Consider the following 72,089-nt stretch of genomic DNA (forward strand, 5'->3'; position numbering starts at 1 on the left):
CAAGATTCTGGAGAGGATTATCGTTCGAGACTGGGGGGAAAAACTTTTCATCTGATGTCTGACAGGCAGTATGGATTCTGCACTGGCTGGTCCACCGATGACGCCTTAATGTGTTTGAGAAACTTTCTTGTTCGTTGTTATAGCAAGTATGGCCCGGAATGGGGGGGGGGGGGGAATTTCCATCTGGTGGCTGACAGCCAGTATGGGTTCTGCACCGATGACGCCTTAATGTATTTGAGAAACTTTGTTATCCGTTGTCATATGTTCTTGGGATTGTGGATTCCAAAGATGCATTTGATTACCTAAGTTGGTCGCCCGTGTTGCTGAAACTTCGTGAGGGTGGCTGCCTGCAATTAACTCCGTGAAGTAGCTACTACTATGGTAGGAAACCATTCGTCCAAGGTGACAACGATCACGTGTGGGTGAACCTGGAACCTGGCTGCCTGAGAGTATTTATCACAGGCTCATTTACATGTGACCTGATGATGGATGAACCGTTGGGTGAGTTTACTTTTGTGGTTGAATTGGCTGCATATGTGAATGATCTCCTCTTTCTTGTTGAAGGGAACAGCCGACTTAGGCTCTAGCAGCGGAGAACTGAGTGAACGCCCATTGTAAATATGTAGTCTCTTAACGTTCGCGCTGCGGTCTCAACGAAGGAAACCGACGTGATTTTGTCGAAAGGCAACCTACGTCGTTCACCGGTGGTTATATCAAAAGGAGTAAATTTGAAATACTGGCAGAAAGTGACATATCTGGGGGTCTCAATCGCGGAACACATGCGTTTGCGCCTGTACCTGATGGAGCTCGGGGCACATTTAACCTAATTATTGTACAGTTTTTGTTTTTTGGGGCATGGTAGGTGAATGCATTTATTCACGCAGTGTTGGAGTCCTGGGTCGGTACGTCGACGGGCTACCAACTAAAGACCTCCCCATCGTCAGAGTGCTAGCCTGGAACCGTTTGTCACATTACTTCGGACGTGTATATTAAGGCGTAGGATGAGGTGCAACTGTATGTGAAACTTTTCCTTCCATGTTCTAGGTAAGTGTCCCTTCTGTGGTATGAGTTTGGATAACGGCGCAGGAAACTGTTCCACGCTTGTCAGCGAGTGGCATTATCATCGTGTCTTTCTGTGTGTCGCACGTTACGACCGGCACCACGTAGGTCTTTTTGTGTATTGCTCCTTTTGATCAAGAAGTAGTCCGGCGTGCCACGGCCTACAGGAGGAAAAGCGTACCTTTACTGCGTAATGGTTTGTTTAGGCTAGATTAGAGAGATCAAGACCGTTTGCGGGCGCAAGGCTCATAGGTGAGGGTATAACGTCTAAGTTGCAACTTAGATGAGATGATAATGGGGAAAGTCGGGTCACATATCAATACGTGAAATTTGTGCCAGAGGGAGCTTCATAGTAAGCTCTGGATTTGAAATGGACTTGCTCCTGACGGGGCATAGTAAACTGATTGAGTTTACTTTCTCGCGGAGCCTTGTCTTCAGTAAGGGTTGTGTTCTGTGAGAAACAGACTCAGAGGGCTGGTTTTGTGTTGTCTAGTGTACAGTGATATTCGTAAACTAAAGGACATAGACGTTTACGTAGTGAACGGTAGCCTTGATTTAAGCCGCTGTGTTTATGTTGTATTGTGGTGCCATATGTCTTGTGTTGTACGCAGAGCGGTAGTTGGATGGTGAGAAGGTTTAGTTGCGGTTCTCCACACCGGAATGGTTCCAGTCAACCCGCTGGGGAATACCGTCCCCACGAACTCGAGGAAAACGAACAGACCCGAGCCTGCAAGTGACTCATCTTTGCCATAAAGCCTCACCGTAGGTTATCTGGTACTATGGGAAGCGGGACGACTTCGGGATGTTCCTAGAGAATTTTGCATGGTTGTTGTGGCATAGCTCCCTGTGGGCTCAAGTGTAGAGTTGTATTTTACAACTCGGAAACCGTACCCTTTAGCTGCGACTTGGTATGAGATAGGCCTCGCATCCACTGGTGTGAATGCTGAGCTTGCATTCAGTATAAATTCTCTAATTTCAGCATTTTCTAATTTCAGCTCTTTATTATGTATCATCCTAATAACCCTTCAATGCAACATAATCTTCATTTTAGTCAACGTATCACGTCACATTTTGATTGAGTTCGATGCTAACATTACCAGCAAATTGAAGCGTTTTCACCTTACAAATGGCCCCAAGTAAGACCAGCATTTGAGTGAGGCGAACATTGGTATTATGATTGCCAATATCATATTGCAGCATACCCAACAAATTCAGGAGCCCCCTGGGAAAATTCGATCATTAGGCAACTTGCAATATCCTGAATTCGGGTTTCATTATCTATAGAAAATCGAGAGAATTTACAACATCAAGAACGAGCCGGAAGATACCAGAATATGGTAAATGGCAAGACAACTACTGGAAAGGCAATGTGCATACCAAGCCCCTACGGATTATAATAGAACAATATGTATTCATAGAATCTATTCTTGGATATTATTAGTTCACAAAGGACTTGCCGGTAATTACTTACAGGTGGCTACACTGCTATTTCAATGTACTATATGTATCTGATTTAGAGGAAGGAATCTTGGATTTGATAGTAGTCTAGTTCTGGATGTATTGGCAAAGCAATATTAGTCTGAAATCCTCTGGGGACAAGGATCTGGAGAATTTTTACAGAAACGGACAAGAGAGATATTTGACTGCATTTTCTATTGACTGAAGTATTTTCCCTTTTCCTTAAACTAGGTGCTCCACTTTACGGAAACTCAGCTGTGCACCTGTTACAAATGCGTTCTTCATTTAGTTGCGCCCTCCCCCTTTTCAACCACCAAACTTATCCTCATTAAACTTTAATGAAGTACCAACTAATAAAACTTCTTAAATTGGCTAGAAATGGCGCAACCAATCCCGAAGTTCTGTCTATTTACAGACCGCAGCGTTACTTCGTCTTCAGCAAGGACTCACAAAAAAGGATAAAGTCTTCAAAAGTAGTGGTTTCAGGCAAAGCTCCTTCAAGTTTCGTCCTTATCTAGTATCCGCAGAGCACCGGACGGATTGACTAAAAATGACAATGTATTATGCAATTTATAATTGGACGAGTTGCCCGCCTAGCCCCAGATAACTACATTAAATCATTTCCACAAATCAAACTATTTATTGAAATTTCGAAAAGCCACTCATTAGTGATGTCAGGATAATCGTTGCGTGCTTTGGGTTTCGAATCATTGGAAGCCGCACGTAATTTCCATGCCCAACTATTGTGGTCGAAGGCCAAACAATTGGCCGTAGCGTATCCTGCCGCCTCGATTTATCCCATGGAAAACTGAATATGTACATGGGGGATGCTCACCGTGATCAAATCATAGCTTTTTCCATCTATTTGCATATTGGAGGTGCCGAAATAGTTTAATTATTAATTATCTAAACGTTGGCATACACGAGCTATGTGAATTGAGTGGTTTTATTAGTCAAGCGAAATGGATTGAATGAAAGCAGCTTTGAGGGTGATGTATACGTATAATGGTTACAGGGTAATGAAGCATGAAAATCATTTAGATGAATGGATGACCTCGTTGCAGTTTTGATCATATTATAATCCCCAGAAAAATGAATGCTGATATTGAAACTGGGGCCAATTCAAAAAATATTAATGAGGGTGGCAATATATTGTGAGTGTTCGACGCTTGCCCTAATATGGATATTCGAGGGCCATGATGAGTTTCGTTTTTAGTATGCTTTCCTAATTGAAGAAAACGGACAATCCCAGGATGCGCGAATAACCCTCATATATCATCATCATATATCATATATCATATATCATGGTGTATTCATCAAGCCATATAAGCGTCCCAATTCGCGGGTAAATTTCAGGGCAATCCGCCTGCCTCGCCGAGCGATATAACTGGATCCATGTTCACTGTCCGTCTGTTTTATCAGAACGTCAGGGGCTTAAGAACCAAGCTGGGGGCCTTCAATTTATCTGCGCTGGCTCAGCAACACCATGCCATCTGTATCTCCGAAACCTGGCTAGAAGATGCCATATTATACTCCGAGCTCCCCGAAGGGTACTCCACTTTTCACTGTGACAGGACCGGGATGCTTCTCGTAAGTCCACTGGCGGTGGAGTCGTAATTGCTATAAAAGATTCACTCCCCGCTGAACTCGTCTTCTCCTCCTCTGGCTTTCCTTTTGATTGTGTTGCTCTTCGTGTCTCCTCGCCCAACTTCCTCCCGTTCATTGTTTTTTGTGTATATGTACCCTGTGCTAGCCCTTCTCACCTGTATGAAGAATTGTTTGACAGTTTGTCTGAACTCCTTACCGTCAGATTCCCTTCCCTCCCTTTCTTCCTTTGTGGAGATTTCAACCTCCCCATGCTCAACTGGCCTAATCATCCTAGCCTCCCAATTCCTTCCAATAACCTCTCCCATTCTTCCCTCCCACTTTCTTCCTTTATGTGTACTTGCTGTGCCCTGAATTTCAATACCACTAAAAACTCCTTGGGGCGCACTCTCGATCTCTTCCTTTCCAACCTCCCCGAGCGCCACCTCTCTTTATTCCTTGACACATCCCCGTATGTAAAAACTGACGCTCACCATCCCGCGGTTGAATTTGAAGCGGAGCTCCCTCGTTCAAAACCCAAAACCAAGCGTAAACCCACTAAGTTCAACTTCCCCAAAGCCAATTTTGACGGTCTGAACTTAGCTTTAGCGTCTTTCAACTGGGTACATATATTAAGTAATTCATCGTGTGGTCAAGCTCTCACCTTCTACAATATCCTCTCTGATCTCCTCTCCTGTTATGTCCCTTCTTCCCCTCCTTGCCTACGTTCGTACCCAACTTGGTTCACAACGGAACTTCATATTAACATTCGCTTGAAACATACACTGCGGAAGCAGTTTCGGGCTTCTAAAAACGACGCCGACCTTGCTCACTTTAAGGCTATACGATCTACTGTGAAGTCAATGGTGAGAAAAGCGCGTAGAAGGTACCTATTGAGCGTCGAAGCCGCCCTTGCCCGCGGTAACTTAAAACCCTTTTCCCTTCTCCCATTTCTCTTCTCTCCTCTTGCTCCAAAATCCTAGAAAGATACGTCAACGATTGGTTAACCGCGCACTTCGGTCACCTCATTGTCAAAGAGCAGCATGGTTTCGTGAAACATAGATCAACGGCTTCAAATCTTCTGGTCTTTACCAACTTTGTTGCTGAGCGCTTGAATTCACGACAGGAGGTTCATGCTGTTTATACTGATTTCTCCAAAGCCTTTGACACCGTTGACCATAACATTCTCCTCTCTAAACTTTCTTCGCTAGACTTCCCTCCCTCAGTCATCTCCTGGCTTTCCTCCTATCTCTCATACCGTTCCTGCAAAGTTTCTTTTCATGGTCTCTCATCTGGTTCCTTCTCTTCTTCCTCTGGTGTTCCCCAAGGCTCTACACTTGGGCCCCTACTCTTCCTGTTTTTTATCAATGACCTCGCCTCCATCCTCACCTGTCCGTATTTGCTTTACGCAGGCGACCTTAAATTGTTTGCCTTCGTTTCGTCTCCATTAGACTGTGCTCTCTTACAATCCAACCTTGATAATTTAGCCCGTTAGTGTTCGGTCAACAAGCTAACACTGAATGTCAACAAATGCCACTGGATGCGCTATTCCCTTAAACCCTCCCCATTATCCTTTTCCTATTCTCTCAGTGGTCAACCCCTTTCACTACTGACCTCCTTCAAAGACCTGGGTGTAATATTCGACGATAAACTTCGTTTCAATTCCCACTTCGTTGACATCATCAATAGAGCTTCCAAAATGTCTGGTTTTATCCTACGTCCCTCGTCCGACTTTACCTCTATCCAGCCCTCCATAACACTCTTCAATTCCCTTGTCAAAAACATCCTTGAATATTGCTGTGTAGTCTTGTCCCTCTACCGCATCCGCGACGGCCGCTCCCTTGAAGCTGTACGACGCAAATTCACCCGGTCCCTCTTTTATAAAAAGAACCTTCCACATAATATGTAATAAGAAATTTGCTTTCTGTGTATTGTCCTCATTGAATAAATAAATAAATAAATAAATCATCAACGGCGCAAAAACCGGTATCCGGTCTAGGCCTGCCTTAATAAGGATCTCCAGGCATCCCGATTTTGAGCAGAGGTCCACCAATTCGATATCTCTAAAAGCTGTCTCACGTCCTGTCCTACGCCATCGCTCCATCTTAGGCAGGGTCTGCCTCGTCTTCTTTTTCTACCATAGATATTGCCCTTATAGACTTTCCGGGTGGGATCATCCTCATTCATACGGATTAAGTGACCCGCCCACCGTAACCTATTGAGCCGGATTTTATCCACAACCGGACGGTCATGGTATCGCTCATAGATTTCGTCATTGTGTACGCTACGGAATCGTCCATCTTCATGTAGGGGTCCAAAAATTCTTCGGAGGATTCTTCTCTCGAACGCGGCCAAGAGTTCGCAATTTTTCTTGCTAAGAACCCAAGTCTCCGATGAATACATGAGGACTGGCAAGATCGTAGTCTTGTACAGTAAGAGCTTTGACCCTATGGTGAGACGTTTCGAGCGGAACAGTCTTTGTAAGCAGAAATAGGCTCCGTTGGCTAACAACATCATCGTAGCTGTTATCGGTTGTGATTTTCGACCCTAGATAGGAGAAATTGTCAACGGTCTCAAAGTTGTATTCTCCTATCCTTATTCTTCCTGTTTGACCAGTGCGGTACCTCTTGCATTTACCTCATTATCGCGGATCACTTTCCTCAGGGCCAGGTTAAAAAGGATGAATGATAGGGCATCCCCCTCTCGTAGACCGTTTTTGACGTCGTATGGTCTTGAGAGTGATCCTGCTGCTTTTATCTGGCCTCGCACATTGGCCAGGGTCAGCCTAGTCAGTCTTATTAATTTTGTCGAGATGCCCATATTTCAACAGTTTTTCCATCGCTTGCCGCAGAGAGAAAATCTGATCTGTGGCTGATTTGCCTGAAGTGAAGCCTCTTTGGTATGGGCCAATGATATTCTGGGCGTATGGGGCTATCCGGACTAGCAAGATAGCGGAGAATATCTTATAGATGGTTTTCAGCAACGTGATACCCCTATAATTGCTGCACTGTGTGATATCTCCCTTTTTATGTATTATATAAGACAGATAATGCCTCGTTGCCAATCGTCAGGCATTGATTCGCTGTCCCATACCTTGAGCACAAGTTGATGAACCACTTGGTGTAACTGGTCGACTCCATATTTAAGCAATTCGGCTGTAATTCCATCGGCTCCTGGCGACTTATAATTTTTTAGCCGATGAATTGCACGGACTGTTTCTCCCAAACTTGGTGGTGGCAGTATTTGTCCGTCGTCTTCAGTTGGCGGGATCTCCAACTCGCCGATGTTCTGGTTGTTCAGTAGCTCATGAAAGTATTCAACCCATCGCTCTAATATGCCCATTCTGTTGGAAATCAGATTTGCCTCTTTGTCCCGGCAGGATGAGCATCGAGGTGTATAAGGCTCCATCCTGCTGACTTGTTGGTAAAACTTCCGCCTGATGCGGTTGAACCTTCATTCAACCTTTCACTAAATTCAAAACGGAAACCCGCTCAATCCTCTAACTGTGCGTTCTTCTTTCCTTTCTTACAGACAGAGAAAGTGTCGACACCCTCGCCTTTAATCCGCGTAACTATCTGCATACAGATGAGGTGAGGCAAGTTGCAGCTCCAACGGTTTACGCCTACGATGAGAACTGTTCCCTCCTTACCATGCCCTCAGGGGTTGTCAGTGATCTTTTGCGGGTCGCTTACGATACGGGGAGCGAGTCCCCGAGGTGTCCGAATAGGTAGTTCAGACCCCCTACCTTGCAGTATACCTGCGCTCGGAGAAGTAGCCTTGAGAAAGCCTCTCGGTGAAGAGGAAACTTCCCAGTACACGTCGGGACCCACTGGGAATCTCCGGAACCATCGACAACTCATTACAACGTCAATGGGGTGATGTGAGCCTAGCTATGTCAAACTGGTAGCTGTGGCGTGTATCAAGAAGCAACCACTTCAGGACCTGGCAGAGTAGAGTACATTGAACCGGTGTTAGTAGACCGCGTTGCTCGAGCGAGCGCTGATCCTTTCATGAGTTTCAGTTCAGCTGAGCGTAAGTCAGGCCTCAGGAAACTAGGACAGGGGCTTTGTTAACGAGAGTACACCTGTTTCTGACTATTGCGGTCAGCTCCATGCGCACGATGCGCTGCTGAAATTCCTATGAAGATTAAACATGATAAAACAAACGAAAATCGATGAAGTACAAGGGATGGTGAAGGGTATTTGGGCGCAGTACAAAAATGCATCGCTTATCCTAGTGACTATCGAAAGAAGCAGCGAAGGCTGAAATACCCAATGTGACACCGGGACGCTCAAATAAAGAAGAAGCCTTGCAAAGTGACGCGAATCCTCAAAGTACGTGGACAGCAATTTTAGTACCCTGTAGTGTCTCTGTTTCAGAAAAAATCCCAGTCAGGATTGCTAGTCCTGAGTAGGTAGAGTCAGACACGAATCGAATGGAAGTGCAGTCGACCATCCTAGCTAGAGCCGAAAAGGGCAGTGATGAAGCATATGCGGTCATCAATGTTCCTCCAGAAGACCGTCCGCAGAGGCGTCAAAAACGGGCTGATGGAACTGGAGGAACCATTAAACCCCATCTCCTTCTACAGGCGAATGCGGTGAGCAGGGAAAACGCGCGTTAAAAATAAAAAGCCGCACTTATTGCTGAGAATGCTGCAAGTGCCGCAAAGATCGAAAATGCAATCAATACGTGTTCGTGGTGTTTCTGGAAAAAATTGTAAGGAATTAAAACTCAACACCCTCTCCTTCGCTAGTAGTGATATACACCCAGCACGGAAGGAGGGAACCGAGAAAAAGCAAAAAGAGGAAGACGTTCCTGAAGAAGAATTTACCTAAATAGTTCGCAGGGCCCAAAAAAAGAAGGCAAAGAAGGATAAAAGGAAGCAACACACTATGCCGCTAGAGATTCGTTGCAAAGACAAGGAGGCTACAAACCAAAAGCCAATTACAAAAAAGACGAGGAAAGGAGAAAGGCTTGATCGTCGCCTCTGCTCATTAAACCGACGGAGGGCAAGACATTTGAGGAAGTTCGCAGTGAAATCCGTCACAGGATGAAACCCGAGGACAATGGAGCAGAAGGCACCTGGGAAACGAAGGATCGCGGAACCATCGTCAAACTCGGCCCGAAGCCGACTACATTCTACGAAGCGGTCAGGGAATTGCTGGGATAGAAAGCTTTTATTTCTAGTCTAGAGTGTTTCCTAGGAATCTGAGATCTTGACTGCTTATAGAAAAGTTCGAAGTGGAGAGGATCATAAAGCGTGAATGTCCAGAGGTAACCAATGCTCGGCGAGGTAGCACTTCTGTGAATGCTCGGGGCTAAAAACTAGCTATGGTAGAAGCTAAGGAAATCAGGGAACAATATGGGAGGAAGCTCCTCAAGTGCAGGAGAATTAAAATTGGATGGGTAGTAAGTAGTGTACGAATGCGGAGAATCCCCACCAAATGCTATCGGTGTCTGGACTATGGACACATGTCAGCAACTTGCAAGAGATTGGATAGAACGACAACATGTCGCCGATGCGGTCAGGTTGGTCGCAAATCGAAGACCTGCGATGAAGGCAAAAATTGCGTTCTCTGTAAGAATCGTGGCGTGTCTGGCAAACGCGTTGCACACAGCACGACTTCGAAGCGGTATCTAATCATTAGCGCAGAACTAGAAAGGGCTAGGGTACGACCAGCATGAACCGCATCCCACAAATTAACATACACTGAAGTGGAACCACTCACCAGTGGCTAGCGCAGTTCGCTGCGAACGCCAAGGCTGATCTAGTGCTAATCAGCGAGCAATACCGGAACAGGAACCCGACTTCATAGCAACTCCACTTATCGGGTACCGCTGCCATCTGGGTTTAGAACGGCTTCGGATTTCGTGTTTTTGCCCAAGGCCGAGGGAATGAATTTGTCTGGATTCGGTGTATAGGGAGAACGTTTTTTAGCATTTATCTGACGCCGAATGAGAAGGTGCCGAACTTTTGGCGACGGCTTGATGCTCTGGAGGACGCCGTTTCGGGGATGGAGGGGCGAATCTTGGTTGGCGGTGACTTTAATGCTGGGTCCCTTGAATTGAGCGTGCCTCAGCCGGACTCTTGATAGAAAAGGATCCTATAAATGACGGCAAGAAGTGGGCTCGTGGTTTTCAACGCCAGATCCACGCCGGCGCGCAGGCTGAAATGGAAGCATCCCCACCATAACTTTTACGTCGGAATCTCTGGTATCATCGGTGGACGGGTGGCGAGTCTTAGAAGGCTTCTCGGCAAGTGACCACCGGTACATTGCGTTCAAAGTAGTTCACGCAATTTGCCGGAGTGTCACCAACCCGGTGCGCTCTCTACGTGTAGAATGTCGCAAGGCTGAACATTGGGAAATTCTTCGAAGCTCTTGGAACAGGCAGAGTTGCGGTGGAGAGCGCCTCGAGTGGTAGTATCGTTGTAGCTGACCCTGTCGTAAATTCAGTGGTGAACCTGATAATGACAGCATGTTAGGCTTCCATTCTCCGGAGGGGCCCCAGCCGTGACAAACCTTCTATATACTGTTGAACGGCAAAAAGTACCGACCTACGCAAGGAGTGTCATAAGCTCCGCCGTATGTCACCACGTTAACACGCACCGAAGGAGCCATGCGCCATAAAGGAAAACTACAGGTCAGCAAGAAAGAGACTCGGCAGTGCAATCAATAAAAGGAAAGCCCGCTGCAGGCAGAATCTAGTTAACGAGGTAAATGAGAACCCGTGGGACTTGATTATAAACTTGTCAGCCGGAAAATCGGCATTGTGCGGGAACCCTGCATATTAAGTATCGACCAGATGGACCGCATTGTACATTATTCCTCTGGTATCCCGTATGAGTTTATGTCAGCAGCGCAGAAACCGTCGAGGATTGCCCCTTTTCGCAATAAGAGAGCTCGAAGAAGCAATTCTCGCCATGAAAAATAAAAAGCCGCCATGTCCTGATGGTATCCCGCCGGAAGTTTACCCACTGGTGTTCCGTCAACGGCTAGACCTACAGCTCGGGGCGTTCAACACTTGCCTGAAAGAGAGCATTTTTCCTTGTCACTGGAAGGTGGCGAGATTCATGCTAATCAGCGAAGGAAAAGGAAACCCTGAGCTTGCGTCTGCATAGTGTATGCTGGACACGGCCGGGAACGTGGAGGAGCTCCAAAGTGGACTCGATGAAGCGATTTATTATGGGATTTACCCTCAAGCCAGTTGGGATCGGGAGTAGGGGGATCCATGGTGGATGCTGTTATGGAGGTCGTTGACGTCGTTCATCGAGCCGTTAAACGGCTCATTACATGTGCCGAACTATGTATTTCTTGCGGATATTGAGGGATTATTTGAGAGAGCGCCCTGCTTTATGAGACGCATGAGTGCAAGTCGAGGATGGACATCACGTCGAGAGTAGAACAGGAATCAATCCTATGGTCGTACCTATGGAAACTCACTAGGATAGTCTGCTAAGAATCACGCCTGGTTGATTATGCAGACGAGGTTGTGGAACTTGTCATTGGACGCACTGTTGTACAGACGCAAAGCAGATTTGGCATATTGATGCAACTGGTATGTGGATGAATGAAAGCTCGTGGTTTCAACCTATGGCAGAAAAAAAAGGAAGTAGTCACCTTCACCGACCCCGCGTCCCATAATAACCGACGAGTTCACTAGGGAATCAAAACCAAACGTCAAATACCTTGGTTTAACGCTTGACTTGACGATCAGCCTCTTCGAGGAAATCAAAGCAGCATCGGACAGGGCTACAGCTGGAGTCTCGACCTTTAGTCGGCTAATAACGAATGTTAGGGTCTCTATATCTACCACGAGACGTCTTCCTATCAGAGCAGTGCAATCGGTTCTGCTCTATGGAGTGGTACAATGAGCCAAGAGGCTAATGAACTGCAATCGGAATTTAGATCTGTGGCGGAACCGAACGCATGGTGAAGTACTAACTAACTAGTACTAACTTTTAAGGGAGCATGGAGGTTTTCGTTCTCACGATCTCCTGATTGTGTGCCCCAAAATGTTGTGGAATGAAGATTGAACTCGACCGGTGGAGACACTGGATTGCTCCCTGAATTTAATGCCCCATAAACCAGGAGAGTGGGAGGGCTAGCCCGAAGTAATGTGTCGAGCGGTTCCCGGCTTTTTCTGCGCGTACCGTTGCGGGAGTTCAACACTCTGTGCGTAAACGTATTTATGTATCCCACTCCCAAAACAAAACACAAAATACAAAATACAGATACACACTTCGGAAATTTGAGTTGGCTAATGGACCTAGTCATTCAGTTAAAGACGTAGTTTTTATTCTTAAGGCTGACATTCACCTCGGCATTAACCAGAAGACCGCCTCTTAGGCCCGAGAACACCTTTCGATTTGGTATGAAAACGGGCTAGTTCAGTTCGGTTCGGAAATTATCCCTTAATTCGAAGAAGTGTCCTCTCTCTAAACAACCAAGATATACCTATTCCCACTGTGAATGAAGCCACTTTTCAAGTGGTGAGAATGAACTTTCGCCTCTACCACATATCCCATATTTCGAAGTCAGTGAACCGTGACAACTGTGGCTGCAAATCCCTACATCCCCTCCTTAAATGCAGGGCTCCAACACTCCGGAAAATTGAGTTTCACAGACCTGCTCTCACTTTTGACTTCATCTGTCTCGGGTCCGATAATTTCCCGTCCAAAATGGAGAGGCTTCACTTTAGAGAACGCAAGAAAATCTAAATACGTTTCGAACGAAATCATATAGGATACCTTTTAAACTCCCTGACATCGACGCTGTCCTCGACCGTCATGCCATTAATATCCTAACCAAATGCCGATTACTGCTTCTATAACTATTCCCGTCATTCTCGTAGTGAGGAGTGACGTGAAAGTTGACTAATGATTTAAAATTACACCGAGGTATCTGATATATGGTTTGGGCTCAACCATATGATGCTTCACCCGGAACCTAAAGCTTCTTACTTAAAATTACTAACTGGTACAGCCTCGGCCTTGTGTTCCTCCAACTTTACTTTCTGCGGTGTCATCCATTTCGGGATTAGCTTGATCGACGAGTATATGCTCACTCAACATTCTTGAAATATTTGTCTAATGGAATAATTTTGATGGCATTGGTATATCCAATTAGTGTAGCTTATCGCATAGCATCCCTAGTGCCGATCCTTGAGGTACACCATTGGTTAGCAAATATTCAACCAAGGCTACATCGGTACCACCTCAAATTGCTTCCTCTGACAGACTAACTTCCACCTTGGTGGAATCCGCTGTTGATCGAACAGTGCGAAAGCCGTATTGTTGTTTTAATATGCCGCCTACTTGCTCCCAAGTGGGAACTGGCTGTTACAAAAAATGTGCTCCAGCAGTTTTTTTATATTCAGCAGTAAACCGAGGTCGCAGTTTCTGGGGCTTCTGCCATGCTAGGTATTTCGTTCATACTAGGTATGTTGGTGGTTCTTAACTTTGTGACGGCAAGTGTCGAAATACCCTCCAATCTTAGCATTGTGGTCGTATGGGAAAACAATTTGTCACTGCCTCCATCCGCTTCTTCAGTCGTTGTCCCGTTTAACGGAAGTTGGCTGGTTCTAATCGATTGTACCTTTTTGCTGTGCCACAGAAACGATCTGTATTAAGTGGAGAGGTGATGGCCAGACCAATTATAGGCAATGAGTTCTCCACAGCGCAAGTACAAACAATTTTGTTCAAGCTTGGGAATATCATGCTTTATATTATTGTCTACTACTGGTGCTCTGAGACGGGGCGGCAACCCTGTCGGCTGAACCAAAACCAAGTGGCCGAGGAGAACCTCCACGTAGTGGTACCGGAAGACGCTACTCACTTTGGTTTGCCGGCCGTGATGCAGTAGGCGAATGCTTCAAAGGCCTCATTAGGGCGATCAGACCCGAGTCTGCACGGGGACTCATCTGAAGTGGCTTCGGTCACGAAACCTTACCAGGGGTATACTGGTACCATGGGAACCGAGGTAGCCCCTGGACTCTTATACTTCAGGAGAATTCCTGTCGTATCTGAGTACAGCTCGGTTGGTTGCGGTTGGCCCCCTAGTGGGAATTTCATGGGGGCTGTGTTGTGCTCGAGCAAGAAGAGACCTTCGGGCCTCGACGTGGTGTTGTGCATCAACATGGGTGCCGTACTTCATAGATCGGTAGGGATTTAGGTAATTCTTGCATCCACCAGTATGAATGCTAAGCCATGCACTTGGTGTAGACTGGTATCGTTGCGCTTGTCTCAGCGGGGCTCTGATTGTGGTCACAAAATCAATCCGTGTCTGAAAAGGACCGTAGGATTAAGTCTCCGCGACAGGTACCTACGTAAAACACCGAGGACTTAACTGTCTATACTACTGCACTCTAGGACAAACTTAAGGGGAGTTTCTAGTCAATTTCCCCAAAAACATAGCAGAATACTGTTATTAACCTAATTTGAATAGATATCGATATGGAGAGTATTTTGGGGCTTGGATACCATATAGAGGCAACTTCTTGATTTTCTTTTTAAATGGTTCGGTTAGGCAGTTTCTAAGAATGGGTTCGTTGAAAAAATCATCAATTTCAACTTTTCGCACTCCCCACTTTTCCCACAGTTGTTAAAATTAAGACCGGTCACGGAAAGTGCTAATGGGATCATACCATTTGATACCCAACATGGTGACAGACAGACAGGGGTTACTGGGCGGTAGTCTAGAGTCTTGTGGAACACCAGAGAAAAGAAAGAAGGAACGGGATGAGTAACTAACTCAATAGGGACGGTTTGATAGGTAGCAGGAAAGCAATGCGATGGTTGAGGAGGAAATGTAGAGAGGTCATCAGACCACTGCTTTCCACTCATAAGTATATACATTTTCTATTGCTTGACTTGCAAGTACGAACAATGCTCATAGTTACAAGTCATCCTATACAATCCTGGAATTACGTTTCCAAACCAAAGCAAGCCAAAGTAACAGGGACACACTCAACAGTCTCTAAGGCCGTATGTTCTTGGAAGAACACTACAAGGTATCGAATGATACCGTAGAGTATAACCCATTTTCGTGATATCATACTGGAATGGACATTACAAAACATTATTTATGACTTGGTGATGGGATTATGTTTTGTTATAGGTGATCTTGTCATGTTTGGTGGTATTTGGATTGCGTTCGGTGATTATAATGTGATATTACACTTTAAAGTGATATCACTTCTCTGATATATCGCTTAAAGCTCTATGCAGATGCGTCCCACACAAAACTAAATAAAATTGGTAGGCTGGTATGGCATTCCAAGATGCCCGGAAAAAGCTTTTCCTACAATTAATTTTTTCCTGTCGCATTTTATTACCTTTACTCTTACTTTTAAACGAGAGTTGAAGTTTCAAGTGCAGTATCAACTTACATCCTTTCTCCGAAAACATTCTACTCTCTTCCAAGGTTTAGCTTAAATTTTTGTGTATTTAGCAATTGACGAGCGTAATATTGCAGGAAAGAAAGTTTACACGGAGTGGTAAGAGTACTGAGATCAGTCTAATCAGCAAAACCCCAAAGTTAATTAGCGTCTTCCAGTATTCATTTTTCCGTCCTTGCCTTACGGCAAATAATATTCATAACAATGGCAGGGATTGGAACTTTTAATCAAACAGCAAAACAGCATCTTCTGAATATCCTTAATGGAATTGAACTCATTTGCGCTTCTTGGGGGCAAAGCAAATCTTAATAAAAAATTAATTTTCAATCAAGCGAATTGAGTTCGACCATATCATGAATTCTGCAAATACCACGAAGAGGCTACATAATATGCGACTCCTACGCTTTAAAAAGTGAGGATTATTACGCCGGACAATGTTTTTGGAAGGAAACCAAACACTCTAAATTGCAAATTTACACGTGCTCACATCCATGTTAATATACATATTTGTGAAGGATAACTCGTGGGAGTTGTTTTCAATTTTCGTACTACGCGGACAGAAGAAATCTGATAGCAATCGCCGAAATTATGTTTGTGCGGGCATCGTGGGCGAATTTCTGTTCGTCTGTTTCGTCTGAAGACATAAATAATGGTTGTTAAAAAGCTGAAGGCAGAGTATGGCTATTTCAACCATTGTGAGGCATACAGCGGTATGGCTTTGCTGAAGGCATGATATCCACTTCAAAGCACAACTTGCAATGAAGCTATTGTGTTTCTTCATGCATGACCTATCTACTGCCATTTTTATATTCTCTTTATTCGTCGTTCGTACCTCATCCACACTTTGACGTATTAATTTAAAATTTCATTGCAAGAATTCAGTTCGCTTATGCATCACAACCAAAAGCTATTGAAGTCTGCGGCGTCTAAGTGACAGTGAATGTTACTTTCCTTTTTCTTTAGCTACTTCTAAGATGTTGCCAATATTTAGATACCTCCTACATTTCCAAACTGTAAGCAAAGTAGTACCACCTAATTAACATGCAACATGTATGTCAGCATAAGTGACCAAGCTGTTGGGCTGTTGGGATAAAAAGCAAATAAAAAAATTTAGAATTGGATACCAGCCAGTTTGCCCATTTCGAAATGTTCCCAATGGCCAACCCTCCTAATTCTTGTATGAAATTTCCAAGATTTCATTCCTACAGATCTAAAGATACAACAGAAGTTGCATTAACTAGTTCGTTGGTGATCATCCATTCCTGACAAAATTTTATTTCAGGATACATTTCCTATTTACATATTTCGGTCATCATCATCAACGGTGCAAGAACCTAGGCCTGACTTAATAAGGAAGTCCAGACATTTTAGTTTTGCGCGTAGGTCCACCAATTCAATGTTCCTAACAACTGTCTGGCTTCCTGGCCTACGCCATCATTCCATCTGTCATCGATATTGCCCTTATAGACTTTCCAAACTGGATCATTCTCACCCATTATTATTATTATTCTGTTAAGGGAAAGTCGCACCGCGTCCCTGAAGAACTATTGTGCCCCTTTTACTGGTTATAATGTACCTATTGATCATAGTATCTCAAGCAGGCCTGTAACCGTTAGGAACTTTAGTATGTTCCCCACTTCCAGAAGTTTCAGCTTTGCATCTGGTATTAAGTGTTCTCCCAGATGTCTCGACCTACTTTGCACAAGTGCCGGACACTGTTCTAGGATGTGCATAGAGGTTCCGTCCTCCTCCTCACAAAACCTGCAGGCAGTGTCCGTAGATATCCCTAGCTTCCCTAGGTAATAGTTCAGCCGACAATGATCAGTGAAAATTCCCACTATGATTCGGAGGTTCTTTTTGGTGAGGTTTAAGCAATCCTTTGTACGCATGGGTTCGTATCCCCCAATAAGCACTCTGGACTGCTCCATCCCTGGTAGGTCCGCCCAATATAGTTCCCTCAACCGTTTCTCTTCGTTTCTTAGATTCATAGCCATGAAACCGTTTCCGATTCCACAGAAGGGTTCTGGCCCGTGTAAAGGCATCCCTGCTCCCTTCTTGGCTAGTTCATCCGCTGCCTCTTTGCCTTCCAACCCAGCATGGCCTGGAACCCAAAGTATCCAGACCTTGTTGGACGAGCCGAGTGAATTCAGTCTCTCAAGGCATTCCCATACCAGTTTAGAGTTCACCTGGTTGGACCTAAGTGCCTTGATTGCTGCTTGGCTTTCGGTGAGAATAGCTATGTTCTTAAAGGAGGCACATTTGTTTATAGCGTAAATTTCCGCCTGCAATATACTAGTGTACCTGCCCACTGACTCAAAGTACATTTTCCTTGGACTAATGACAACGGCACCCGCTCCCTCTGCTGTAAGTGATCCGTCAGTGTACCAAGTAATCAGTTGCTGGTTTAAGCCGTATGTCGCATCCACGCTCTCCCAGTTTGCCTTGTTACTCCAACATGTGTCAAACTTCTTATCGAAGTGAAACCTCGTTGTCATGTTGTCCCTCGGTATCAGTAATTCGGGATACCGCCTAGAAAGGATATCAATCTTCCTTCGATTTAGGCAGCTCCCCGCCTCACTCATACTACCGGCCAACCTGAATATTGATCTCCTTGCCTGCATCTGTATGTGCAGATGGGGAGGGGTTAATTCCAGAAGGACCTCCAGGGATGCCGTTGGGCATGTCCTCATTGCCCACTGATACACACGCAAGCCAGCCTTTGGAGCTTATGTAATTCCCTGGTTTGTGTGCTGAGTTGTGTTCTTTCTGCCCAGATTACCGCTCCATAGGTAATCATTGGCCTTACTATTGCAGTATACATCCAAAGGAGTATCTTCGGGCTGCAACCCCATTTTTTTCCTGCTATGGATCTGCAAGTCATCAGAGCCCTCGTGGCTTTCCGACGAGTGTTTCCGACATGAGTCTTCCAGAGTAATTTTTGGTCTAGCGTGATTCCCAAATATTTGACCTCTGTTTTTCGTTTCACCTCCATATCATGTAATGTTGTGGCTCTCAGGTGATCCAGCTTACGCCTCCTAGTGAATGGTACTATGGTGGTTTTGGCTGGGTTGATCCGCAGTCCCACCTTCCTGCACCAGGCACTACTAACCCTTAATCCAGTTTGGATTCTACCACATAGGGTATCTTCATATTTGCCCCTACAGACTAAAACAATGTCGCCCGCGTAGCCCTGGACTTGTATTCCAGTATTAGTTAAAACGTCCAGGAGTTCATCCACTACCATACTCTACATCAGCGGCGATAGTACTCCAACCTGTGGACAGCCTTGAGTGGTGTTCATGATAATAGAATTTGTACCTGTTTGCACCTCCATTTGTCTGCTTTCTAACATTTTGCCCATCCAGGGTGCCAGGGTGTTTCCCACTCCTTTGCGGCTCAGGGCATCCTGTATCTCTGTGTGCGATGTGTTGTCGAATGCTCCTTCGATATCCAAAAACATGCACAGTACAATTTCTTTTTCTATGGCGTCCCGTGGTACCTCTGTCAGCTGATACAGAGCAATTTCAGTTGACCGTCCTGCTCGGTAAGCGTGTTGACAGTTATGTAGGAGATTACGCTTTAGAACGTTAGTTCTATTATCGTTGTCTATGACCGTCTCCACCGTTTTGAGTACGAGCGATGTTAGGCAGATTGGTCTGAAAGATTTAGGGTGAAAAGGATCCTTTTTACCCGCTTTCGGAATAAAGACCACTTTTGCCCGTCTTCACGTATGTATGTATGTAACCCAGTGCTATGCTCCCCCTTACCACCCTCAGAAGAGACTCTAAGATAATTCCTAGGCCTCTCTGGATAAGTGCTGGGAAAATGCCGCCTACTCTGAGAGATTTAATTGGTTTAAAAGTTCCCACTGCCCATCTTAGCCTAGCTTCTGAGCATACCTCTTTTGCTACTTACCAGCTCTCTTTCCTTCCCCTTTTATTCGTTGTTGGGGTGTCAGGCAGATTGTTGTCGCCTGCCGCCGAGGGGTAGGACCCCGGGAAATGAGTTTTGAGAAGCAGGTGTACCCTGTCCTCCTCATTCTCGATGAATGTCCCATCTTCCTTTTTCAAGCAGACAGAGGATATTCCCCCGTCTTTGGCTACAGCCTTGTACAGCCTGGTTGCTTCTGTGATCTGTTCAATCCCTTCACAGAATTCCCTAAAGCTGTTGCGTTTCGCTTCCCTGATCGCGTTGCTATACGCAGTCAGTGCATTTTTATACCTCGGCCAGTCCCCGGTTTGTTTTGCCCGGTTAAAGAGTTTTCGTACCTCTGTTCTCATTCTGGCTAGGTTCTTGTTCCACCATGGTACATCCCTTGATGACTTGGCTGTCTTGGCCGGACAGCTGGCCTCATATGCGTTCTCACCCATACGGATTAAATGACCCACTCACCGGAACGTCCTGAGCTGGATTTTGTCCACAACCAGATGGTCATGGTATTGATTTCGTTCTTATATAGGCTAGGGATGCTTTGATGATCAGCCGTTTGTCAATATGCGGAAGAACTATACTTTACACAATCCAGTTACCAACTTTGTGGGTGCTTTTTTTCCTCTTATGTCATTCTTCATCCCGGATGGTCGGCCTACAGCATAGCAGATTCAAACCGGTCGATCCTCTGCCTCAATTTTAACGAAATCGATTTACCTGCACTGATTCAAGTCATATTCTAAAAGTAACCAAATTCCATCTTCTTTATAGTCAATGATTCTTTATTTGTAATCTTGAGAAGGAAGCAAGTGGCTGTCGAAATACGTATACGATTATATGCAAATAAAATCATTCTGCTCTCGAGTTGGATGCTCAGATATCCCGAATCCACTCTCCTGTTGCGCGCAAGCCTACCAAGTTCAACTTTCGTAAGACGAACTTCGAAGGTCTGAAATCAGCCATGGCGGCAATCAATTGGGTTCCCCTCCTCTCTCCATTAACGTGTGACCCAGCTCTCAAACATTTCTATACCATTTTATCTGATCTGCTTCCCTGTTACATCTCCCCTCCTCTTCTAACGGCTTACGCTCTTACCCTGAGTGGTTCCCCACTGAACTCCACAAAAACTTCGTCAAAAATACACTGCCCGAAAGAAGTTCCCGTCCTCTAGAACCTATGCCAACTTAGGTTTTTTTTCAAAAAACTCTGCGTTCCTCGGTCGAATCCGGTCCGTAAATCCAGAAACGAATAACGAAACCTTAACCCTTTCTGGTCCCACATTCGCAACTCCCGCTATCCTACCCAGCTATCCACTTCGTCCAATAAATTCTCTGGCCCCTCAACTAACTCCCCCGAACTATCTTGTCATTTACTCTGTCGCTGCTTTTCCTCAACATATGTTCCCCCTCCTTCCTCCATTCGGCTCTCATCATCCCCATTTACAAAAGTGGCGATCGTACGCTTGCCGAGAATTACTGTCCCATTTCCCTCCTCTCCTCCTGTTTCAAAATTTTGGATCTAGTAACAAGCCTCGGAAAAATGCTAGGTAGTCTACCTCAGTCGACGCGACAGGACGGGCTCCGATCCTGCCGAGAAACGGGCCGGGGTTCTTGACGCATGGACGGCGTCAGAATGTAAGTTAGTCCGAGCACAACAAATACGTATCTACTCGCTAAATATTGGCAACTTAACTGGAAAGACCGAGGCACTCCCAAAAGCCCTTCGGAAAAGGCGCATTAATATCTGCGCCCTGCAACCAACCTGATGGTATCTGGTATCAAAAGCTGTGACTTAGAAAGCGACGACTTATGAATACATGGTTCATCAAACGATTGCCTCATCTTTGTATATTTTATAGTGGGAACAGTATATCGACTATATTCTCATAAGGCACCGACATTTTACCACTGTCACTGGTTGTAAAGCGTTCTCTATAAGACCACCTCAACGCATTAAGCGATTTCGGGAGAAAAAAGAAGAAATGATCTCACTTACGCGATTACCAACCATTACGAATGTGAAAGAATCCTAGAATGAAATGAAAGACACTATCCACAAAGCGGCCTCTGCAACGCTCGAGGTTACTAAGCCGGGGAAGTGGTACATCATCGAGATACTTGCCTTTGAAATGACGATGTTGAAATGAAGATCCGTGAAATGAAACGCCTCTGCCACAAATTTCTCGAAGATAAAACACCAGCCAATTGGCAAATTTATAAGAATGCCAACCGGGAAGCAAAGAAAGAAGTCGCTGTTACCCGAGCGAAGCATTACAAAAATCTTTACGATAAACTGGACACTCGGGATGGCGAGACAGATCTGTATCGACTTGCCAAACGCCGGATGGCTCAAGTGGTTAGAGCACAAGGCTGTCGTAGATCGCAGTTCAAATCTCACTGATGGCAGTGGGATTTGTATCTTTTTTTGACGTCGGATACCAGTCGACTCAGTTGTGTCAAATCATGGTAATAATTCCGGGCGAACCCAATGCTGACCACATCACCTCCGACAGTCTATTGTAATGTACCGTAACGGTCTTGAATGAAGTGCTCTAACACACTTCAAGGCCCTGATCCAATATAGATTGTTGCGTCAACGATTGTTATTATTATTAAACGCCGAAACAAACGCACACGGGATATCGAACACTTCTGTTGCGTTAATGACAAGAACGGTACTTTGCTTACCAGACGTCGAGCCACAACGGATAGATGGCGAGAATACTTCGAGCAGATTTCAACTTAAGAATTTGCTCAGCCTCCACTTCTACAATCATTGTCCACATTTGGAGCACTTCCACCTGTCAGCGCAACTGGTGCTCAGAGGAGGCGGCGAGGAAGATGGGGCGGCAACCCTAACGGCCAAACCAAAATCAAGTGGCCGAGGTGAACCTCCATAGTGGTGGCACCGGGAGACGCTGTAATCACTTTGGTTTACCGGCCGTGATTCAGTAGGCGAATGCTCCAAAGGCCTAATCAGGGCGATCAGACTCGAGTCTGCACGGGGACTCATCTGAAGTGGCAAATTGGTCACGAAACCTTACCAGGGGTATACTGGTACCATGGGAGCCGGGAAAGCCCCTGGACTCACATACTTCGGGTGAATTCGAGTTGTATGTGAGGACAGCTCGGTTATTTGCGGTTGGCCCCCCTAGTGGGAGTTTCATGGGGGTTGTGGTTATGCTCAAGCGAGAAGAGACCTTCGGGCCTCGACGTGGTGTTGTGTATCAACACGGGTGCCGTACTCCATAGTTCGGTAGAGATTTAGGTAACTCTTGCATCCACCAGTATGAATGCTAAGCCATGCATTTGGTATAGACTGGTACCGTTGTTGCTTGTCTGAGCGGGGCTCTGATTGTGGTCACAAAATCAATCCATGTTTTAAGAGGACCGTAGGATTAAGTCTCACGACAGGTGCCTACGTAAAACACCATGGGCTTCACTGTTAGCGCAACTCAGAGGTGGCGATGAGGAAGACAGGGCGGCAACCCTGTCTGCCAAACCAAAATCAAGCGAATGCTCCACAGGCCTAATCAGAGCGATCAGACCCGAGTCTGCACGGGGACTCATCTGAAGTGGCAAATTGGTCACGAAACCTTACCAGGAGTATACTGGTAACATGGGAACCGGGATAGCTCTTGGACTCTCATACTTCGGGTGAACTCCCGTTACATGTGAGTACAGCTCGGTTATTTGCGGTTGGCCCCCTAGTGGGAGTTTCATGGGGGTTCTTGGTTATGCTGTAGCGAGATGAGACCTCCGGGCCTCGACGTGGTGTTGCGTTTCAACACGGGTGCCGTACTCCATAGTTCGGTGGAGATTTAGGTAATTCTTGCATCCACCAGTATGAATGCTAAGTCATGCACTTGGTATAGACTGGTACCGTTGTTGCTAGTCTCAGCGGGGCTCTGATTGTGGTCACAAAATCAATCCGTGTCTGAAGAGGACCGTAGGATTAAGTCTCCACGCCATGTAGCTACGTTAAACACCATGAGCTTAACTGTCAGCGCAACTGAAGTCGAAGAGGCAATAACAATAATAAATCAGGGAAAGCCACAGGACTTGACGACATCGCATCTGAGCTCCGAAAAGCGAAGACTTAGGACCCAACACTGTGGCACAGTGAATTCTTTAATTGGGTTATTCAGGAAGGAAGAACACCATCTGACTGGCAAAAAAGTACCACAGTTCTAATATGGAAAAGAAAGGTAGTCCAGCAGAATGTTCAAATTACCGTCCGATCCGATTACTTTCCCATATCAAATCGAGAAATCGTTGAAATAACCGTGAATCAAGCCGTGATTGTCAAAAACTGTGGAACTACTAACGCAATATATGCTGCGCGGTTACTCATGGAGAAACACCGTGAGAAGCATCGACCTCTTTACATTGCATTTTTGCATCTAGAAAAAGTGTTCGACCGTGTGCCATACGAACTCATCTGGTATGCTTTACGGCAACACTTAGTGCCAGAAGAACTCGTGCGCTGGGTTCAATTGCTCTACCACGATCCGAAAAGTCAAGTTCAAAGTAAAGTGAGTGTATCAAAACCGCTTCGTGTGTCTGTTGGTGTTCGTCAAGGAAGCGCCCTCTCACCACTCCTCTTTGTTCTTGTTTTGGACACCGTCACACGAGACATCCAACGTCCAGCACCCTCTACACTGCTATATGCAGATGATGTTTCCCTAGCATCTAGCAAAAATGATCTCGAGCAACTTGTCCAAAAATGGAATGATCGCCTCATGCAACACGGTCCCAGGTTGAATCTAAACAAAACTGAATTTTGGACGGCAGATCCCCATGAAACAGAGAACTGCGTTATGAAATTGCTTCACGCATTAACGCAACCTAGATGAAGTGGCGTTCCACAGTTGGTGTTCTTTGTAATCGACGTATCAACGAACGTCTCAAATCTAAAATTTACCGCAATGTCGTCCGTCGCTCTCTATGGTTTTGAGTGTTGGCCGACTATAAAAGGCAATGGACGGCATCTTGCGGTAATGTTATGTTGAACTAATGGCGTGACACGTTTTGATCACATCCGAAATGAGGATATCCGTGATCGTTATGGTATTGCACCGATCATGGAAAAATTGTGTCTTCGATGGTATGGTCACGTAATTCGTGCTAACGAGAAGTCACTTGCCAAGATTGGTCTGAACATCGAAGTCGATGGTAAATGACCAAAAGGCAAGCAGAAAAAACGGTGGCTCGATACGCTGGATGGGGATTTAAAGCCCTCGAGATTGCATCCAGATCAGCCATTTGATAGAGCCAAATGGCGAAACCGATCACGATGAGCCAATCCCGCTTGTAAACGGAACAATGACTGGAGAAAAAGAAGAAAAATCCAGTTACCAACTTCGCGAAGTTTTTTTTTTCAGGTTATGTGGTCTGTAGACGCCAGAGTGTGAAATTTTTACTCGCTAAAACTACCCCCTACCCTTGGCCTGCCCCGTGGAACCACCACAAGGGATAACATTGCAGGGCGGTATCAATGCTTCACCTAAAGTTTCCTCTAGGTTTCACCTTCCGTCCCTGACTCTCGGACAGTGGAAGAATATGTGCTCTGGGTCATCGGGGACTCCCTTCCTGTTTGAACAATCGGGTGAATTGTCCAATTTGAACCTGTAGAAGTACTGACGATATCCCCCATGCTCCGTCAGAAGCCGGGTGAGTTTTCTCCCCAGCACTCCTTGATGGTAGGGATCAGCCTGTGTGTCCACCGGTCGATTCCCGAGTGGTCCCAACAAATCGCTCCTTTTCGGCGTACTTCGTCCGTAACACAGGAGAGACTAACTGGCCACCACACAATATTTGCTGGTACAATAAACAATGGTTCCGTAAATTGCATTGCTTAGCCAGTAATCATTTTGATGCCACCAATGGTTGATCTGGCTTTACGGAATCCACACTGCTGATCTGAAGGTAGTATAATTCCTTACCGCGGTACAGTCCTTACAGGTAGGAGGACTTTTCTCTTAAGCTGCTCGAACTGTTCGGTATCGTAACCGGATGGATTTTTGTCGTCATACAAGCAGCTATTTGAGCCGAAGAGTGTGGGTCGCAGAAGTCCGCTGCCACTTTGGTTTGCCCTTAGCCGCAGATGCCCCGGATGATCCTTTCCTCTTCAATATTGGCAAACTTGGAAGTTGTGTTTTCCTCGGAAGCGGTTTGCCCCGAGGCTTTTTACTGTCCAAAGACAGATGCTTGCCGGTAGGCAAGACTTTGCACTGAGTGGGTGCCGTCCGGGATTAGGAGTGCTGACAGAACGGGACTGCTTCGGCTTGTCTGTTAATGACTGAGTTACAGTTGGGTTGGTTCCCATTGAAATAAGTGATGAATCCAAGACTAGACCGTTCACGGCCACATTTAACCCCTGTGACTATTCAGCCCTCGGCACGGTAGTCACACCCTGACTTGGAGTTTTGATTATTGCTTAGCTTCAGGTGTCACCTCTGGTTTCCCGGAGAATTTGCGTTACTGAGCATGCATTATAATCTCGGTAGAGATCTTTTCCTTCCGGATGTTTCCTTTTTCAGAATTTCCTTTACGATTAACATTTTGTGCATCTTGTGATTTTAATTTGATTTTAAACATGAAGACACTCTTCATTTGTATTAGCCATATTTTCTCGGAAACCCTGCTTCAGTTGATTTGAAAACAGTTGACTAAAAAACTTCTCCCTATTCCATTGATAGTAGAATAGTAGAATACGCCTGAAGCGAAATCATCATATCCACTTGGCTCGCTACCCACCAGTAAATTCCGGTCTAGTGCATCAAAGGACATCAAAGGAATAAAAGTCGTTACAAGTTTATTTATAATTTCGCTTTTCACAATCAACAGCTGGTTGTGTTTACTTAAAGAGCCTTATTTACTTCTACGTATCTAAATTAGTTTTTGATGGAAGTCCCTCGGGAGAAAATTAATGAACTGAGAAAAAGGAGGACAAGCAGTACATAAAGCTGAAATAAACTGGGACAGGCGACGACAATGGGGGTTGAAATATATACATAAGAAGAGGGGACTTAGTAACCTACTTATTCATAAGTTAAATAAGTACATCCTGTACAGAGAGTCGATGACATCTGCCTATTTCCTCCATTATGATATAGACATATAGTCGTAGTGCGTCAATGGATAATACCATTTGGCGAAAGTCCAAGCTCCTAGGTGAAACTGCAAAGAAATATTATCTTCGCTGTCTAGATATTTGAGGAAAGACGTCATTACCCAACATCTTTTTGTGCTCCAGCCAAGGAACCATGAACTGACTACCCATGAGAATGGGGGTCGGCGGCCCATCGAATTCCACTTTCACCTTCAAACTTTTCTTGGATTTTACTTCGAGGCCGCACCTGACATGTTTGTCCAAGTGTCTCATTTATTTACCCACTCCCTTATGACAACTGCAGGCATTTGTTTGAGCCGAGGTTCGAATACAACAAGTAATTATTTATCAGTTTTCCCCTATCCATTTTCCTTTTCGGAAAAGTTAGTGGTCTTCCAGCATTAATTTCTTATTAAATAGGTAAAATTTAGATCAAGGACTCTCTGCAAATTCTATAGAATCAATCACCAAAAAACAAAAGCACCAATTTCCTTTTTCAACTGCATCTTTAACCTTAATTTCAAGCTTGGTAAAAACTACCAGACTTTAAGTCCTCCGAAGAAAAATCAATGGAAACTTTAATCCAATTTTTGCACACACCAATGGCCACCTGGCATTTGATTTTGGATTGACTTATATTGATCGGGACGGAAGTCTTTCAGTGATTTATTGTGTCAGGAATTGGAGTACCTTCTTAGGTTAAATTCCATGAAATGGTAGAAATCAAAGAAATGGGCAAATGGGTGAAGAGAACCGCAAAATGGCCAGAGTAACGGAAGGAAATACTGTGTCAATTTTGCCGGTAAAGCAATGGAAGGGGTATATTTATTGGCGAAACACTTTACTTCCTTAGCGTTCCTTCCAATAGAATAGATTAAAAGCTAATTAACAGCTTCCTAGTTTGTGGAAGTTTGGAGAGTTATTTCCCCCAATTAATTGAGAGATATTTCGTTCTTCTAATTTACAATTTATTCACTACTTCATTGAGAATGTATCACCGCTTTTTACTTATTATTATTCCAAGAAACGTCGTTGAAAAACATTAAATGAATAAGATTTAAATTAAGGTACTCTTTAAAAATGTACCGCTCAGATCAGCGGACGAGACTAGAGAGTCGTGGACAAATGTCATCCTTGACATTTATCACCTCAGTCTCTTGCCAGGCTATCAGCTGTTTTCACGGCCATTGAATGCTCTGCGGCAGAGGCGAATTCACAATGGCGCTCAGGTTCGCACCTCCAATGTCCCGTCACAAAAGCTTCAAAATATTTACGTTTCCTTTTTAACTGAGTGGGATAACCGGCAGATGAATTTAAGCTAGATTTTTCACTTTGTAAGGTCTGGAGTGAAGTGTGAAACAAAACTTTACTTAAACTCGGTTTACTGTCTGTCTGCCCGTCCATCTGGCTTTTTTTTTTTGAATAGTTGGAAGTCTTCAGAAGACACTGGCCTAAGTATGCCAGTGTGTGAGATTTTTATGCATTAAAACCAGCCTCGGTTCTTCCCCTGCTAGTGAAGCCAACACAAACTGTACAATATGGAGCGGAATTAGCTTATTCTAGCTTACTCTTCTTTCTTCTATTCGCGTTGTCCGTAGCGGCGTTTTTCTTGTCTACTCTGCTTTCTGCAATCCAGATCTGATCATGGGGTTAATTACATTCCAATCCTCCTCACATGGATTAAGTGCATCAGATTTTCTAGTGCCAACAACTTCCTTAAAGTTTGTTCTAGTTCCTCCATTCTTCAACGACTCTTGGACAATGCGTACTTCGGGTCCTCGGGGACAAGCTCGTAGTTTGGAAAATAGGGTGAGATGTCCAGTATAAACCTATACAGAAACTAGGGAATCTATGCCCCTGAGAAACTGGGTAAGATTAGAATCTCTATCCACTCGTTGATGGCAAGGACAAACCCATGTGTTCATTGACCCTTCTTTGAGCGTTGCCGATACTCTTTCCATCTATTTACAGATCCTTCCTTTTCGACGTCTGTGATGAAAGTGAGATTGACTTCACGTTGCACATGCTCAATCGGAAATCTGGAACTGAAGGCAGAGTACACCCTTCGGGCTATCATTCGTTAGACTGCACTCAGTTTACTTACGTTAAATGAAACTTGCAATTCTTTTCTCCAAATGAGGGCCGCATAAGGCAAGATCGAGTTTACCAACGTAGCTATAAGCAACCTAGAAGTATACCGTGTTCGGTATAACCCTTGCCGGAGCCGTATTTACAGAGAATACTTTGTCGCAAATATATTGCACGAGTTTCTTATAACTGAGCTTCACGTCTATGATGACTCCCAAGTATTTGATGGCCAAGTTGGAATTGGTGAATTTTCCCAGCGCTTGGCAATGAGAAAATGAGAAATGCTTCAGTGTTTCCTCCCCAAGCATCAGCCCGGAACTCACTAATCTACCTTTAACAGTACTGACTGATGTGCGTGATTATAACTTAGCATCTTTGAGATGCTTGGCAACTACAACCAGCGCTAGATCTTCAGCGCAACGCACCCTCGCCGTTTCCACCATGAACGGAAAATTAAGTACATCGTTGAAAATGATGTTCCGTAGCAGTGGGTCAAGCACGGAACCCTGCGGGACACCCACGAAAACAACGTACTCCACGGGTCTGTCATTAGTGTCATTCTAGATCTTCCTTTCTCGTAAATAGTTGTAGACAATAGTTGAGGAATTGACGTGAATACCAATCATCGCCAAGAATTTCCATATTAGGCTTCAACTGGCCGAATTGAATGCATTTCTCGCGTCCAGGGTCACTCCCACGGAATATTTGCCGTTACTATTCTTTCCGTGAATTGCATTTTAGCCCAACCCGCAACCAATTTGGTGACATCAATGGTTTATCTTCCTTTACCGTGCTGCCGATCTGAAAGGACTCTTTAGCTTTGAAGACAAGGGGGTAATCTATTGCAAAAAACTTCCTATAGTATTTTCCCCATAGTGTCCAGAAGACATATAGGTCTATAGGAGGGTGGTCCATATAGAGGTTTACCAGGTAGTCGAATCAACTTATGTTGCTTCCATGATGCTGCAAATATCCTCTCGGACAAGCCGGCTTCTAAAAATTCAGCGAATATGTCCGGCCTGTATTTTACGGCGAGCTTAAGGGCCTTATTCGTTGTGCCATCTAGGCCCGGGGCTTCGTTATCTATTCTACCGCAGATTTCCAACAGCTCATCTCTGGCCACTATAGGAATTACCGTTTCATTCAGCAGTCATTGGAAACTGCATGTGCTCTTTCTTGCTGGGGGAATTATTCCTGGATGATTTTTAACAAGAGGATAGGGTACGGGATCTGCTGATATGAGCGGCCTTCGGATCATACCGATGGGTTTCCGTCTGCTTCCGAGCAGAGCACCTTAAAGCATTCTTTCTCGGTCCACTAGATGACCAGGTTGAGAGTTATAGAGGTTTCTTCAAGGATGCGCTCCTCTTGCGGCTGATCAACCCTACCTACTACCCTCTGAGCCATTTGTCGTTGTTAGCACACTGATCGAAGGCTGACCAGTTCAACATTCCACCTGTAGTTATGTCTTCTATCGAGTAATGTCCATCTTCTAGGCATGAATGCGTCACATGCTTTAACAACACACTGTGTCGTTTAGACAGCTCTTTCTGCAAAGGCGCCTGCTGTGTTACGTTTTTCTAAGTACACTTGTATAAAGGTCTTCCCATCCAAAACTTTTGCAGACCAGCCTGGCATCTTTCTCGGTTTCGACGAAGCTGGTACTTTTCTCTTGGCTTTACCGGTCGAATCTGTAACCCATACGCCACCATTACAATTTCTATAGGTTCCGCCTATGGTGGCAATTTCCATCTCAGATTTATAGGAGGTCTGCTCGAGCACATTCTGAATGCCATATAATGACAAAAATTGGGTTGTCGATGGTCAAGCGACCATCCTAAGTGTCTAGAGACGACCTAAAGGGAAGATCTATCCTAAAAAAACAAAGTTAGCGAAATTGATCGTGAAGGTCCGCCCAAAAATTTTGAAATTCTATCGAAGTGTTCCGTCGAAACGTGTTTGCACGCCGCTGCGCTAGCCAGGCTCGGAAAAGTGGGGGGTTCTTCGCACACAAAGATTTACATGTCGTCGGTGCATGGGTCCGTACCGGATCCTGAAAAATATTCAAACATGGGAATTCGCGTACTTCCTTCCATAAGGATTTCTCTCTCCTCTCCGAAATGTCGGCAATGTCAATATTAGTGTATGTCAACTCTGGCGACATGGTCCGGTTTGATTGCCATAATCTTGTACGCATCTGCACCCATCTGGCTCAAAAGCTCTCGCGTTCGGGACTTGTTTTAGGAGGCCCAACTTGTCCTCGACTTTTCACAGGTGGTCAGAATAACTATTCTGACGTTTGTTCCTCGGATTAAGCCCGAGCCATCGGCAGTCTTCCAGTATCGCTAGCATCTCCAGTTGGAATACATTGGGAGACCATGCAATTCGACCCCACTGTGTATCTGTGAAAACCCCCACAGTAACTCCACAGACCATCTTTGATCCGTTGGTGAAGAATATTGTGTCATAAACTTGGCACACGTCTCTAGTTCCCCACTCTGCTCTGGTTTAAAAGTCCACAGTAGTCCGTGGAAAATTCCAAAAGTGGCGCGGGGGGGGGGGGGATGAACTCCTTATAGGATGTTTCTACGACCGCAGTACTTTGTCGTCCAGGATCTGGTATCACGTGGCCTGACAGCAATAGTCGCTACAATGTACTTTGAGGGCATCTGTCAGGCAGGATTGATTGCAGAGTCTGAGTAGTGTCTGCACAAGTGGTTTTATTAAACTCCGGTCTATTGCATTTCTATCTTATTTTCTGCCGCCGTACAATAGGAACGTCCGTTAGGATGGAGCGAACCACGGTTGTGTACATCTAGAGAGCTACCCTCGATCAAATACCCCATTTCGTTACAAATGTCATGCAAGCGTAGAAGGCTATTCATGTCTGCTTAGTTTTCACTTCAATCTTCAGTCTCCACTGCGGCTTAGTTCGCTGTAGGGATCCTGGGGTTTTGCAGACACTAGGAGTGGACGAATTTTTCTTTATACTTGCGGATCCATTGTGAGTGACCATTCTTTGGGGAATCTCGCCGTAAGTCACGACTTCCCGCGTCTCACTGATTTTAGCGATGCATCGAAAAGACATCCGGAAAATTGGTCTTCACATGCTATAATATGGAACCTACGGATCACCTGGCAGGAATCAAAACTAGGGTAATGTATCCCCTTTTCCCTTCCCGTCCAGGAGATGCTCGACGACCATCTCTAACAGCCTGGCTTGAACACTGGCTCACACCTCTGACATCAATCTGCCGCCTGTTAAGTTATTCCGAATCCGTCAGTTCCACATGTAAGTGACTCCTGACAACCTCTCTGAAGGGTTTTGCAGTTCGTGCGTGTTGACTGGACGTTGATGTTTTGCTGCGTACAGAATTTTCTGCCCTTACACACCCTGTACCTGTTGTTTTGCTTTCCGACCCCATCTTAAAATCGATCGTGCTTGAAGACTTACCATTTTGCTGGTTTTGCAAATGTTATTCTATTCTTCGAAAATCGGGCGGTCTTTAGTAAGGCCCTTTTCATCCCGTTAGTGGACAGTGCAGCTTTCTTTATTCTTCGCAATCTTCCTCAAAATATGATTGACCTTTTGATACTGGCTCTTGAGCTTGAACTCAGTGGACATCCCCTTCTTCGCATTTTTGACGGGTCTTGTTTTTTGAGGGATCCCCGACATCAACGGTTTCAGGTAATGGATACCGAAGCTGGTAGTCGCTAGGCCCAATTTGACAACAGTGGTTTCTAAGCAAGAAAACATCTGTCTGCTGCTTTGCTCATGGAGTTCCCTTTTGCTGGTAGCGGTGCTTCGACTGGCGCGGACAGGTCACTGAAGTTGCCCAAAGTATTCCTCATTAGCCACGCAGTGTATGCAATTCTTCTTTACATTATTATAATTTTCAGCTTCATTGTCATCACCTTTAAAACTGATAAGCACCCAAGGGAGGGATAATACAAAGACGAACACAATCATCTATGACAAAACGGGAATCGAACCCGAGATAACGAGGATGAGAGACTCACCCTCGACCGACACAGCTGTCGTAAAGTCATCCCCCTACTGCATTAGATTAAGTCTAAAAATAGCCAAACTGAAACACAGTATGTCTCCCGAAATTTTCTAAAAGAGAAGATCTTCCCACTTCCTGCAGGAGAAGATGATCCTTTACCGTCTCCCGAGCGTATATCCAAAACTTTGAAAGAAAAAATTAAAAGATGAAAAGTCATTTAAATGCCGACGACAGAGCAAATTGGATTCAATATTTATATTCCCCTCGTCAAAAATTTAATATTGATTTACGGAATTCCACCTCATGGGACTCTACCATAACAAATAATATCCATATAAGTCCCTTGATGATGAGTTGCACAGGTAGCAGGCAATACGGAAGGAAGAATTTCTTTCAAGATACACGGTTACTTGGAGACATTCCCTGTTGGAGTTGTGGGGAGAATATCCTTCAAAACGTTCTCGTAAAGCAGTGGATTTGCGTTACTGGAGATGCTCCTTCGGAATTGGTATCTCTTCGAATAACACATGGTGGTTTTCAAGTGGGAATTTTTAGACATTTGAGGTGAAACCCCGCATGAATACAGCAGATGACAGCCAGAGATATGTGTTGTAAATTAAACAAGGGAATGTCTTACCTCATATCTATCATTTGACATTATATTTATGTATTTTGCCTTTCTCTTGCGTTGTGAAAAGTTTATATTGCAAATTAAAGTTGCCGTAGTTAGCTGATCGTTGACAATAAATACTCCCTTCATTACAATGTTCCCAAAAGGGGGGAGTCATCTTCAAAAAGTCATCCCTTGCCCACGCTTACCCCTTCTCTTGCGGGCATTCTTCAGGGAGTAAGTGCTGGATGACGATACTGAACTATAAACCCACACATCTTTGAAGTGAGAAAGTCGAGGGGTGGACACCAGAGGTTAAATCCTTACTTTTCGACGGCTGGATATCTCATTGCGGATATTGGATGAGTGTTCACCTTCAGAATTTGGTGGTTATAAGGGTGATATGGTTTAGTTTAGTTTAGTTAACTGGGGGGAGCCGCAGCTCCGAGCACTCAGGCCATTATTAGGCCCATTGTACTATCCCCGTAAGTTGCCTATTCAATGGCTTCCCGCCTACGGTGTTCGCAGGCTTTAGCGAATCTGAGAACATTCTCCAGAGGCAGATAGTGTGCAGATTCTTCATTGAAGAAAACCTTGCCAAGGTGTCTTCGTCTGAGATCTGAGGATGCCGGGCAGCTGCACAAAAAGTGCAGGGCTGTCTCCTCCTCCCCCTCACATTGGCTGCACACAGTCGAAACCACTACCCCAATCTTTTCCATATGGTAGTTAAGGGGCAGTGTCTCGTCAAAAGTCCTACTAGGGTTTTCATGTCCCTCTTCTTAAGGGACAACAAAAATGCCGCTCTAGTGGCCCTAGGCTCCTTCACAAGGATTTTCGCTTGCCGGCAAGAGTCCAAATTTCTCCGCTCGGTCGCGTGAATCCTTGCAATTTCACCCTTCAGAGTAGACTTGACAGTAGATGGTCGGATTCCAAGAGCTGGTTCTGGCCCCACCATTGTGGATCCAAACCCTTGGCGAGCCAGTCTATCAGCCCCCTCATAACCGGCGATGTTAGAGTGCCCCGGCACCGACATCAGGAATGTTTCGTTCAGTCGGCCAAGTTTCAGCAGCACCTGATGACAACTCCAGACCAACTGGCTTGATATGTTGTTGCCATTTAGTGCTGATAATGCCGCCCGACTGTCGGAACAGATTCGAATGGTGCGACCGCTCCATTTTTGTCGCAGACATTCTTCTGCCGCCAATGAAATGGCATATATCTCCGCCTGGAATATGGTCGCCATTTTTCTGAGGGGTTGGGCCAGTTCTATAATCGGATTCTCCGAGAACACACCTGCACCCGATCTATCCTCCGCGACTGACCCGTCGGTGAAGATTATTAGGTCTGAAATCTGAAAAGATTCATGACCACTTGTCGACCATTCTTCTCTTTCGGTGATTACGACAGTCTATGTCTTTTCAAAGACGAATCTGGAAACCATATGATCGGTCGCATCAGGGCTACCGGATGTTTTCCAAGGAATTTCCAGATAGACGCATGCCCGTTTGATTGGCCGCCTTTCCACTCCCCCATGGTATGGAGGCTATATGCGTCGTTGGCTGCTTTCCGTTTCACCTCCAAGTGAATGGGGGGTAAATTTAGGATAGCTTCAAGTGCCGCAGTCGGCGTAGTACTCATTGCTCCAGTAATACTTAGGCAACCAAGTCTCTGAATCTACGTTAGCAGCTTCCTGCTGTTAGCAAAGTTCAGTCTTGGCCACCAGACGATGCATGCATACATCAAAATGGGTTTTATTATGGATGTATACATCCAATATATCCGTTTAGGTGAAAGTCCCCAGGTCTTACCTATCGCATTCCTACAGCACCAGAGCAGTCTGCAGGATTTCTGATATTGTTCCTGGATATGATGCTTCCACGTTAACTTGGATTCGAAATGTACTCCTAAGTACTTGATTGTTTGTGCCAGCTGGATTTCCGCCGCTGCTAAGGTGGGTAGCGTATAGCTGCCCCACCTGACGTTCTTAGTGAACATAACTAGTTTAGTCTTCTTAGCGTTCACCGTGAGTCCATTGCGGAGACACCAGCTGTGGATTAAATGCAGAGTTGCATTCAAGCGGTCACATACTGTGTCCGCAAACTTGCCGGTAATTATTACGGCTAGGTCGTCCGCAAATGCTTGCGCGAAGACTTTTTTGTCCTCCAGGAGCCACAGCAGGGTATCCATCACCAAGAGCCATAACAGTGGAGAGAGAACCCCTCCCTGTGGGCAGCCCCTGAGACATCCTGCTTCAATAGACTTCCGGCCGACCGATATGTGGATTTTTCTCCACTCCAGCATGTGAAGGATCCAACTGATTAGCAGCGGTTTGATTCCATACTGTCCCGCCGCATCACAAATTGCCGCAAATGAGGCATAATTGTCCATGAATGCGCCTAAGGCGTATTCTTTATCGGACATCGCCTTTTCAATTTTTGCCGTAAGTTCAGGGAGTGCTGTCTCCGTGGATTTGCCTTTCTGGTAGGCGTGTTGCCTATGGTGAAGTGGCCATTTAGGAATGTGTGTATCCCTTACGAACCGATCTACTAATCTTTCTAGTCCTTTTAGCAGAAAGGACGTTAGGCTGATCGGTCGAAAGCTTTTTGCGTCTGTGTAGGTGGGTTTTCCTGGTTTGGAAATGAACAACACCTTCACATCCCGCCATTTAATTGGAATATAAGCGTGTGCTAGGCATGCACGATAAATATTCCGAATATGTAGACCCATGGCATCCATTCCTTCTATTACTAGCGCAGGGATGATGCCATCCGGACCTGCTGACTTGTATCTATGGAACGAGTTAAATGCCCATTTAACTCGCTCCTGTGATACTACTTTGCATGCCAGATTCCAGTCTCTCGGTTGAGGGCTGTATGCACCTGTTGGCCCCGAGATTAGATTTTGGATTTGGATTTTGGGAAGTGTACTTCAAGCAAATGATTTGCCGTTTCTTCATCGCTTTCTGTGTACTTTCCATTCTGTAAACGTAAATAACTCAGTTTCTGGCTACGTTCTTTGACCAGAATCGGCTTCAGCTTTGAGGTTGCCTCAAGAGAGTTAGTCTCTTCGCAAAAGCGTCTCCAAGATGATCGTTTAGCCGATCTTATGCTCTTCTTTAGAGCCTTCTGTGCCTCTTTCTAGCGATTCCAGCTAGTGCTTGATTCACCCTTCAGGGCACGATTCAGGAGCATCCTTGTCGTTCTCCTCTGTTTTGCCAAATCCGAGTTCCACCATGGTGTTTTACCCTTCTTTGGCATCTTGAGTGAACTACTTTCTTCGAAAGCTTCTGTCATGCTAGTTGTGATCATCTAGGTTGTCTTCTCAATTCCAGCAATGGATTTGATGCGCTTCCCAGGGATCGTGACTCGGGCACTCAATTCTGTTTGATACATTACCCAATCTGTCTTCCTCGGATTCCGAAATGGAGTGGGTGGAGGTAGATCCATGTCCATAACGAAATCAATGCGTCTGTGATCCGAGAGTGTGATATCGTTTGATACTCTGCACTCTCCGATCAGAGCCGCGATGTCAGGAGATGCCACCGTGATGTCGATGACCCCTCGCCTGACCACGTTGAAGAAAGTGGGTTCATTACCCACATTTAGGATCTGCAAATCGGTTCCTACTAGATACTCCAGTAGTCTCGATCCTCTTGCATTGTTGTTCGAACTTCCCCAGCATATGTGGTGAGCGTTGACATCACATCCTGCTATTACCCCCATGCCTCTACTTTTGGCATATTGGATAGCTCTGATGAATGTTCCACTGGGAACGTCTTCTGCGTCGTAGGGGAAATATGCAGAGCACCATAGTATCTCTTTATCTCCTTGTTGACTTTTTATGGTTAGCTTAGCCGATGTGGTGTCGCCATCACATAGGTCGTTAACCAGGTTAGCCTGGAAGTCTTTGGAGACTACCATGCAGGTGCGGGGTCGCTCGCTTCCATTGGCATACAATAGGTCAGCATGTTGGAAGTTTAGGTCCCTGACTGTCCCACCAACAACCCACGGTTCTTGTATGAGGTATATAAATGTCTTGCAGCTATTGATCCGACGACTGATAAGTGCAGTCGCCGCTTTACAATGCTGTAAATTTACTTGGGAAATGTGGCACCTCATTTACGTTTCAGATGAAGATGCCGGAGGCTGCATGTCCCCTTCAATGGTTTTAGGAGCCTTGTAACGTAACGGTCCCCAGCCCATAGTAGAGGCGGCAACCCGATTTTTCCCGCCGATAGTGAGGAAAGTTCCCGGCCTATCGGTTCTCTCTCCTGTTTTGCTGCCTAGCAGCAACTAGGTGCAAGTGTTAAGGTTGTTCTGTACACCAAGTTGTTCCAGAACCCCGACACCATTTCGCTCTTCTTCTGGAAGCCAGAGAAAGCACTTTTTGAACGATGGAAGCCCAGAGACCCTTTTCAAGGTTAGTCGCGCACCCTCCCACACATCGTTAAGGGAGGAGCAGTACTGCCTGAGCCACTCGTTCGTGTCTTCGTCGGCAAAGTTCAGCCGTAACATTTTACGGTATACACCTACCGACTCAAAGCAAAGCTTCGTGCCTTGCGCGGACGCAGCCCTTACAGCTAGGAGGAGTTTCCTCCTAAGCTGTTCGCACTGCTCAGTATCGTAGCCGGATGGATTAGAGTCGTCATACAGGACCCATCCATCGGCTTCGATAGCCTTGACTGCAAATGAAGGCCTAGCCATTGCCGGCCGAGCCCTCTTTGCCGCCTTTTGTGTCGAAGAGTTAGGATCGTCCGAGGACCGCTGCCGCTTCGATTTCCCCTTAGCCGCAGGTGCCCCGAACGCTCCTTTTCCCTCAACCTTGGCACAGCTCTTTGGTTGTGCGTTGTCCGGAGGCCGTTTTCCCGAAGGCAGTTTGCCCGGAGCCGGTTTGCCCGCAGGCGGTTTGCCCGTACGCGGTTTGCCCGAAAGCGGTTTGCGCGAAGGCGGTTTGCCCGGAGGCTGTTTGCCCGAAGGCGGTTTGCCCGGAGGCAGTTCGCTGTCCATGGACAGGTGCTTACCCATGGGCAAGACTTTAGCCTCAGCAGGTGGCGCCGATTGGAGCCTGGGGTCAGGAGCACTGACAGAAGGGTCCTGCCTCGGCTCGTCCGTTAAGGACTGGGTCCCAATTGAATTGGTTCCCACTTGAATAAGTGGGGAATCTGAGTCTAGTCTCAGGTTCTCCATCGATGAGCTCAGGGTTGCCCCTTCACTCGGGGTTGGATCGTCACGATCGAAGTTTAATTGTATTTGCTTAGTAGGTTTATGTTTTTGTTTTTTCATAGTTGGCTGCATTGGCCTCAATTTTTCCGGGGAAAGTAAGTTGATCTCGGCAGAGCTCCTTTTTGCCGAGGCAAGGCTAGTTGAAACTGGAGGTCGCCTGGTACCCAGAGTTCACCATTTACGGTCACATCTTAACCCCTGTGACCATTCAGCCCTCGGCACGGTAGTCACACCTTGGCTTGGGGTTTTGATTACCGCTTGGCTTCAGGTGTCACCTCCCGTTTCCTGGAGAATCTTCCTTACTGAGCTCCCTCACCACGTCAAGGTAGGTAATCGTCGAGGAAGGTATGGTAGATGAGACAACATTATACTCACAATGACCACAGCATGCCTAGACGTTTTTCTGGCAATTTTTCCTCATTTCGGATATGATTAAGGTGTGTCACGCCACCAACCCAGGGCAATATTTTCATCTTCATTATCGCAACACGTCGTTCATTGTCTTTTATAGTCCAACACCCTACTGCCACCAGTAAGATTTGAACCGCGACCTTTCGAACGCCAGCCTTGTGCTCTAACCACTCTGCTATCCGGACACCATCGCACCGTTACTGCCACTTCTTCAGTGACTCTCTCTTACGCCTTTCGGTACTCTGTATCCTCTTCAGGTGGATTTATTCTCCTTTTCTCGTAAAAACAGTGGGTCTCATTCCCGCAAAAACACGTTGCGTCGCTTGATATTGCTCTGAAAGCGTATCTTCCATCTGCTTCCGCCTGCGTCGTCTCGAATGGGCTTGCTGGGCTGTCAAATTGTCGCTCCAATGGTCCATCCTCATATTCTATGATGGAGAGAAGTCTATTGTCGATAGCCCTTTGGAGCATCTTTTCGATCGTGCCGATAAGGCAAATCGGGCGTGGTGCTTATTAAGCTTTTGGGAGCAGTTTTAGTTTTTGCCTCTTCCATCAATCGAGGGAAGCTCCTTCTACCATGCATGTTTCAAAAAGCAGTCGATTCGGGTCTTAACAGGAAGTTTAAAAGCTCTATTGGGAGCAGCATCCAAACCGGGACCTTATTATCACTCATTCTCCGGAAAATCTGCACGAGTTCCTCCTCAGCAACCGTAGGTATGATGTAGACGTCCAATGCTTGTTTATACTCTTTGCGCCCTCTTTATCCGTTGGAAGAGCATCGTCACGATATCGAACAGAAGATGAAGGCAGGTCAGTTGTGGTTTCCGCCCCCTCATCTTCTTCATAACCACACTGTACGTTGCCAACCAGCGGCTTTGGTTTGCCTCTGCGCAAAGTTTATTGAAGCATTTCCGCATGCTGGTCCGCATAGCCTGCTGAAGTCTACCTTGAAGATTCGCATGTACTTGCCATTTCTCGTCAAAGTCTTGTCTTTCTCTAAATTGTTGGCTCTTTATTCCACCAATAATTTGGCCACCTTTCGCGAGGACTCGCCGTGTCGGTATGGTAGTGTCGCTCATGTGCCCTACCTTTTCTGAAGTCGCATCTCTATGAATGAATCCTCTTCAAATTTTTTCACGGAACACCCTGATTTCCAGGTCTGCGGGAACGCACATTGCCGTTTGGTCCATATTCGATCTGCAGGAAATTTGGTTGCTATGAGTATAATACTCATGGAAAAACCAGATGATTCTCCTCGCCAATGAGGTCCTCACATATGTCAGATCGACAATTGAGCCCGACCCTGTCCTACGAAAAGTGGATGCATTTCCCGAATATGCACGCGCCAAGTCTAACTCCGCGAGAACTTAAAGTTGCTGTTTGTGTGCCTCTGTGTGCCTTTCTCAGCTCTGAGTCCTACGAGGTTCCAAAAGAATCGTCCACATCCTATCTATTCTCCTTTTCAACCCTACCGCCTTTTGGGTTTTGAGGGGGTGTCGCTAATTGCCTAATTGACGCTTACTTTTTTCGAAGCATTTTTCGCTCTCGGTACTATTGTACAGTACACAAATGGCTTGAACCATGTTCTTGATGGCCCGGAGCTTCTTCTAAATGGATCAAGTACCAGGTCCTGTGGCATCTTCTGACCAGGTGTAGTCACCTTACTGTGAGCTAACGAATCACCAGTCTGTGACGCATTTTGTCGTGTTTTTGGAACAGGCGTTCTCGGGGTGATGTACTCCTTATAAATACTTGTTTCTCCAGGCTACTTGTAGTATTCGATGTAACGGTGGCCAAGTAATCCAACACCAAAGCACTGCAGTCGAAGGACATCGACGGCCGGGAACCTGATTGTCCACTCCCAGAAGCCGCCGATATTGGTGTTGAGAGTCCCTGTACTGTAAATTTTTCTGTCCTTTCCTTTCCGCGGGTGGGTGTTTTTCTCCCACCTACACGACCCGCGAATAAACATACCAATGCCCGTACACCTCCATATGCGTATAAAAGCATATCCATATGCATCTGCCGAGCATTCCCTTATTCACGCAAAGGAACGCGCCTCATGGGAGATCTGGGAACTTCACACAGGTCTATCTGTCTGTCTGTCCACCTTATATCTCAGAAACGGTTACTCCTATTGATACGAAATTCGGTAGAAAGGAGGGACCTGTGAATCTAGACCCACGTTGAGTTTTTTTTTGGGGGGGGGGGGGGGGGTTATCACATCCATGCAAAAGGGGGAGTACAATTTTTTGTTTTAGAAATTGTCTGGGAACTTCTTTAAGTTTATTCTATCATTTTCTAAAAAAAAATTCAACATTACGGTTTGGATAGATAGGTATCAGTGGCCGCTCCGGGGAGTCCAATTAGCGCTGTGGTGCGCCGTTTTGATGCAACAAATTCCTAAGACCATGCCTGCTGTTATGTGAGGCGGGAGGCAGAGTCTAGCTCAGATCTCCAGAGTCAGCCCGTATCGTTTAAAAAGGAAAGCAGCTCTCCTACTCTGCAGCTACAAATCTCTTTGAGGTCCCCAAAGAATGATTTACCCAGTGTCCGTAGCCTGATTCCAGCTAGACCTGGGCAATCGCAAAAGAATTGACTGAGGGTTTCCCACTATTCTCTGCAGCTTCGGCAATGCGAATTGTAGGGTATGCCTTGACCAAATTTCTTCCAGTCGATCCTGCTGAGGTCTCTGAAGGGTTTGGAAAACTCTGCGGCGATATCTAGACTGAAAAGTATCCAACTGTGACTTGAGGAGTATCTCTGGTCAGACACTCTCAAGTTCTCCACCCTAAGAATCCCATTGTCAGTTCGTAGGGTGATGTCAAGGACTTCTTTCTAACTATCACCGTTCTCCGAGCGGGAGAAATGCAAGGTTGGTGTACTGCCCCTATTACACACCGATAGATTTGTATTAATAATAAAATCAAAGAATTACTCACTTCTCTCGTTGATTTTCGAGTTGCCCGAAAGCGGATGCCTTTTATTGGCGTCGCAACCTATCTACAGGCTAGCCTTCTTTGTTGCTATGATGCTCGCCAAATGTTGTAGCTCTTCTGGCGGAGTTGATCAGTCCCGGGCCATGTAAGCCGAGGAAATATACACGTTCTCTGCTCCGCCTGCTCCAGTTTGACCACGACTAGATCGCTGCATCTCAGGACATAGAAAAGCGTGCAGATGCTTCCTCCCAAAGAAGTAATAAATTAAAATATTTGATGGTTTGGTAGCCTCTGACCCAAGGCTGCTATATTATTGCGATGACGATGTCTTCCTCTAGGAAGAAGACAAAGAGATTAGTTTAGACGCACTTTGAGTGCTGCAGATTTTTCTGGGTTACGTTCAGCATGATCTGCTTCTGTGGGGGGGTTCGTCGGTCCTCGTCGGACTGTCGATCTTCTTCTACAGCTCGTTGACGGCGTCGATTGGATCCAGGTTGTCGTTCGATTCTGCAGACCAGAATATTTGCGCCTTTGCGTTCCTAACTCAGAATCGCACTTTATAGTCTACCTAACCGAAGACGTTGACTGTTTGTCTGGGGTTCCTCCTCCTTGATAATAACCCAGTCTTCTATGAGAATCCTAGGGCCTTGAATGCGCTGCGACTGGACAAGCTTGTCCTTATCTATGCAAATCTTCGGCAAGCAGATGTGAGCGACCGGTCTCCTGGGAATCTTGTCGAAGGAGATGACTTTGAGCCTTACGCCCTCCCAGACATCGCTGATTTTAGCCACGCATGAACAGACAAAGTCCTTGGAGAATTGGTCCTCGCAAGGTATAACGTGGAAACAACGGGTCACGTGAGAGGAATCAAAGCATGGGATGGATCCCGTGTATTTGCCTTTGGCGTCCAAGAGTTGCTCAATGACCATCTCCAACAGTCTGGTTTCAACACTGGTCCACAATTCTGGCGCTAGTTTGCCCCTAGCGGAATTTTCATCCACCAGCGCCACACGTAAGTGCTTCCTGGTCACGTCGTTGAAGGGTTCTGCAATTCGTGGCTCGTCGGCTGGATGTTGCTGCGTACTTTCACCAGTGGGTTGCTTCTTCACTCTGCTCCACACTGTGTTCTTGTTCGACCTCGTCTTGGGATCGATTGCGTTTGAGAGTGGTAGGTTTCGCTTTCTACTCGTCTGCCAGGCGTTTGCTATTGTATTCCTCGACAATTGTCTGGTATTTAACGAGGTCTTCTTCATCCCGCTCATCAACAGTACCGGCCTAATTATTCTTAGCGATCTTGCTAAGAATATGCATGGCCTTCTGGTACTGTCTCTTAAGCAGGTCACCAGTGGACCTTTGCTTCTTAGTCGGTTTCCGGTGATCTATGATACTTTCTTGTAGATCTTTGCTTTTGATGCATCCCCCGACGACGTGGGTTTCGGGTTAGAAGTGCTATGTCTGCTACTCGCTACACCCAGTTTGATGGCAGTGGATTCCAGGCTGGAAACCACTAGTTTGTCTGCTGCCTCGCTCTAGGAGGCCTCCGCGGTTTGTTTCAGCACTCACACACATGATTGCTACGGCTGGTACTGATTGTACTGCTATCGACGACTACTGTCGCCTGGCTGGATGCCAGCAGCTCGTCCTCTGATGATACGCCCCGCATCACCACCTCTTTCCTTCTCTTATTGGTTTATTTGTTTTTTTCTTGTTAATTGAGTCCATGTCTTGGTCCCGCGAATAGTCAGGGAAGGATTTTCACCGTGGCTAGTCCGCCCACCAGGGCAAAGGCCTTATTTGAAACTGAAGTTGCTCAAGGTATTCAGAGTTCGTATACTAAAGATTAAGCTCCCCATTGGCCATGCAGCTCTCGGTGTATCTTGCCCCACCTTGCCGGTCCTATTAGCACCTCCTCCAGTCCAGGGAGCACGATCCCCGGGGCTGTTGCTTTGTTTCGTCCCTTCGCCAGATCCACTTGTCCCAAACACATGACCAGCAGGCAAGTAAATCCTCGTCAGTTGGATGAGCCCATTCCCAGCCTGGTCCTAAACACTCTTTTTTTTCTTTTTTTTGTTGAGGAGGTGAAAATCTTCAAAAAGACACTGGTCTGGACACACCCGACTCCCTCCCTGCCGCGCGGAACCACCATAAGGTATTACATCACGGGGCGGAGTCAGCTCACTCTAGCTTAATTCCATTTCTTCTATACGCGGCGCACGTGACCGCGTTTTTCTCCTCTCCTCTGCTTTTCGCAGTTTATTTTGGATAGATGCGATCATGGAGTTTACCGCATCCCAATTCTCTTGATGTGCTAGCATTTTCGGCACCAGATTTTCTGGTACCAGCACCTCCCCTAGAGTCTCCTCTAGATTCCTCCTTTCTTCCAGAAATCTCGGACAGTGGAAGAATACATGCTCTGGGTCCTCTGGGACTGCAATTTGGACAATCGGGTGAGGTCTCCAATTTAAACCTGTGAAGGTATTGGAGATATCCTCCGTGCCCCGTGACAAACTGGGTGAGATTATAATTAATCTCACCGTGTCGTCTCTCCAACCACTCCTTAATGGCAGGAATGAGCCTGTGCGTCCACCGGACAAGTTGCTTATAGCTAAGCTTCCTGTGTATCACCACTCCCAAGTATTTGATGGTCGGCTTGGAAGTGATGATATGATTCCCGATTTTAATACAGGCGTAATTCCTCTTCCGGCGCTTCGTGATGAGGACCGCTTCCGTTTTTTCCTCCGCAAGTGTCAGACCAGAGCTCTTTAGCCAACTTTTAACAGCACCGATTGCCTCACTTGAGTATAACTCAGCATCTTCGAGATGCTTTGCGGCAACAACCAGCGCTATGTCGTCAGCGTAATCCACCACTGTAGCTTCCCCCGGAAGGGGAAGATTAAATACATCGTTGTACATGATGTTCCACAGTAGTGGGCCCAATGCGGAGCCCTGTGGGACACCCGCGGAAACAACGTACTCCTGGGGTCCGTCATCGGTGTCATACCAGAGCCTCCTTTCAGTTAAATAACTATCGACGATAGCAGCGAGATAGGCGGGAATACCAACCTTCGCTAAAGATTTCCGTATTAGATTCCAATTGGCTGAATTGAATGCATTTTTCACATCCAGCGCATCCACGCAATATTTGCTGGTGCTACCCTTTCCGTGAATTGCCTCTTCGGCCAAGCCAGTAACCAATTTGATGGCATCAATGGTTGATCTGGCTTTACGGAACCCATACTGCCGATCTGAAAGGCCGCCTTGGCTCTCAACAACGGGGAGTAATCTATTATAGATTACCCGCTCTAGCATTTTCCTCACCGTGTTCAGGAGACATATGGGTCGATATGAGAATGGTTCACCTGGAGGTTTACCTGGTTTAGGCAGAAGTACCAACTTCTGCCGCTTCCATGCCACTGGAAATATCCCCTCGGACATACACGCTTCGAACAACTCAGCGAACATGTCCGGTCTGGATTTCACGGCAAGCTGAAGGGCCTTATTCGGTACTCCGTCCAGGCCCGGCGCTTTGTTGTCTCCTATTCTACCGCAGATATCCAATAGCTCGTCTCTGGTGACTGGCGGAATTGCTGCCACATTCAGAGGTGGTTGGAATGTGTCGGTGTTCTCCTCTTGCTGGGCGAATAACCCCTGGATGATTTTTCGCAAGAGGGTAGGGCACGTGATCTGCGGAGATGAACGGCCTCTGAATCGTCCCATCACGATTCTGTAGGCATTCCCCCACGGGTTTATGTTCGCTTCTGAGCAGAGCTCCTTAAAGCACTCCCTCTTGAGCTTGAGGTTTTTGCGGGCTGCCTTATAGGCGCACTCTTTTTGCCCCTGTTCGACTCTACCTACCGCCCTCTGAGCCACTCTTCTGGCTCGGCGGCAGGCTGATCGAAGGCCGGTCAGTTCATCATTCCACCTGTAGTTTAGTCTTCTACTGGGGAATGAACACCTTCTAGGCATGGACGCGTCACATGCTTTGGCAATGCATTAAGCCAGATGGACGGCTCTTTCCGTAGAGGTGCCTGCTTTATCAGGCTGATCTAACCACACCTCTATGAAGGTCTCCTCATCCAAAGATTTTACAGACCAGCCTGAAATCTTTCTCGGTTTCGGGCATGATAGCTCTTTGGCCTGTGGCTCGACACATGTCTCAAAGAAGATTGCCTGGTGATCGCTGTGGGTGTAGCGTTCACTGACGCACCAGGACATACCACGCGCCAGCGAAGGGCTGACAAAGGTCAGGTCTACAACCGAGCCAGACCCCCCTTTCGGAAAGGTGTTTACAGCACCTTCGTTGGCCAAAACTATGTCCATCTGCGCAAAAGCTTCTAATAAACTGCGCCCCCTAGCATTTGATTCCCTACTACCCCACTCTAGGGCCCAAGCATTGAAATCACCAGCAATCCTTTGGACTACGTCCCCTCGCGTTGAGAACAAGATTATCAAGCATTTGTTCGAATTCAGACAGTGTCAAACTTGGCGGGGCGTAGCAGCTGTATACATATACACCACTTATTTTCGCCCACACGAAGCCACTGCCTGCTTGACTTGTAGTACATTGTATGGCCTGTCGACCGCAAGCCCATATCGCCGCTCCACCAGTCGAATCTTTGACCCATATGCCACCGTGACGGTGCCCATACGGTTCGCTTATGGTGGCGATTTCCATCTCAGATTCGGACATGGCCTGCTCAAGTAAATCCTGAGCGACCCTGCAATGATTGAGGTTTATTTGGATAAACCTCATTTTCTCATTGCAGTGAGCGCCTTCCTAAATTCCCGACATTTACCACTTCCGGCAATATGCCGGTTATCCTGTCCATCTTTTACTTCGCATAATAGGCATTTGGGGTCCCTATTGCACTCTCTGGCAATATGGCCTTTCTCCCCATACTTTCTGCATCGATCGGATCGATCAATGCTGCTGGTGCATGCTTTCGCGAAGTACCCAAACATGAGGCATTTAAAGCACCTCTTTAGTGAAATTTGTTGTCTTAAACGGCAGACAACCCATCCAATCCGAACCCTTCTGGCAGCCAACAACATCTGTGCTGCCTCCGCTGGTACTCGTATTGTGGCCGTTTGAGTACCACCATAGGTTTTTCGTAAGCCCACAACTGACTCCTCGGTGAGTTCTATCAACTTGAATTGCTCCTTCAGAGCAGTACAAAATTATCGAGATCCTTACATTGAAGGTAGATCTCATGTTTTTGGGCATTCTCCCCAAGTGAGTTTTTCACTTGAGTGCGAAAGTCATCAGTTTTGCCCACGCTGGATCTTTTCAGCTCGAACATGAGATCCCCTTTCTGGGTTCTTCGGATTCGGTTTACATTTCCGCCCAGATCTTTTAGGTCGGGATCCGCTTTGACCTTTTTGAGTATCTCCGCGTAGGACAGATTGCCCTTACTGGAGATAACAATTACATCTGGACGAGTTCGCACTTTTGCTTTTCTTTCCGCTTTTTTGTAGGTAACTTTAGTCCATCCATCGTTTTCGCTGGTCTTGGGCTTCGCAACGCTGGTCGAGTTTCCTAGATTCGCTGTACGGTTTCCTCCTTCTGGCCTGTTGCTGTTGGTTTTCAGGATGTCCTGTCCGCCTTTTTTTCTCTTAGGGGCCTGCTGATTATTTACAGGATCCCCCTCTTTTTCACGTACTCGCTTATTTCGCTGGAATTCGATGGTAGTACGGTTAGGCGTCACTTGGGTCGTTTGTGATACTGTTGGCACAGCGGGGTTCGGCGTGTCCTTATTATTCTTTTCCTCCGTCTGTGATCTACTGTAGAGCACTCTAATAGCCCTTACCATATTCTTTATGGCTTGGTGCACGTTGTGCTTGTCCTTGATAAACTCGGACAGCTCAACTATTTTTGCCCCAAGCTGGATGAAGGGTAACTCCTCCAGATCGGGACTCTGTTCCCTATAAGTCCCGGGAGGGTTACCCCTTTTACACGGTCCTTCACTTTTGGCGTTTATTGACCTTGCCTGTACTTTGTCCTTCATCGTCTTTGGCATTGGTGGAGATCTCAAAGTTGATGAGCTTCTTTTGAATGGGTCTCTTCCTTGTTCCTGGAGCACCTCCTGCTGTCGAGCATCTTGAACATATGCGGTGGGTGTTGTCACGGTTTTTATCGTCCAAGAATCTGCCTTCAGTTCATCTTTGTTTTGTCTTGTTATTGGTGTTCTCGGTAAGGTCGTACTTCGCTTGAATACTTCCTTTTCCAGATCCAAATCACTTGTAACATTACATGCCAAGGTGGCCAAGTTGTCCACCACCAAGGCACTGCGGTCGAGGGATATCGACGACCGGGAGCCCGCTTGCCCACTCCCAAAAGCCGCCGGTACTGGGGTTCCGAGCCCCTGCACCGTAAGTTTCCTCCTTCTCTCGTCTTCCATGGTGGTTTTATGTTCTGGGTATCCTTCCCATAGCCATTTTGGTCCGCGCACCAGAGATGAGCAAACACTAGCCCATGCACAGTCAGAAAAGAAAAGTGCATGAACACATATTTACACATCAATAGGTATGCCCCAATCCGCCAGCTGGGGTCGCGCCTGATGGGAGATCTGGCCACTCCTCACAGGCTTAAACACTCTTGGGCCGTCTGAAGACAGTTTACGGTTTATTATTCTATTACACAAAAGGGCGTTGCATGTATTTCTGGCCGGTAAAATACTACGATAATGTCACTGGCAATTATTCCAATCTAGTTTTGATACGACTTCTATTACGCTTAATGACTTCTTAGAAAATTTCTAAATCGTCAATTATTGAAGACATTTCCATCTATAAATGCTCAGTCAATGAAATAATGAGCGGAAATGTTATATTTTCATTAATTTATTCAATTACAATTTTCTTCTTCGATTTCCGCAGTTTTACCACCTGAGTTCCTCAATCTATAATCAAATTCTATCATCGTCTATCCACCATCTGCACGGCCTGCTAAGCAATTCAGAGTTTACACAGGATCTGTATATCCTGCTGTTTTTCCTTCCCGTTTTTTCCTACAATAAAAGTGGTTTCCGCCGCAATAAACAGACTTCATTCTTTCCTGAACACGGCCTCCGAGGAACAAGTAATTATTTTTCCTTCTGGTTGAAAATTGTCGTCAATACAATATCGACTTGTTGCAAATTTCCCATTTTCCATTTCCCAGAAATTAATTGGTCTCGCCTGACAGTAAATCCAAGTTCTATGGATTCAAACAGAGATCGGAAGGGCAGAGCTGGTGAGGGTTCAGCAAACAAAGAGGACATTGCGAAGTTCAGATTAAAGTGCCTGAAAATGTTGCTGCTATTAACGTTAACATCCCCTGTTCCGACATATAATATTTAAATTCTGGGGTGGATGTGCACATATGTAGACATACGTGTGTACATGGAAATGGGAGAATTCATTATGAACACTACACGTTGGCAGTTTGAAAAGCATAAGATAATAATGAGCCCATCATCTCAAAACGTTGTTTTCCCACCACGTTTTCCAGCCACCCCGCAACGCACCATGCATAAACTTCGACCAGCATCCTTGAAATTAAAACTCATCAACGGTAATGAGTTCGCGAAAGGACTAGTTTGTGCTGGCATTAGTAGGTTCAAACTTTTAAAATGAAAAGTCGGGTGCTGAGGAGTTTCATGTGTAACTTTTTGAAGCCGAGTTGAAATTAAAAACCACATTTCCGGGGAGAGTTTCTATGCAAATGATATTCGGAAACGCTAGCATTAAAAGCGAAAAAGCAACAAAGAAACAAAAATTAGTTGGAGTGATGTTATGTTATGTTACATTGGATGGAACCGGTTGCCATTGAGACAGGAGCTGCTCAGGAACTTCATGCACCCTTGGACAGTGCAATTTCATTAGCGCAGCAATATTACAAATGAACATTTTCATTTCCAGCAAATGCAACGCCGCGGGTTGTGTTAAGTACCACTGTTGACTCCAGCTATGATTGCAGTTTTTCCGAGACTAAAAATAAGAATGGAAATAATTTAAGGGAGCCATATTGAAGAGGGTAATAAGAAATATTACGAAAATAGCAAAACTTTTATGTCAATAATTATTCATTTACGTACGATTGTTTTTAGCAGTAAAATCCAATTGATTTTCTTGCAAGGTAAATTTTCAACCCCATCCCCAGAGGGCAAGAATTTTATGGAAGAAGAACGGGTGGGTTAAGCCGCCCGAAAGAGGGCTATTTTCCTACCATTAATAAGCTTATAGCTTTTTTTTTATGGATGGAGGTGGAAATCTTAGAAAGACGCTGCTGCGCCAGGTTGCAACAGTGTGTGAGATTCGCACCCACTAAAACCACCCCCACTCTTCCGCCCCTCCCCACGAGACCACCGTGAAGTATTACTTCGCGGGGGAGGCTCTGGTTCGCTGTACCAGCTCGTCAATGTCACGCCTCCGTCGCGCCGCCTTCCGAGCTCGATCCAACTCCAGGAGTTTTGTCTGCACCACGACTACTGCCTCATTTACCGCCATCCAGTTTTCCACCAGGTTCGAGGGCTCGATGTCCGCTCCTGAGATGCTGTTCAACCTCCTTTTCTGTTGCAGAAATCTGAGACAATGGAACATAACGTGCTCCGGGTCCTCGGAAGTAGCAGCGCATTCAGGACAGTTGCGAGACTCGTCCAACTCGAAGCGATGCAAGTACTTCCTATAGCCACCGTGTCCCGTAAGGAACCGTGGCAGGTGGTAATTTAATTCTCCGTGCTTTCGGTTGACCCATTTTTCGATACACGGAGTTATCCCATCGTTGTTGCCACTTGCCACACAACTTTCTCCTGATGGCTGTTCGGAAATCTGCATTCACCTCGGCTGGGTTTGCCTTCAGTTTTTCGTAGAGCCAGTGTGCCTTGCTCGCTAGAAGATCTATAGGGATCACTCCTGCGATGACACACACTGCCTCCGTCGACGCCGTCCTAAATGCGATGCACACCCTTAGCGCAATTGGCGGTATGCCGAACTTATCTTCCTCCGGTTGACAGCGTGATTCAACGCTCCTGCCCAGACAGGGGCCGCGTATAGCAGGATCGACCTCACCACTCCCGCGATGAGTAGCCTGCGACTATACTTCGGCCCTCCCACGTTATCATCCTCCGTTATCATCCTTGCAAGGGATGAGCTGGCATTTGCTGCCTTCTCTCGCGCATAATCCACGTGCCCCTTAAAACTCAGCTTGGCATCGATCATCACCCCCAGGTATTTGACAACCGATTTTGAAATGTCCTCACGATTACCAACCCGGATGGTAATCGTGTTGTTCTTCCTACGGTTGGTAATGAGGACCGCCTCCGTCTTTTCGTCCGCCAGGTCCAACTTGGCCATTCGTAACCATGACTTGATGGTATGAATGGCTACATTTGCATAAAGCCCCACGTCCTCGGGATGCTTTGCAATTGCAACTACTGCCAGGTCGTCCGCAAAACCAATCAGCGTTGTCTCCTTCGGCACGCGAAGGCCAAGCACTCCGTCGTACATTATGTTCCACAGCATCGGTACCAATACAGAACCTTGAGGCACACTTGCTGTCACAATGTACTCCTTCGGCCCGTCGTCCGTCTCGTACCGGAGAAGCCTGTCCGAAAAGTAACTCTCGATGAGCCGAGCCAAGTAGCTAGGAACACTCAGTTTGGCCAAAGCGCCCTTAATCCAGCCCCAGTTGGCGGAGTTAAAAGCATTTTTGATGTCCAGCGTCACCAGAGCACAGCATTTGAACATGGCCATTGCATTTCGAGCCAATTCCACGACCTTTGCTACTGCATCGACCGTAGAACGGGCTCGCCGAAACCCATATTGCCGCTCTGAAAGACCACCCGCAAGCTCGATGAACGGGAGCAGCCTGTTGTATATCACCCTCTCCAACATCTTCCCCATGGTGTCTAAGTGACAAATAGTGCGATATGAAGAGGGCACGACGGGTGGTTTTCGGGGCTTCGGTAGCAAGACCAGCTTCTGCCTCTTCCACTGGGCGGGAAACACTCCTTCCGCCATGCACGATTCGAATGTGCTTGCGAACCACCTTGGTCTGGCCTTGACTTCAGAGCCCTGTTCGGAATTCCGTCCAATCCCGGAGCCTTGCTGTCCCCAATACGTCTGCAGATTTCCCAAAGTTCCTCTTCGGTAACATCAGGGATCGAGAAGACGTCCTGCTGAGCTGCCAGTTGGGGTTCTCTTTCGTCCTGCTCCTGCTGCGGGAAAAGAGTTGCAATTATTTGCAACAAGAGCCGTGGGCATGTCACTTGAGGTGATTTTTGCCCGCGGATCTTCTTCATTACAACTTGGTATGCTGTACCCCACGGATTCGTATTAGCCTCCATGCAGAGCTTCTGGTAGCATTCCCGCTTGCTTCTCCGAATGGCGCTCTTAAGGTTGCTTCGCAGATCCCTGTATTCCTCTTCACGCTCCTTCCTCTTGTCCTGTGGGTAAGTCTCCTCGCTCGAAGACAAGAGGATCTTAAGGCAGCGATCTCCGTGTTCCACCAGTAGTTTGGCCTCTTGCCGTGGTGCAAACGTCGTCGTGGCATCGTAGCATCGCATGCTTCGGTTACACGCTGAGACAGCTGTATGACCCTTTTCACCGCGGTTCCATCCGGATCATGGGCTCCCTCTAATGCGGCCAGGAATATCTCCTCGTCGAAAGCTTCGATAGACCAGCCAACCGCCTTAGCCTTTCCACCTCCAGAGCATCGTTGACTGGTTCCCCGGTTCCCAATGCGGAGGTAGATGGCCTTGTGGTCACTGCGGGTGTAGTGCTCACTCACTTGCCAAGCCATCTCCCTCACCAGTGAAGTGCTAACAAATGTCAGGTCAACGATCGAACCCGACCTTCTTCCTCGAAAGGTGGGCACGCATCCAACGTTGGCCAGCACGATGTCCAGCTCCGCAAATGACTCCAACAGAATTTGACCTCTGGTGTTCGGGGATCGGCTTTCCCACTCCAGAGCCCACGCGTTGAAATCGCCCGCAATGATTTTAGGGCTGCGGTCTCTAGCGTCCAACACCAGACTGTCTAACATCTCCTCATATTGTGCTAAGGTTGCACTAGGAGGAGCGTAGCAGCTGTAAATGTGGCCACCGTTGACCTTCGCTCTTATAAAACCGGCTTCCGGGGGGGGGGGGGGGCATGACTTCCTGAATGGCCTGTTTTCCGCACGCCCAGATTGCGGCGTTGCCAGGCGCATCCACCGCCCAAGTCGCACCGCCGTGGTTTCTGTACGGCTCGCAAATAACCGCGACATCCACATTCGACTCTCGAATGGTTTGCAAGAGCAGGTCCTGAGCTGCCTCACAGTGATTGAGATTGATTAATATCAATCACATTTGCCTGTGCGGTTCAGCTCCCTCCTATATACCGGACATCTGCTGCTTCCCGCAACATGCCGGTCGTCCACGCCCTCTTTCCCACTACATAGCATACACCGTAGATCTCCGGTGCAATCTTTGATGAGGTGGCCCTCATCCCCACACTTCCTGCAACTCTTCGACCTATCATGCTGGCTAGTGCATGCCGCGGCAAAATGGCCGAAATCGAGGCATCCGAAGCATCTCTTTAGAGATATTTGCTCCCTGAGCCTGCACACGACCCAACCTACTCTTACCTTGCCCGCGGTAATTAACTTAATAGCTGATTCCGCCGGCAAACTAATAATAGCGGTCTGTGTGCCGCCATATGCCTTCTTCATCCTTTTTAGGGCCCCCTGGTCTATATCGCTAAGGTTGAACTGTTGCTTTAGCGCAGCACAAATGTCCTCCCGTGAGTTGACCTCATCTAGGTCCTTGCATTCAACCACTATCTCCTGTTTCCGAGCTCTTACCTCAGCTTCCTCTCCTAGTACACTTTCTACCTTCCCGCGGAAGTTATCGGCCAACTTGTCGGCGGATCTACTTAACTCCAGCATCAGATCCCCTGATACGCCTGATACGGCTCACACTATCCCCCAAATCCTTCAATTCAGGGTCTGACTTCACCTTTCGGAGGATGTCGGAATAGGACATATTTCCCTTCTTGGAAATAATTATTATTTCCGGGCGGAGCTTCTTTTTGTCCTTTTTCCTCTTGTTGCTCACCTTAGTCCATTGTTCGGGCCTCCGGGCGTTGGTTTCTTCCACTTTTCCCACTTTTGTAGGTGTTGTGGCTGCAATCGTGAGATTACCGACTTTCGCGGGTACTCTCGTTGGCTCCGCCTTCTTTGGTGAAGAGGCTTTTTTCTTCTTCGGGACTTGCTGTGGTCCTAGAGGCTCGCTGGTACCGTCTCTAGCCCGTTTTCCTGTCTTCCCGCCTGCCTTATCATGGGGAGGCGTCACCTGCGTTTCCCTTGTCACCTTGCCAACTGACGCTTGGGAATTTTTTTCTTCGAGTGCCTTGATATAAGACAATTTAATGCCTCTTATCAAGGCTCGAATATTTTGGTGGATATTCCGCCCCTCCTTGATGAACTCGCACAGTTCATTTATTCGTTCCCCGAGTGTAACGAACGCCATTCCGGTATGTTCCCGTTTGCTTTCGCCCCTTGCGCCACAAGGAATGATGTCGATCAAGGGACTATTTATGTTTCTTTCAGAGTCCCGCGGGGAGGGGGGGAGGTTTCGGGAGGGTGAAAAGGTGGGACATTCTTCTTTCTCTTACGTGTCCCTTTGAATTCCTCCTCCTTCGAAGGTACGGTTGGCAAATCTAACTTTACCATAACTTATCAGGGGGGTGATCGCCACGATTTTTCAATGGGTTTGAGAGAGAGGATCTCATACTTCTTTTTTCATATCCTCTTCTCTCCCTGCTGGAACAGGGTCCAAAACTAAGCTGTACCGATGAAATGGCCCAACTTTGGGACGTCATGGTTTTTAAAACGGGGTCATTGTTGCAATTATTTAAAGGGATTAGAAAGGGGGAGCTTCCTCTTGCCTTTGAATGTCCTTGGAGTTAATAGCATTACCGAATTGATGATACCTCATAGTATCGTGCAAAGTGCTGAGTGTTTTTTCATTGATGGAGTTGAAAATCTCAGCTGTGACAGATTACAGCGGAATGTTGGATTCCCAATCACTTCTACACTCATATCCCTGCGAGACCGCCGTGAAATATTTACCTCGCGGAGAGGAATCTGGTCAACACAATCATCAGCAACGGCACAACACCCCGTATCTGGTATAGGCCTGCCTTGATGAGGAACTCCAGACATCCCGGTTTTGCGCCGAGATCCACAAATTCGATATCTCTAAAAGCTGTCCGGTGTCCTGGCCTCCTCAATCGCTTCATCTCATTCAGGGTCTGCCTCATCCACGTCTCTAGCGTACTTTGAAAACATCACCACCGCCAGGTCCTCTTCAAAATTAGTCAAGGTTACCTCCTCTAACGCAAAGTCACTCCGTCTTATATTATGTTCCACAGCAGGGACCCTAGTAAGGAGCCTTGGGGAACATCAACTATCATAGTATATTTTTCCGGCCCGTCATCCGTCTCTTACCAAAAAGATGCAGCAAAAGGTAACTCTTGATTATTTGAAATAAATAATCAAAAGCACCCAGTTTAGCCAAGTTGCCCTCAACGGAAGTCCAGTTGGCCGAATTGAAGACATTCCTGAAATATATCACCGTATGGGAATTACCAATGGCCTATATCTTCCAAGTCAGACTGTAGAACGAGCTCGGCGAAACCTATACGAGCGCTCTGATAAACCACCGATTACCTCGACGAATGGTGTCTAAAAGACAAATAGGACGATATGATGAGGCTCCCGGCGTGCGATTACCCAAATGCCCTTTTTGGGAAGCAGACCTCGACCGGGATTGCGATCCCGAATGCAAAATACCAACCCTCGCTGCGAGTTTTGTGACCACGTCGCCCAATGTCGTCACCATCGACTTACGCCACTCCAGTTCCCGAGTTGTGCCTCGGAAAACTTACCTTATCTGTCGCAGCGGACAACAGCTCCAGCGATCCCGAGTCCGCGCAGGCCACGATGGTGCGGGCGCTCTCCGAGAGTCGTTGCAGCCAGATAGACTTAAGAAGCTCTGAGCCAACCTTATCCGCACTCAACTGCCTTATTTAACGAAGCAAGTGGTTGGGGGTACGGTCACCTAACATCAGCTCATTCAGGAAGTGATTCACTTTTGCTTCCTTATTTACTGGTTGGCGCGGAATTAGCTGCTCCTGGTCACCGCTGTCACCACGCCCATTGGATCATGTGAATGTATCGTTCCATTGATGAAGTCCACAGAGGTCTCAAGCAATGGTGCTGTTACGTAGACGACATTCTGGTTAACTCCTGGTAGTTATACGTGAGCACGCAATATGTCGGCGTTATCCCACGATCTCCTTTGCACACGGATTGATTTGGAGACCAAAATCCGAACTACATTGCGGCTGCCACAGCGATACCAGTATACACTAAGTGCAGGCTTAGCTCAGTGAGCTAGGATTTAAGAATACAAACAAAGTCTTCTTTGCTTGTCGTAGGAGGCGACTGAAAGAGATAGAAATTTATAAAAGGGAAACCTCAGATGTAATGGAAAAGGATCCTTTCTACCAGCAATTACACTTAAAGGCGACATTGTGATCTTGATCGGTGATCTGAATGCCAAGGTGAATTCAAACAACACCTTACCCAGACATGTGATGGTGAAACATGGTCTTGGTGAATTCCAAAACCTTGTTATTGGTAGCACACTGTTCGAGCACAGAGCCTACCACAAGGGCAGTGGGGGTTTCAACTTTTCCGATTAGTAGTAGATTTAGGAGTCGTCTCTTGGATGTGCGTAACAATAAAAACGCAGACATCGGTCTTGAGGGGCCATCTGATCGTCGCTTACGTTCCATTACGTATTACATGCACGATTGGAGATTGGAAACCCCGAAGTTCAACATCAACCGTTTATTTGATCCAGCTGTCAGTGGACTGTGGGAGAACTATCTTGCTGATCGGACGGCAGATATATTGAGTAACCCATTTGAAAATATGGATGAGAATTGGGCCTCCATCAAAAAGGCTCTTTTCTCAGGTGCTACTCAGGTTGTCGGTCCCTTCTCGAAGAGGTGCCATTAGATCTGGCTAACTGCAGAATCGAGGAATGGCAGCAATTGAAGAGTCTACTGTTCACTGCGGGTGATGGCTGACCTGACGAGCTCGAACTCCGATTACCGTCATCATGAACAGCTTAACAACCGGTATCCGGTCTATCCCTCCCTTCATAAGGAACTCCGTACGTCACAGTTTAGTGTCTAGCTATACCAGTTCCATCGAATCCCGATACCGAGTGAAATCCCAGGGAGTTCAATGTAGTGTGCTCGTTACAATAGGAATTTGTGATTGCACTGCATAGGAGCGGAGGATCCCGTAGAAGGCAATGATCTCACGAGAAGTATAATATGATGGCGCAAAATGCCATATGGTAGATCCAGGTAAAATCTTAGAGGAATTTGAGGTCCAAAACGGAGTCTTCAAGGGATGTTGCATGTTGTTAACCATATTATTCCTTTTTTATTTTGGTGACGTCCTTTATACTGCTTCTACGGAGGATGTGGTGGTTTTCAATGAACGATGGCATCTTTTCTTAGACACCTCGACTACACTGATGATATCTGTTTGCCCTCCCACTGGGTCATTGACCTTGGTCAAATTGTTCTGACTTTGGAAAGAAAGAAAAGTATGGCAGGACTGAAGATAGAAACCAACAAAACAAGATTTTCAATCTTAAGGGTCACTGCACACTGCCTGTCCGCGTTATTGGGCTGAGTATCGAAAGCGTGTGTGTATGGTGGGGAAGAAGCTACAGCTTCTGAGCACTCAGGCCGTGTTGGCCCATTGTACTCGCCTCCCCCGTCTAACGGAATATTCCGGATTCGTTAACGTATCGCAGGATTTCCGTTAGTGGATCTGATGCTACCCGTCGCAATTGGAGGACATCGGCACCAAAGATCTGATGCCTGATGCGTCCATAGGCGGGGCATTCACATAGGAAATGCTCCGTGGATTCCGCTTTCTCATTACAGGAGGGACACGTATCATCTTCGGTAATTCCTATTCTGAACATATGCCCAGCTAGTGAATTACGGCCTGTCAGAATGCCCACAATACACCTGCAGGTCCTCCTCCTTTTCGACAGGATAAACTTTGCGGTTCTGGCAGGAAAAGTTTGGTGTGTCGAGCAGCATTTAAGCTCTGCCACCTGTCATTATGGGAAACTTGTTCCCAGTTTTTGAAAACAGATTTAGCCAATGCTACTGATACCCCAATTGCTGGCTCCGGTCCCGGCATAGGGGAGATTTACCCCTCTTTCGCTAAAGCGTCCGAGATTTCATTTCCCTCTATGCCATAGTGACCAGGTACCCAGAGTAGTTCCACCGATTTGAATCTCGACATAGAGTTCAAACGGTTTCTGCATTCCTGAACGATTTTCAAGGTGATCAAAGGACTGCTCAATGCCCTCAGTGCAGCTTGACTGTCACTGCAGATTGCGATGCGCCTGCCCTTCAACCGCTCGTCAATCACTCAGTTTACCACCCTTAGGATCGCATAAACTTCGGCTTGAAAAACCGTTGCATATTGTCCCAAAGGAAAGGCCCACTTCTCGTTTTTATTCGAGAGGTAGACTCCGGCTCCAGAACCCTCTTCTGTTTTTGAGCCATCGGTGTAGAAGACTTCCGTATATCCCGCCACGCATTCCTCTGGGTTTTCCCAGAGGACGTCCTAGTCGTAGACGACGCCCATGAATGAACACTGCTTCTCCCGTTTAGGGTGCGCTCTCATTGAAACCCTTTATTTTCAGTCTGTGTACACTGTTGTCGTTATATGTCTCAGCTACAACCCATTGTCCTTGGAAAACTTGGCATTTGGCACCATTGAATCCTCTCTCAATGATCCGGCGGTCTGAAAGTGTCATCGAATTTGGGAAGGACTGTCCACTTTTCTCTATAAAAGAGGAACAGACAGTCCTCTCTATGAAAAGCAAGAAGGCGCCAGGACCCGATGATATTCTAGCAGAGGTATAAAAACTAGTATTTCAACACCGGCCAGACCTATTGTTCGGCGCATTCATTCATTCATTCTTGCCTGAAAGACGGCACTTTCTCTGCTCGTTGGAAGGTGGGCAGGCTTGTGCTGAAACACAAAGGGATAGACAACCTTAAGTTGCCGTCTTCATACCGCTCACTATGGCTCCTTGACATTGCTGAAAATTGCTCGAAAAGCTCATCAGAAGTAGACTCGCTGAAATGATACGCGCTGCTGGAGATTTATCTCCCCGGTAGTTTGGTTTCAGAGAAGGGACATCCACAGTTGATGCTGTCATTTAAGTCGTGGGTGACGTTCGACGAGCGGAGGAACATAGCCGCCGAACTCGACGGGTGGTGCTCCCCTTGACGTCAGAAACGCCTTTAATTCCATAAGATCGAAAGACATTCTAGGAAAACTCCACATGGGTGGAATAAAACTGGCAGCTTATGCCAAAGACATGGTGTCATTGGTATCAAAGGTGTTTAACGCGATATGGGTGAGATATTTTAGGGAGCACTGAGAAAAAGTGAGCCGGTGGAATACTGGATGTGCCATGCTATTCATCCTCAAGATATCCAAATTCCAGTCCACTTCCTCAAATTTCTTCTGCACCTCGTCCCTCCAAAAAATTCCAGAGTTATTGCTACCTAAATTATGGTAAGGAAACAGATTAATTAATTTATGGTTCCTGTAGGAACAGATATTATAATTAGAAGCTCTAGGACAATTAACAGGTTTTTTTATTCAATACTATTAGTAACAATTAATATAATTATTTCATCCCTTCAGTTAAAACTGGATAAATACTGACACTCAGTTGGAATTTCCTCAAATCACTTCCAGATTTAATCTTTCATTAGCATAGTATCTCAAAACCCGAAATAATGACGAAAATATTGAAGAAACCTATCGAAGACACCGGAATTACCAGGGACTGGTTGAAAAAAGTTTGTAGCTCCTCTGGCATCTCAAAGAGAGTGAAAGACAAAAACCTAAGGATCAGAGCCATGGTTCGGGCGACAATGCACAAAGCATTCAAGAGACAACAGGAGCAAATGAGGAAACACCGGGAAATGCTCCTTCAAAAACAGGCTGAAGTGAAGAAGTGGAACGCCGTATGGAATCAGAAAAAAGATAGTCCAGAGAGCGACGTGCAAGCGTGTAACGCTGTTATCTCATAGAAGATAACTTTGTAACGAAATTTTCTAGTGTTAAGGATAAATATAACGAGAAGTGTTACTTTAATAATTGTATATGTGTAAATAATAAAAATAAATAAAAAAAATCCAAGAGATTCAAAAAACCTTTGCAAGATTTGCTGCTTTATCTAGAAAATACCATATTTGTAATTTAACTGCAGGAGTCATAACTGCTGGAACAACCACACTAGGAATTACAGGGGTGTACTTTGAAACGATTCAAAGATCCCGATCACCAACAAAAAGACCCAACTTTTAATTCAAACACAGTTTCCTACGTTCCAAACAGAATTGTGCCTACTAAAACCCAAGCGAGTTTGTCTAATGCTGATGCTGTCAAATTCAATCGTCACTGCGTACCGAATTAGTAACTAAATCTTCCTCACAAAAGTTAGCTACAATCTGACATAGGAATGCGAACAGTGTTAACCAACATAAAATGGAATTGAAAAACGGGGTCGACATTCTCCTTCGGAGACTCATCTCACCGACAAATGTAATTTGACAGTGCCCTGATACGAAACCGTAGTCGCTTCTTCCTCCGAGCGTGAGCATTTGGAACATTTCGAATGCATTTTTCAACGCTTCCTTAAGACCGGCAAATTCCTTCAACGACAGGTGAACTAAGGGTCATGAGGGAATCCAACCGGATGCAGACAAGGTTGAGGCTAGGTAGACACACCATCCGCATCGACATTATTGGCCGTATGCGAGATTTGCATCCTTCCTACCCTACCCTCAAAGGTCGTTAGCGATTTTTAAACGGGTCGCTTACGATACGGGGTGTGACGTCCCTTTTTCATGGAGAATATTCAGAAAATTATCAAAAAAAAACGACGAAACAACAGACAAGGAGGAAGAGCTGGGTGCGTTTGGGCGGAGCACAAAAATGCGTCGTTCACGGCAGCGATCAGTACAAGAGGCAACGAGGGCTGATATGAGATATGAGAAACCGGGGAGCAGATGCATTTGGACACAAATCGAGTGGAAATGCATTCGACCGTCCTCGCTAGAGCCGAAGTGCGCAGCAGTGGTGAAACGTATGCGGTCGGCAACGTTCCTTCAGAGGAACGTCAGCAAAGGCATCAAAAACGGGCTGATGGAACTGGAGGAAATACTGGACCGCATTTCCTTTTATAGACGTACGTGGAGAGCAGCGGAAGACAATTGTAGAGCAGAAACAGTCGCACTCCCGGATTCTGGAAATGGCGGCGAGAACCGGGCTTGTAATTTTAAACACCGGATCCACGCCAACGTTTCGGCGCCCAGGTTGTGAAGGAAGCATTCCTGACATCACTTTTGCGTCGGAATCTCTGGCATCATCGGTGGCGAGTAGGCACTTCTAGGCAAGTGATCATCAGAACATACATACATTACAGTCAAAACCAGCGATTAAATACCTTGGTTTCAAACTTCTTATCGAAGCGAAACCTCGCTGTCATGTTGTCTCTCAATAATTCGGGATACAGCCTACAAAAGATATCAATCTTCCTTCGATTTAGGCAGCTCCCCGCCTCACTCATGCTACCGGCCATCCTGAATATTGATCTCCTTGCCTGCATCTGTATGTGCAGATGGAGAGGGGTTAATCCCAGAAGGACCTCCAGGGATGCCGTTGGGCATATCCGCATTGTTCCACTGATACACACGTAAGCCAGCCTTTGGAGTTTATGTAATTAGGTAATCATTGGCCTTACTATTGCAGTATATATCCAAAGTAGTATCTTCGGGCTGCAACCCCATTTTTTCCCCGCTATGGATCTGCAAGTCATCAGAGCCCTCGTGGCTTCCCGACAAGTGTTTCCGACATGTGTCTTCCAGAGTAATTTTTGGTCTAGCGTGATTCCCAAACATTTGGCCTCTGTTTCTCGTTTCACCTCCATATCATGTAATGTTATGGCTTTCAGGTGATCCAGCTTCCGCCTCCTAGTGAATGGTACTATGGTGGTTTTGGTTGGGTTGATCCGCAGTCCCACCTTCCTGCACCAGGCACTAGTAACCCTTAATCCAGTTTGGATTCTATCACATAGGGTATCTTCAAATTTGCCCCTACAGATTAGAACAATGTCGTCCGCGTAGCCCTGGGCTTGTATTCCAGTATTAGTTAACACGTCCAGGAGTTCATCCACTACCATACTCCACATCAGCGGCGATAGTACTCCGCCCTGTGGACAGCCTTGAGTGGTGTTCATGATAATAGAATTTGTACCTGTTTGTACCTCTATTTGTCTGCTTTCTAGCAATTTGCCCATCCAGAGTGCCAGGGTGTTTCCCACTCCTTTGCGGCTCAGGGCATCCTGTATCTCTGTGTGCGATGTGTTGTCGAATGCTCCTTCGATATCCAAAAACGCGCAGCTCTGTCAGCTGATACAGAGCAGTTTCAGTTGACCGTCCTGCCCGGTAAGCGTGTTGACAGTGATGTAGGGGATTACGCTTTAGAACGTTAGTTCTAATATAGTTGTCTATGACCTTTTCCACCGTTTTGGGTACGAACGATGTTAGGCAGATTGGTCTGAAAGATTTAGGATGAAAACCCAGTGCTATGCTCTCCTTACCACCCCTTACCAGCCTCTATGGCTTCCGACGCTTCTTCAGGGACCTCGGTAAGTTTTTCACCCGATGCCTCCTCCGAGGTCTCTTTCCTCGGCTTTTCCCTGGTCATCTACCACGATCGAGAGGAGTTTCCTCAGTCTAGATGCGTAGCGTTTTGTTAATAGTGGGGTCACCTCTTACAGGGTGTGGCTATCACCACTCACTAACGGTCTTGGTAGACGAGAGGCTTGGCCCCTGAAAAGGCACACACCATCCCAGATGAGAGACAGCTCATCTCCAGAGAGAGATTAACGAGAGTTTACAAAACAAAACCTTATTAAAATCGGTTCAATGTCTGTCTGTCTGTCACAAGCACTTTTCTCAGAAACGACTGTACCGATTGACACGAAATTTGGTGAGAAGATGGGAACTGTGGACCCGCAGACATGCTGTGAGTGATATCATTCAGGTTGAATTTAGGGGGGGGTCTGCATTCATGTAGAAGGGGGTGTCAAAATTTTGTTCAATACCGCCTGCTGCGTGAGCACTCTTCTGGTCAGGGTCCAGTGGCTGTGGAAATACAGGGTGAACCCGTCGGGAGATTTGCCAAGTTTCGAATGCATGGCAGAATCGCTTGGACGTTCCTTAAACATATTGGAAATTCTAACTCCATAAAAAGGTAAAACAGGTAACAGAAGAAAAGTTACTACTAGAAAAGGGGATGTGGACTTTGGCGGAGACCTCTCGAGGACTTACAAAGGGATACTCGAAAGAAATTTTCTCGTGGCTCGTGCTACATATAAACAAATCTGCTAATAATATTTAATCTGAACCAACAATCTTTTATGTAATTGAAATTGGCATTTATATCTCCGTTCAGCTGCCTATGTAAACTCAACTGATTAATCTACGAAAAAATTGCGTCCAACTCCGATTGAAACCACAGAATCCCTTCCAAAAACGGAAGTCATTCCCATTCTTCCTTCAAATGCTGCAAATGCAAATTTTCCACAATCTTCATTCTTTTCAATTTTCCATCTCATTTAAATTTGGTTCGTTCTCCTGCAGACAGATCCGAAGTAAATACTTAATGGAACTTGCGAGCGTCAAATATTTACTTCCTTAAACATCTAACGATATTTTATTTATTTGCTTTTCATCAACTGGCAGTGAAACGTTAACCAAATATTACCCAGTTTTCGTTTGACTTGCCTCCTCCATTTTTCACTGTACTTAAAGGAAGCACCGGAAAAGAATGAAAATGGAACGAAACAGGGTAAAAGTAAATAAACATCGCCCAGATAAGACAAAAGGCTTTTCCATTCTTTTAAGGGGCGCTGTCCTGGATCCTAGTAGACATCCCCGCATTAATATAATAATATATGCAAGGAATCTGTGCCCAGTCAAGTATGGTTGGCATGAACAGTTTTCAGGAAAGCGGGGGTTTAAATTATTAGAACGATCAAGGACTCCTAACGGCGACCATATACTCTATGAATATTAGAGCGCTAAATATAGTAGAGTTTGGAATACAAGGAGCACTATTATGCTAAAACAGGAGCCAGTCGCCCATCAAGTCGGCTTCATAAATTCTTGGGAAAAAAATTTACGCTTCCAGCTTGGTTTTCCTACCCTTAAAAAGGAGACAAGAAGGGTGGATTTTCGGCTTAGTATTTTTTCTCAACCCGACTCAAATTAGAGAGATTTTAAGCACTAAAGGCTTTTTTGCTGTATTTTTTTCTCGGGAACATCATAAAGAACCATTTTCTATTTTATTTTTCTTGTCCCTTTGTTGGCGGCCGCCATCCTGCCATTGTGAAAAAACTGCAAGGACAGTTACACACCAATTTGCTTTCTGATTATATCCCATTATTAGGGTTAGTTTTAAGCTTTAGTCAAATATTAGGAACATGATGGACCGTCGCGAATCTCAGTTAAGGCAGTAAAACTGTAATAACAAAGTTCAGTAATAAAATATATTAATTTGCTTCTATGTTGATTCCAGCAATAACTGCACGGGCAAATTTGAATTTAGCTAATTGTATTTTCCTTGGTATTGTTTGAAGTACGTGGGGGTTTTATGTGGAGTCGTAAACGTTTTATTAGGATAATATAAAGGCGGAACAAGCTGATATCTTCAGATTATAAGCGGAAAATGTAAATACAACTGAGGTAATGTGGCATGGAATGTTGTTTTCGTGAGCGAACGTCAAGCATTGAATTTCCGCTGCAGCATTTGAAATTTGCCGAGTTTTGCTGGTTGTTAGCATTAATATTTACTGCATTTATAAAATATTGGAATGTCTTGCGAGTGGGTGGAATTGTATTTCGCTCCGTTAAACAACAGATTTTTTAACAAATTTGGAGTGGGGTTTGTTATTCACCAATTCAAGGTGAGTCATGCAAAATGAAAGGATCTCCGAAACCTGCTTCAAATTGTCTGAATATAAACAAATCAGAAAACCGGACGTTTTAGGTATTCAAGGCTTTGTGTGCAATGGTATACATTTGTTGTATGTATTGTGCGGTTTGTGTGTTCAGTAATTTTTTTAAATGGATCGTACGAAGGGAGATCGCTTTAACGTTCAACGTCGTGCTCGCACTAAAAAACGAGTATTTCATGGGAATCGATAGTTATCAGAGAAGAAAAAGGACTTCGCATCAACATCAGCAAAGAAAGTTTTAGCAAGCATGAACATGGATACTCCAATTGCGCCAAGTTTTGTACATTATTTATTGGATTTTGCTGGAGGTTTCTCCGGGATTTCTGCAAATTTCTGCAAATAATAAAATATACGTAGTAGTAAACAAGTCGGAATACCGGAAGCTCGCGCTTCGGGTATAAAGGTTTTGTGTTCATCTTATGTGAGAACTACGAGACATACGTACATATTACAGCCATAGATATCACACTCACCCTAAACAAATAAACTGCCTATTACCGAACACTGTACACATATATGCACGTATATAAATTGATCTTACCCATATTTCCGATTTACTTCTTATATCTATTTGAATTAGGCTCTACCCGCAAAGTTCATTAGCACGCATCTATTATATACCTACATACACACATGTCTGGCTGACAAATGACTAAAAAACTAAAACAAAATAATTCTCTGCGACCCAATTCATAAGAACTCATTTCGTTGTGGTATTGACGAATTGATATGTGATGATGACGTCATATAGGTTGTAGAGTGCACGAAATTCACAAAAAATTGTAAAGTTTCACCCCCTATAACTTTGTTACTAATTGTTGGATTTTCTTCAAACTTGACCAAACTGTGCATTATGTTCTTCATTATACGCATGCCAAATTTTGTACTTGTGGGATGAACATAAGGGGGGTACCGGGTAAATTTCTAAAATGTGGAAATATACTATTATTAACTTTATTTGTGCAGATATCGAAACAGGATATATTTTGAGGCCTAGATTTCGTAGAGATGCACCACTGTGATTTTTTTCAGAATTTTCGGTTGGATAGGTTCGGAGAACGAGACCTGTTACACTTTTTGTGGGTCATATTTTGAACCCTCACTCCCCTATGTTTCATCTAATATCAAATATTAAACCAGATTCGAAAAGTACTAATTGAGACCTTTCATTTGATACCCTACATGGCTACATTCTGTCAAAAAAAAATTTGCACCCTCCATTCACATGTATGGGGAGCCCCCCTTAAACTTAACACAAGATGGCGCCACTTACTGCATGTAAAGGGATCACCAGATTACATACTCTCACCAATTTTCGTGACAAACGGTCTAGTAGTTTCCGAATAAATCGGGTGTGACAGACAGACAGACAGACAGACAGACAGACAGACAGGTGTAATGATTGACCAGAGGTTGGATTTCAGATTGCATGTGGACGGTGCAGCAACCAAGGCATATAACATCGGAGCGCTGGTTGCGAGAATGCTACCAAATATAGGTGGCCCAAGGCCGAGCCGTCGACTCCTTATTTCAAGGGTGGTCAGTTCGATCCTACTGTATGCAGCCCCAGTATGGGCAGATGCACTGGAAAATACAATAAATAAGAAAAAGATTGGAGCTGCGTATCGCATAAGTGTACTCCGAACATGTTGCGCTTACAGAACAATTTCTACTGAAGCAGCTTGCGTGATAGCAGGAATGATCCCGATTGAGATTCTGGCGAAAGAAACACAACGACTTTACGATCGAACGTACCTCACCGGAGAATCTCCTGCCCGTCGGCGACAGTTCGCACGAGGTGAAACTGTCGCGGAATGGCAAGAGAAGTGGGACGAGTCAGAAAAAGGCCGTTGGACTCACAAAATCATATGGGATATCCGGAAATGGATCGAACGACCTCACGGCGAAGTAAGTTTCGACCTAACTCAATTCTTGAGCGGACACGGAGGCTATCGAGCATATCTGTATCGATTTGGGCGTGATGATTCGCCATATTGCCCACAGTGTGCAAACATTCCAGAGGACGCAGAACACGTCTTTTTTCACTGCCCCAGATTCGAAACCCAAAGGGCTACATTAGAAGCTACAACCGGGGAGCACTTTACACCCGAAAATATCATGGAGCTTATGGTGAAAGCCAAGGGGATATGGACCGAAGTTGAAAAAGTTACTACAGCCATCGGAAAGAAGCTTAGGCAGGAGGAAGTCATCCGAAAGAATGAACGCGAGAGGAACACGAATGTTGACATGAGCGCAGAATAAATTCTGATCCAGCCCCGCGACGTAATACCAAATGGGAGTCCCGCGGGGAGAGTGGAAGGAGAAGGAGGTGGTTTTAGTGGGTAAGAGTCCCACATAACCGTGTGGCAGGAGCCTGCGGTAGCTTTTGAAGCTTTCCACCTTCCATCGGGAAAAAAAAAAAAAAAAAAAAAAAAAAAAGACAGACAGACAGACAGACGGACAGACGGACAGACAGACACCGTCTCGATTCTAATAAGGTTTTGTTTCACACAAAACCTTAAAAAGGAATACGTAGGACATGTCGAGAAAAGAAGGGGAACGCGGCTTAGAAATGCAAAGAAGATTCACAAAGGCATTGGTGGAAAAGGGGCTGGAAAACTTACTGATAAGGACCTCACTATATTTTCTGGGCTAGCTATTCGTCGACACGCAAATTCGATAGAAGGAATGAAGCAAGAAATTTGGGCAACTTTCTTCCATAAATGTTCTACAGACGAAAATCCTCAGCATCAAAATTGTCCAGTGCGAATGGCGCAAAGCGGAAGCTAAAGGAGAACTGGATAATTTTCACCACGAGAAGGCACCTTTGACTGAAGAAGTTCAAACAGTCATCAAACCAATCTACGAAGAGTTGTCACGAGATGATCTCTTGAACAGATGTTTAGGAGCAGAGACCCAGAATAACAATAAGTCATTAAATGCATTGATCTGAACTTTCGCTCCTAAACACCTTCATTCTGGGGCCAAGGTTGTAGAAATAGCCACTTTTCTGGCTGTAATTATTTTCAATGAAGGATTCAATGGCATTCTCAAAATCCTAGTGACCATGGGATGTCAAGTTGGTCACTTATGTCAGGTTTATGCCGACGCCATAATGAAGCGCGAATTTGGCGGTCCGAACGACGATCGACTGACCTCGCTAAAAGAACTACAATTGACACCAGAGAGCAACAATCGGCCTTACAAGACTTTTTTGAAGACACGGAGGGTGCTCCCTATGGACCAAGTATAGCAGATTAATGGTGAGCTAAAATTTTACTGTTGATAATCACATTTAAATTTTCAAATGCGTTTTTCTCGAAACTGCATCTTAAAAATCGGCTGCCACCATAGCTCAAAATCTATCCAACCAAATTCCTTGAGATTTTCACGACTTCTTTAGTACATATTTTTACGGTCTGCAAACTAGGATAATTGCAATCAGACTGGTAGTTTTTTTTTTATTCATAAAAAAAGCTGTAAAAAAACACCAAAATCCAAAAAATTAAGTTTAAAAGCCCACCAAAAATTTACCTTTTAATATTTTCTAATTGTCCTAGTTTGCGGACCGTGGAATATTGTCCACATTAAAATGCCGTTTAGTTTTTTTCCCTCAGATGAACACAGCGCCATCCAGCGTGGCAGCAGAAAAACACCTTTTTTTTTGGAGATGGGTGCATAAATTAACACCTATTCCAAAAATTAGCTACGAGATCAAGCCGAAAAATTTATCACATATACTAGAGATATCAATGAACATATGATGAAAAAATCACGTTTCTATCTTTATCCAGTCCTTCAAAATAATTTTTCAAAAAAAGGCGAAAAAACGGCCTTCACACGGGATGACCCCCTTAAGTTAGTCCAGAAGACCGCTCGAAAAAGACAGACAGACAGACAGAATTAGATTTGCATTTATTTCTTATTTCGACAACTATCAACATCATTGCTGCCATTAACAGAATTTTGGCTGATCGTTTCGCAAGCGAGATTACAGCGGCAGAGGTTCACAGCCTGGTATACGTTGCATCTGCCACGGTTACTCATTTCCATAATCAATATGGCGATCAAAGGGCAGTATAGATTTCAGGGCGGAACGTAGATTGGTACCCACGATGGAGTATAAAATTAGGGAAACGCCCTCTGAACCAATACCAACAGTTCTACTACCAAAGCCTATCTGAACCTCCACGTGGTGACCGCTGGGAGTTCTTTCTTAATGAAAAATTGCAGACGGAGAAGGATGAAGACGAGTATCCCGCACGTAGAAACGGGACAAATTATACCAACTGGTCCCTGGTTGGTGGCTAGGTAGGGCTGACAATCCTACACGGAAAACATTTTGTTATGGAATCACGGAAGGAGTCTCGGACAGGATGGATTTTATAACGACGAAGCCGGTAACGACAACGGTATAACGATTTGCGCATTTTCTCATGGAACGTGCGCTCCTGGTACAGACCGATTGCTGCCAAGCAGCTAGCCGATACCCTGTCCAAATATAAGGTTGATATAATAGAGTTGCAAGAGATGAGCTAGACAGGGACCGATTTTCTGAAGAAGAGCCACTACACCGTATATTATAGTGGCCATCCAGTAACCCATGTGCTCGGAGTAGGTTTCTTAGTCAGCCAAAAAATGAAAGCTGCTGTTGACGGTTTTGAAAATATAAGCGAAAGGCTATGCACTCTGCGTTAGCGAGGCAAATTTAGAAATATAAGCCTCATAAATGTTCACGCCCTTACAGAGGAGACTGCAGAGTCGGAGAATGATACCTTCTACGAGGCAGTGGAGCTGCCCCTCGAAGTTTGGATATTTCACCAGTCAAGTAGGGACGGAGCCTGGTGATACATCGGCTCCCATAGCTTACATAGTGATACCAAAGATAATAGACTGCAGATTATTCAGTTAGCAGCATTGCATAAAATGGTTGTTGGAAGTACCTGGTTTGCGCGGAAAGCGGTCCACAAACATACGTGGGCCTCTCCAACCAGCACCACTATCGACCAAATTGACTAGGTGCTGATCGAATGCCGCCACCTCTCAGCCTTGATGAATATAAGAACATATAGCGAGGCCAATATAAACTCGGATCACTATCTCGTTGGCATGGTGCTCCGAGCTGGAATTACAACCCCACCTACAATCTGCTCTGACAATAAGGTGAGAGTGAATACTGAAGCCGTTCACAACACAGCCCTCCATAATATCTATAAGGGGAAAATGGATGTCGCAATAACCGCAGCTAACAGATGTCCTGGCCACCAACATATGAACGTTATGGTACGGCCACAAACATACTTGGCCCCAGCCGCAAGAAATGTCAGAACGGCTGGTTTGACGATGAATGTAAGCTAGCTACGGAACGGAAGAATGCTGCATTTTAAGCAATGTTGCATTCTCAAAGAACACGGCAGACCCATCGACTTATCACGAACTTCGTCGAGCGGAGCAGCGACTTCAAAGACGCAAAAAGGAAGCCCGGGAGAACCAGCAACTCTATGAACTCGAAAAATGCATAGAGCAACCGCACCAGGCGCGCAAATTTTTCCAACAATTTCCGACATAATGGACATATTGGAGCGATGGGTTGAGTATTTTGATGAACGCCCATGGGGCGATGAAATTACAGTCGAATTGGTTAAATATGGGGACGACTAATTATTATTATTCTGTTGAGAAAGTCGCACCGCGTGCTTGAAGAACTATTGTGCCCCCTTTTACTGGTTATAGTGGACCTATTGATCATAGTATCTCAAGCAGGCCTATAACCGTTAGGAACTTTAGTATGTTCCCTATTTCCAGATCTTTCAGCCTTGCATCTGGTAGTAAGTGTTCTCCCAGATGTCTCGACCTACTTTGCACAAGTGCCGGACACTGTCCCAGGACGTGTATAGAGGTTTCGTCCTCCTCCTCGCAAAACCTGCAGGCAGTGTCCGTATATATCCCTAGCTTCCCTAGGTCATATTTCAGCCGACAATGACCAGTGCGTATGGGTTCGTATCCCCAATAAGCACCCTGGACTTCTCCATCCCCGGTAGGCCCGCCCAGTATAGTTCCCTCAACCGTTCCTCTTCATTTCTTAGATTCATAGCCATGAAACCGTTTCCGATTCCATAGAAGGGTTCTGGCGACCAATTACACCAAGGGGTTCATCAACTGATGCTCGATGTATAGGACAGCGTATCAATGCCTGGCAACTGGAAACGGGGCATTATCTGTCCCATACATAAAAAGGGGGATGTAATGCAGTGCAGCAATTATAGAGGTATCCCGCTACTGAGTATAATCTATAAAATATTCTCCCCTATCTTGCTAGGCCGGATAGCCCCATATGCCCAGAACATCATCGGCCCATACTAAAAAGGCTTCAGTCCAGGCAAATCAGCAACTGCTGGAACATGGCCATCAGTTGCAACATCTTTTCATCGACTTTGAAGCCGCCTCTTATAGCATAGTCAAAGTACACAGCATAGCCACTGTACACGGCAATGAGAGAATTCGGTATCCTGACGAAATTGATTAAACTGGCTAGGCTGACCCTGATCAATGTGTCGGGTCAGAGAAAAGTAGCAAGATCACTTCCGAGACCAGTCAACATCAACAACGGTCTAAGATAAGGGGATGTCCTGAATGCATCATATCATGGTCCTTCACGCTCCTAAGTCGAGTTTTAAGTCGCGCATGTCTGCTTGTTGGGGCAGCCTCTATTTTAAATTTTTGAAGTGTACTACTGATCCTGGTCCACAACGAGGTGTATGTAATGCTCCATCTCACTGTTGTCTTGTCGTTGATGGCTACCAACGACGTCAATTGTTTGCTGTTGTTGACAACCTGTCTCTTCCTTATTATCGCATCTATATATGAAGCAAGTGTGACAAATATAATAATATCATATCGTCCTCTTTAACCTGACCCTGGAGAAAATGATTCGCCTGTGTAAATGCGAGAGGCACGATCCTCTTTAAGTCCACCAAACTACTGACCTACGCTGGCGATATTGACATTATGGGTAGAACAACCCGAGATGTACAGTCTAGTTCATCCAGATTGAGCAGTCGACGCGAGATCTTGGGCTGCACATCAATGAAGGCAAGACA

The sequence above is a fragment of the Hermetia illucens genome, chromosome 5 (genome assembly GCF_905115235.1).
Source record: "Hermetia illucens chromosome 5, iHerIll2.2.curated.20191125, whole genome shotgun sequence".
In the NCBI taxonomy this organism is placed as follows: Eukaryota; Metazoa; Arthropoda; class Insecta; order Diptera; family Stratiomyidae; genus Hermetia; species Hermetia illucens.